We start from the raw sequence: 72,089 nt of genomic DNA, 5'->3' as shown, positions 1-72,089 counted from the left end.
CTCCTTGATAAATTATTCTCTGTGCATTCGTTGTAAAGTACCAAGGAGTTGATGGCTGCTAGGTCCAATACATTGTAAAACACCTGAACAGGCCACCGTCGGGAGCCAGCTTTCACGGAATACTTCCGTGCCATCTGATCCAAACATCAATTTCATATTTTGTTGCGTTGTAAAACTCCACAGTCTCTGGTATTTATTTTCACTAGCTCTGATGCTAACTGACTGACCAAAGCAGCGCAGCTGGCAAGCAGGCACCAGCCTTTCAAAAGGCTGATTGAAAAACAATAGACTGTCAGTCATTCACTCAGGCAGAGAGTTGAGACTAATCTAATTACAGCTAAACACATTGCGGACTGGTAAATAAAAATAATAAATTAGAATACCGTTCTGTATAATGAAAATACAATTGTTTTCTATGTGGCCGTCAATGTGACCGCTCCCAGGGCTTTTAGGTATAATGTAATATATCTCCTTTATTTCTGCACTCCCGTGTTTCATGCTTTGTGAGAATATTTAATACATACTGAAAGAAAGGTACATGAACGCGCAGCCCCATATGTGTGACACGTTTAGAGAAAATTACATTTTAAAACCAAAAACCGCCAAAATGACTGCTGCAGGGCTTCTAGTGTTAAATATAAACAAAAATAACTACCCCTCTACCAGCAATGGTATCGGGGGGGAAAACGGCTGGCTTGCAGACCAAAAAATAAAAACAAATAGTACTCAATAATCCACAATCCACAATCCTGTGCATGAAAGTGTGCTCTTCAATCCGCAGGGGGTGCTGGTGTCGTGAGGTGAGGGTAGTGCTCTGGTTATCTGGGCTGGCTCCGTGGCTGCAGCCCCTGACTCCTTACTCCTCTAGAAACACAAACACAAAACAGCACGTAACAAAATAAACAAAACCGCTCTGGCTGGAGGTTATGTTCTGAGCGCAGGGCGGCGTACTGACGTAGCTGCTTGCCCTTTGTACCCACAAACCCTCTGTACCCACAAACTCCTCCCTGCAATCAACCCATCGCCATGGTTTCTCCAATAGAGGGCTGTCCCGCAGCTGATTGCAATGGAATCGTTCCGGGTACATGCAACTACGCACTCTGCCTAATATGGTCACCTTCCCGTTTCAACCTACCGTCAAGGTGGTCCATCTAGGAGGCAGCATACCACCATCCTTACACAGCGCCCTTTCTGGTTGGGAGGGAGATTTACAACATTGATCCTTTCTGTCTTTATCACAGTCTTCCTTGCAAAGAAATAGTATATACTGTGTATATATATATATATATATATATATATATATATATATATACATACACACATATATATATATATTGTATATACACAAGTGATATTATTTACATTTGTATGTGATTTATACATTAGAAGTCAGATAAACGTGTTATCAGTTAACAAAGATAAGGTTAAAACAATCTGGAATTTAAATAATTCTCATTAAATGTGCACTGTTTTTTTTATTTCATTCCAGTAAATGTGTTACTACCTTTTAAATGACATATTCCTGTTGCCTTGTGTGTTCAATAAATTATCTAACATAGGGACTTCCGGTTGGACTCAATCTAAGATGGCCGCATAGTTTTCAACTCTTAACAGCCCAATTTATTGAATATTTATTGAATAGGTGCGCTGTCTGAACTCTCTATTGATGTTAAAGCTATACGCAATGACATGGATTTAATTCGGTCCAGACTACAACAGGTTGAAAAGGAAGTGTCAACGCTGACCTCTTCGATACAGACGCATGGCAAGCGTACAGATATTCTGCAGGCCGCTCAGAGACAAAACAGAGATAGCATCAAGGATGCAAATGCTGATATTACTCGGCTACAGGCGCGTCTGGCGGAGTTGGAGGGATCGCAATCGTCGCTCTAATCTACGTCTTGTCGGTCTTCCTGAAGGAGAGGAGGGCGATGATCCGATCGCTTTTCTTCAGCACAATTTGCCACTTTGGTTTCCCTCCCTGCCCTCCAAAGGTGTCATCGAGATCGAGAGAGCTCATCGGATTTATAGTGAAGCCAATACCCAAGGAAACAAACCACGCATAATGATTTTTAAACTCCTTAGGTATAATGACAGGCAAGCTATCATGAAAGCATATAGGCAGCCTGGTACACAAATATTGCAAGGTCAGTCAAAGTTGTTGCTGTTTCGGGATTATTCTAATTTCACAGCTGAGCACAGGAAAGCTTTACTTTCAATGGGATTAAATTGTGTCTTGCGTCTTTATATGCACCCAATGTATTTGATCCTCAGTTTTTAGAAAACGTTAGACTCAAATTATCTGAATTTCCTGATGCTGCAATTCTCTTAGGTGGTGACTTCAATCTGGTTTTTAACCCGTCGCTCGATACCTCGCACAGCGCTGCAGAGCCTCGTGTAGCAGTTTCAAAATCTTTCCAGAACTTTGCACAGGATTTAAATGTATGGGACGCATTAGAAATCCGAATGTAAAAGATTTTTCTTTCTTTTCCCATCGCCACAAGACATACTCTCACATTGATTATATATTTATCTCCCCTAGTATTTTGCATTGTATTATTTACACAGACATATTACCAATCCTTATTTCAGATCACGCCCCAGTTTTGTATTCATTTAATTTTACTCCTGGAGCAGCCCGTGCCAAAAGATGTCGCTTTAACTCCTTTCTCCTTCAGAACGAGGATTTTTTAAAGTATATATCCAATGGATTGAAAAACGTTTTAGAAATGAATTACGACCCTGATCTTAACCCCCATTCGTTGAAGTGTTTCATCAGAGGCAGTTGCACTTCATTTGCATCTAACCGAAACAAAACTTGTAATAAGCATATTTCTCAATTAGAGGCTCAAGTTTTACAGTTGGAAACATTACAAAAGGTTAACTTTCTAGAAACCAGAGCAAGACAGCTCGCTTCCCTGAAAGCAGATTTTAGAAATCTGACCAGATCTAAAGCAGAATTTCTGCTTCTTAAAACTAGACAGCTTTACTACAAACATGCTGAAAGGCCTAGTAGGCTCTTGGCTTTAAGACTTAAACAATTGGAACATTTGGCTTCTATTGGTGCTATTAAGGACAGCAATAGCACAATGCTTTCCCAACCCTCCCAAGTTAAAAAAGTTTTTCAAAATTTTTACTCTCAGCTTTACAAATCTGAAGCTGTTTCTGATTTGAATAGGATTAGGGAATTTCTGAATTCACTGAATTTGCCTAATCTAGTGGCTGATCAAGGTGAACAATTAGACGCTCCTATCACTTTGGAGGAATTAAAAGCTGCAGCTGCGTCCATGCAAAAATGTAAACGTCTCCAGGTTTAGATGGCATTCCGCCTGAATTGCTTTTGGCAGTCTGGGATATAGTTGGCCCTTTAATTCTACATTCTATAAATGATTCTTTACAAACTGGCTCATTTCACAGAGATCAGAAGTCAGCTTTGATTTCACTCCTTCTCAAAAAGGGTAAAGATCCACTGGAATGCTCCAGTTATAGGCCCCTTTCACTCTTGAATTTGGATTTAAAATTATTTGCAAAAGTATTAACCAAAAGATTAGAATTATACGTAGGTAATTTAATCCATTATGACCAGACAGGTTTTATGAAGGGCCGGCTCGCATCTGACAATATGCGCCGACTTTTGCATGTTCTTGACTTAGCCCCCAATAAATCAGTTTCCTGTGTGGTGTTTTCTTTAGATGCTGAAAAAGCATTTGATCGCTTGGAATGGAACTATTTATGGGCAGTTTTGGAACGTTTTGGTTTTGGTCCCTCTTTTATTAATATGGTCCGCACTTTATACACCAACCCTACTGCGTGTGTGCAAACCGGCTCAGTAATGTCTCCTCAGTTTCCACTTGAAAGAGGCACACGGCAAGGCTGTCTGCTTTCTCCCTTGCTTTTTGCCCTTTCCTTGGAACCCCTGGCTCAAGCTGTTAGGCAAAACCCTGGCATCACCCCCATTGACATAAAGGGATCCAAACATCACATATCTCTTTATGCTGATGACATACTACTTTTTCTCTCTGACACTTCCAAATCAATTCCACAGGCTCTGAAACCATTTGATGAATTTGACTCTCTGTCTGGGTACAAAATAAACTGGTCTAAGTCTGTCCTAATGCCCCTGAACCCAGCAGCTAAATCTGCCCCTCTCCCTCCTGACATACCTGTTCAAATACAAACTTCAGGTTTTACATATCTGGGCATTAAAATACACCCTAATTTTCAACAGATTTGCAAAGATAATTTTACAGGTGCCTTGATTAAAATAAAAGCTGATTTGGCGAGATGGTCTCCTTTGCAACTTACAAGCATGGTAGAATTTCTATTATTAAAATGAATGTTCTTCCTCGCATGAATTTTCTATTCTCAATGCTACTTTTATCACTCCCTCACAAATATTTGGAAGAAATTAATTCTATGTGCAATGTTTTTTGTGGAATAGCAAACGCGCTAGAATTCGATTGGCTACTTTGCAACGTCCCAAACACTTGGTGGTCTAGCCATGCCAAACTTTAAATTCTATTATTGGTCCTTTCAGTTGAGAGTTTTTAAGACATGGCTGGACCCAAGTGCCCCAGTTTCATGGCGTGCAATAGAAGAGGCTATAATTAAACCTATTAGGATTCAAGATCTCCCATTCTCTGGCCTTAAAAATAGGGCTATATCTCTGCGAATGGGCCCCATTATTGCTAATTCATTAGACATCTGGAAGAAAACTAATAAATACCTTGGTATTTCTTCTAATTTTCATAAATTCTCCCCCATCTGGAATAATCTCTTTCTGTTGACAGGCTCACAGCCTTTCTTTTACCCACCCTGGTCCACTAGAAACGTTCATGTTTTGAATGATATTTTTGATGATACAGGCTTACGCACATTCCAAGATCTTAAGGGGACTTGCTCACTCCGTGGGTCCTCTTATTTTATGTATCTTAGGCTTCGCTCTGCCCTTCGTGCTTATGGAGTTCCATGGAATGTGGCATTATCCACTCACCCTTTGGCTCAATTACTTAGTTCAACTCCTGCCACAAGAGGTCTTGTATCATCACTTTATAATAACTTTGTAACTCACAGTATCAGTTCTCTTGCTGTAACTTCTGTTTGGGATAGGGAACTCAACAAGCTGGGTGTTAGCCCTGTCTGGGATAGAATTTGGGGAAATATATTTACATCTTCTAAAAACTTAGCACACCAATTGATTCATTTTAAATTTGTACATAGATTTTATGCTACCCCATATCATCGATTTCAAATGAATGTCTCTACTGATAATCTGTGCCATGGGTGCACCCTAGGGGCAGTCGGCACTTATCTCCATATGTTTTGGGAAAGTCTACGTATCCAAAGTTTCTGGAAATGTTTAGCTACAGCTCTCTCTAAACTTATTAATATAGAGGTGCCTCTGTGTCCTGGTCTGCTCCTGCTTGGAGATGATTCTCAAGTTGTGCTTAATTTACAGACTCTTGCTTGCAGGGCTGACAGCAGCGAAGAAGGTTATTTTGAAGGGCTGGTTGGAACCTGGTACAGTCTATAACTGCGCATGGTTACACTTTCTCTTAGATATCTCACTTTTGGAGAGGTCAACAGCAAGATTGCACCAGGCCAGTGCTAATACCTTAACTACATGGTCTACTGCTATCATTCTTATTAAAGACCTTCATTTAAGTTTGGGACCAACAACTCATTAGAATATATATATATATATATATATATATATATATATATATATATATATATATATATATATATATATATACACATATATATATATATATATATATATATATATATATACAGTATATATAATTTGTTTTGTATTATGATTTATGATGATTTGTAATGTATTTTTATTTTACGCTTTATTTATGTTTTTATATATGGTATGTATTTTTGCATATTTATGTATTCAACTTTTTCTTCCCCCCATTGTAAATTACAATAAAAAAAAATTGTTATAAAAAATAATAATAATTATCTAACATTATGTAGTAAGAAAAACGATACATGACACTACCCGACAAACATGTTTTGAAGACTTTCAAATATATTTTTTTCCTTTTAAAAGTTTACTAGTACTTAGAAAACAATATTAGACTAACCGTTTGACATTATAATCTTTTGTGTTACTCTATATATTTAAGTCAAAAGACTTTCTTGTTGAAACATTGGTCTGATTCCATGGCCTGGTGAATTACAGCATAAACTTTATTTTGGCAAACTGTCTTCAAAATGAAGATCTCTACACTTTATGTACATGTCTTAGTTTTTCACCATGTAAGTACATATGAATCTGCATTGCATTTGAGGTATTTAATTTACAATAATATGCCTGTACAGATTTTTAAAAATCCACTTTTGGCCAAGAGGTCAATTTATACAGTAATATAGGTAAACATGACTGCACCAGAGCTCTTTCAGTCACTAATGCCTTTTTTCCACTGTACAACCAAGCCGCGCAGGCTCCGTACCAAGCCCTCATGGGGAGCCGGGGTTGTTTTTCCACTGCAGAGCCGAACCATGCTACTGGCGTCACACGCAATGAGACAGTTGTTATTTAATTAAGACAGTTGTTATTTAATTATTGTTATTCATTAACTCAGTTTGCCAAAAGATGCACAAACAAATGGTGTTCAAAAATTAATAGACCAACAGTACAGCTGTATCTTGTATCGCTATAATTTGTAAATATATTTAGGAATGTCTTTATAATCAACATAATCAACACATTTTACTGATTATATCGACTTACTAAAGCTAAATTACTTCTGTTGAAGGGGAAAACAGAAGGTTTTAAAAATATGATTTGCCAAAGATATCTCTTTTAAGGATAGTTGTTGTTTTTTTGTTTTGGTGCTTAAAAAAAGAATGGAGCTTAATTTAAAATGGGATAGAAGGAACCTGAAGCACAAGAGCAAAGCATTCAGTTTTTATTAAACGTCCATGTTCAATCTGGCACAGTTTCACAAGTTTTCATGTGGTTCATTTGTATAATGGACTGCAGTTGATTTTGGTATATTATTAAGGTGAAGGACATCCAAACAGTCCCACACCACAGACATCTCTGATGTTCTAATTTGTCACAGTTGTCTTCCATCATTTTTACTGTGTGGTGACCATTATATTTCCACCAAAAGCCAACCAGCCAATGTTTTCAGCCTCAAAGACTGTATTATCATTATCTATCGATCTATCAAAAAGACTGATTTGCAAGTATTCAACACTGCAAGTATTCAGTATTCAGTATGGTTGTATTCTTTTAACTATTTGGCATTGGAATGTTAGCAGACAATCAGGGTGCAGGAAATTTCAAAAACAATTTTATAAATATTACATCTTATTTTGCCAAATGTGCCTGGTTGTGCATTAAAAAAACAAAACAATTAAGTGATTTAAAAACTTCCTCAAATAAACAATGAACAAGAGATACAGGAGATACAGTATAATGGTATAATGGTTTTAATTTCAAGACCATGTTGTTACAATTGGAGGCTGTGTGGTCCAGTGGTTAAAGAAAAGGGCTTCTAACCAGGAGGTCCCTGGTTCAAATCCCACCTCAGTCACTGACTCATTGTGTGACCCTGAGCAAGTCACTTAACCTCCTTGTGCTCCGTCTTTCGGGTGAGACGTAATTGTAAGTGACTCTGCAGCTGATGCATAGTTCACACACCCTAGTCTCTGTAAGTCACCTTGGATAACGGTGTCTGCTAAATAAACAAATAATAATAATAATAATACAATATTGCCATAAAGATTGGGTCAGGATTTAGTTTATTCACTCTTAACAACTAGTATGGTAAAACACCCCCTACTGGTAGTATGGCTAGGATGCCTAAACCACAATATCACCTTGTGGCAAAGTGGTTAACAGTGTGCAGGTGCAGGTGATCAATAATCAGACAACAACGATAATCCAGGTGTGTAACAGGGCGAGTTGCCCTCTACATTGATTTGTTTATTTTATTTTAGAACAGGGTTCCCCTCCGCCCCTGTATTATTTTGTATTTGTTTTGTATTATTATTATTATTATTATTATTATTATGATTTATTTATTATGTATAGAAGACGGCGAACCGCCGCGGGTTTTGTTATTGTTTATTATTGTATTTATAGATGACGGTGTAGCTGAATGTTTGTTTGTTTTTGTATTAAGTAGCGTGGATGGGAAGCCCCATCCACACAGTAATTAGAAAGCTCGTGCAGAAGGTGGCCATCTCCCAAATTAATTAGGTGATTTAACTGTCACCTGTATAAAAAGCCTGCAGCTCTCCAGCTCAGTGTGGGGTGTGTGTATGAGAGAGTGGAGAGAGCGAGAGGAACGAGACAAAACAAAACAAAACAAAACTTAAATTAATAATAGACATAGGAACAGTGAAGGCAATCTGCCCAGCCTGACCTGTGTTTCATTTATATTTTGTGTTTGTGATTTGTTTTATTTAAAAGATTTAATTTCGCTCTGTGAGCAAGTTTCTTTTTGTTCAAAGCTTTGATTTATTTTTTAATTTAAATAAAACGGCGGCCAGCCGCGTCTTTCTTTTTGAAACTGCAGTATCGGTGTCAGTTTATTTACGTTCCTGCTTCTGTCTGACGTCACCGCTCAGCTACACTGTCACAAGGTGCAATGAAGGTTTAATTGTATAATCCAATGCGTGTATTGCTTATTTATAATCCACGGGTTTGCCCCGAAATAATAACAGTCCTGTTTCAGTTCACCCACACGTAACACATACACAAACACAAACACCAGTCCACAGTGCGTGCTCTAGTGCTCGTGGTGAATACTGCTCTTTAGTGACAACAAAAGTGCAGTGTTGTTGATCCGGGTTTAGTGCTGGCCTTTGGCGACGGCTCCGGATCGTGTTAGCCATCCAAATAATTACAAACAGTATTATTAACGACAAACAAAAACAAACAAAACACTCACATTTCACAGCACAGGTTCTCCTTCTGCTAATTTAATGTAACCATTCACAAAGGAACAGAACACATCACTAGGTCCCCTTTTTATAACACCACCCATGACCCCTTGGTCAACGAGCGCATTTGCTCTTCCAATCCGCGGATGCCACGCCATTTCCTGTCCGAGTCATTGAGTTTGAATACTGTAGCTTTGCCCCCTTTCTAGATGGACGACTTCCACCTAACCCTGGGAATAAACTGTCGTGCCATTTAGTCCAGGGTATTCTGTTCCCTTTATGCAGCTGCCTCGCAGGTCGGGAGGGAGATCTAAAACCAAGAATCATTCGATCTCTGTCACACACTTGTTTTGGGGAACCCAGGAAGGCAAACAGACACTAGAGATGTAGTCTAGCACTGAATAGTGCTCTTTTAAGTCAGTCAAGTAGGGCGTCTAGCCATATAAATGCTAAATAAAGACTTTTCCAATTAAAAAAGATAAACAAAACCTTGCTCCCTCAGAGCACTAACTAAACTTGAGATAATGTTACCCTATTAGTCCCTGACTGTAGAGGTGAAGGCCTAATTCCTTCTCCCCTCCGTAATAATAATCTCATCTACTCTCTATTGGGTACTTCTGGTGATACAGGGACCAATGTACCTCCCCTCAGTTACTCTACTCCAGACTTTACCACACTAGCTTAATAAGGTCTTAACAAATGTTGTTCATTTTATGTTATTAGTTAGTTAATATAGACGGCTTTGTCTCTTCATTAGGAGCTGTAGTTAATTTAGAGTTGGAAAATCCAGGGTATACCAGCTGGGTAGACAGGTTTTAATAGCCTGACCAGGTACTGGTCTCATTTGTTAACATAACTGCATTAACATCTTTAAAATAATTGATAATCCTGAAGTAGGAATCTGATGTTTGCTGAAAAGTTCATTAATAAGAGACTACATTAACAAACAAATATGCAGTTATGGCCAAAAGTTTAGCATCACCTAGAATTTTAGGATTGAGATATCATTAAAAAAACAAAAATATGCAAACATAATTTAGATCTTCTATTTAACATCATGTAACTACAAAATGTGACATTTTTCATTTTTTTCAGTTTTTCATTAAGTATATGGAAACTACAAAGCAGTATGATGTTCAATATGTTAACATAACATTATTCATCAGGTTTCATTTGACTTTATAAAGTCAAATGTGTTAATTCTAGAGGGTGATGCTAAACGGTTGGCCATAGCTGTACCTTTGTAAAGTAAGCTAGTTAACAGCTAAACAAAACTCAATAAGAAAAAGACCCTTAAAATAAAGCATGATCTAAAAATCAGTTTTTACAGATGTGTTCCCAATACTTTCCTATAAAATGATCCTTGTTCGAACAGCTGTCCCTACAGTACAATAAATGGTAATAATTCTGTCATTTGTGTGTAAATTGCTCTAATTTCTTCTTTAATGAGACACATCCTAAGTAAACTATAGATTTATTAACTGTAACAAGCACAAAAATAAATGATGTAAATTCAACAGGGCTTGAACCTATTTATATCAGGTTTCCATGGTTACTTGTAATTAAGAGACCTGTAAGTTGTTAACTTGGTGCCAGAAAAATCCTTGTTTTTAATGACATGACGAGCGGATGTAAAGGTTACATCCTGTGGAACCTGTTTTCTTTTTTTTCCATGCAATTAAATCATGTTCAGATATCTTGTTTCATTAAATCAAACCAAATGCATCTCATTATATTTAAATGACTACTACTAAGAAAGACAACCAGTATATGACAAAACAGGGATCTCATAACGTTAGGTCTGATAATGCAATGCTTACAGCTCAGCACCAAAACAAGTACAACCTATAAACTGAATTAATGTCGGTCTTATTGTTAGTTATATCTGTTCAGCAAACATTGTTTTGATGACAAGGCTTTGAATCAATCACATGACTGGTGAACACCATTTGGAGCCTCATTACCATAAACCATTATGAAATAACAATGCACACAACAAACAAACTAAATAGTGGTAAACATAAATATTTAAATAAATAATTATAAAGGAATTCATCCCTGCTGCTGCTCTTTTAAATCTCTCTTCATTAAATATCAGTAGGCTTGCTATGTTTCGATATTAATCGGTAAAGCTTGTTAAATGTCAAATTCTCAAAAATTATTAGTTCGACTGAAATAAATGTATATAGGATAAACATCAGTAAAACCACTCGCTATTTTTTATTTTCTTACCAAAAATAATAATTTAGATATCATCTCTAGTTTGTGTAGTTTTTATACTTACTGTCTGTCCCGTCTCTGTTCCGCTCTGAATGGCTAGGGATTGCTGTCAGTCATCTCAGTGGTCTGTTATAGTTATTAGTTTATTTTGAAAATGGTGCGCAAGAGGAAAACAACGAATATTGTGCACAGTACCCTGACTGACAGCTGAAGTCTCCGTGGCAGGACGAAGCGGGCCCGTCTGCCTTGCCTTCCAGTGACTGAGTCCAGCTGTGCTGTGCTGAAGCAGGAGAGGTGGAGCTCAGACTCTGAATAATAAGTACAAATTAGTTCTGTTCAACTATCTAATGTTTTGTTCTGCGCATATTTTTACTCGTAAATGTATGCTATAAAAGTCTGTGTATGCTGCATTTTCTACGGTTTATTTGAGAACATTTTTAAATTTGTGTAGGATCTTTATCTTTACAAGGTATAGCTCCGCTGTAACCAAACGTTATTTCAATTAGAATGTTGGTAACCATGGTTTTGTTGCACGTTGAATATAATAAACAGGTTTCGCTAAATGAGACGTTTCTTAATGGCATAAATGTCGATTTCACCCATTCTCTGCTTGAATGGAAAAATAAAGGTTCTAAAATAAACGTTGTTATTAATCGTTGATTTGGCAAAAAAAAATTAAAAAATCGAATAGTAGCAAGCCTAATTATCAGTAACACTGAAATCAGGCAACTTCACCCTAGTAAATGTTAGCTCAGTGACATGCCTGAAATGTGATTAAACACTGATGAGTATTCCTGTAATACTACTTGCATATCTTGTTGGAAACATTTGCAACATCCTGACACACGTTAAAATCAATTTTGGCAAAATGTGAAATCAGCAGGAGATGCATGCTCAGTGCTCATAACTGGGTTTTATGCATATTCTAGTTTCATTCTATGAAAGCTTGTGTGTCTTACAACGTCTAAACACCTTGTTGAATATCTGAAAGTTAGTATGCAGCTTCATAATGGAGGAGGTATCAAATGTATTCAGTTACAGATTTTGTATTTATTTATTTATTTACTTTTAAAATAAACTGTTCCCAGAAAACATCCCAACATCTACCTGGCTCGCCTGGTAAAAGCACGGAAAGTCATATAGTCAGGGCAGTAGTCTTCAATGGGGATTCCAAAGGGAGCATTGCATTGGCTCTGGTGCTCCCATAGGTTTGGGAAGCAAAACTAACAGACGAAAATTGACTTTGCTGGCCAGGTGACTGGTCAGCTCAAGCAGAGACCTGCAGGGCTGGCCAATAGAGGCTAGCTCACTGACATCCGCTGTCGTGTTCTTGGGTGGTCATGGGATCAGAGGATGTCCCTGACCTTCAGTTCTCCTGAGGAATTGCTGTGCGAACTTAATTGGACATTTTAAACTGTGGAGAGGATCAGGGGTAAAAAAAAAAACTACCAGCTAGCTGAGCATAAACATTTGCATTTGTGTAAATTGCCATTTTAGGCAAACACCCTTCTAATTGTACTCATTACAAATCTGAGTGCAATGAAGTAAAAGGTGTAAAGATTTAAGATGGATGGAGTCAGAAATTAAAATTTAAAAAAACAACAAAATAAATTCCTAACTCAAGAAGAGAGCAATAAAATTTGATAGATCTGTATTTCATGGAAGAGAATAGCCCATGAGCTATGTAATATCCCTCTATCGGTACATGATTAATTGTTTTAGTTAAATGTTAACTGAAAAACAAAATGTGATAGAGAAAAGAGAGCTAGACAGTAGGTTTTTATAGCATCTGGATGTTATCATGCACCACTCAGAAAAAAAATTATCTGCATTCTGCTCTTCCTCACTGTGATTATTTTTAGATTTTGAGTGGTTAGCACTTTTAAATGCTGTGCCAGAAATTATGGATTAGCTTAAGGTGCTAAAATGCAAACTCTGGTGTTTAATAGTTGCACAGGAGATGTGTTTCTTAAAAAGCCAAGAGGTGCTAAAAGCAATCCCTGCATATTTGTTGCAGATAGGGACCTATCTTGGCACGCAGTGTAGAGCACTGTATGGACCCGAATGTTCTTGAAACAATGGGCGGTATTGAATGTTGGAATGTTTTTACTCGGTTTCCAGCCCATTAAGACATTTTTTGTGACACTAAATCTCTATCTCACTGTGGTTAAATGTGGAGGTGCAGGAATGCAGCAGTGATTAATGAACAGACAGACAACGATAATCCAGGTGCAAGGTTTTTTTTTTTTTTTTTTTATCCAATTGTCTGATGACACACAAACATAGTCAATAATAATGGTGATAAGCAATACAGTGGCGTGTATTGCTTTATTGTAATCCGCGGGTTGGTCCCGAAATAATAACAGTCCCGTTCTTAAACACCCACACGAAACACAAAACACATACACAAGTCCGCAGTGTGTGCTAAAGTGCTTGTGGTGTAAATACAGTTCTTTGTGAAACAAAGTGCAGTGATGTCCGGTTAAGTTCTGGCCTGTAGCGACAGCTCCGGATCGTGATTTGTGTTTCCTGTGAACATTGCTCAGCATTGTAACTTTTTTCACATCTTGCCACACACAGTCTGTCAGGTTTCTCGGTGCAGCTACCTCATCTTGGGGTGCTGCAAAGGTCTCAGCTACAGCTGAAACATTAATAAGTTCTACCCTGCATCTCTTTCTATTCAATCCCTGCAGTCTTTCTGTCCCTGTCTCTGTCTGTCTGTCACCCAGAGCTACCTAAGGATACAGTCACAGATGAAAAGTATTGGCACCTTTCATTTGAAACAAAGTTATGAGCGTCTCAGTAGCCTAATAGACATTCACAAGTCATTATTTTCTACAGTTACCCCCAAAAAAAGTACAACATGGGAACAGTGATTGAAATGCTTGCTAAACTTTTTTCTTTTTTTTATATATATATATATATATATATATATATATATATATATATATATATATATATATATAATGAGTGTAAGTTACAGATTGGAAAGGTTCTAACAGAAAGTGTGGCCATACAGAATAAGAATACAGTGCCTAAAAAGATATGTAAATAGATGCGTGTAAGCCATACAAATATAATGCAACAATACAAGATAACCCTAGTTTGTTTATGTCTTCATTTGGTAGATCTCTAGAACAAATATGATTACAAATATGCAGTACAGTTTTTTGTTATTTATTTATTTATTTTTGCTGCTGTTGTATTTTCCTTTTTTCCTCTCTCCTACCTCATCTCTTCCTATCTCGCTTGCTAAATTGTCCTGACACAACTTTCAGGCTCACTATTTTGGTCAGCAAATAGAAGACCAACAGCCTGCAGTGCAGTGTATTTTTTTGCCATTCTAAAAAAAAAACAAAAAAAACAAGAGGAGTAATTCAAGACATAAATAGACAGCACTGCCAGGGCGATCTTATTTTCTTCAGCAAAAATAATTTCCAACATTTTCACCAACTTTTTCTGAATTGTTTTTGCTGTTCTGTGGCAACATTTTTTGTGGCTCTCAATCTGACAAGCTGCCTGCTATGCCCTTCACACACAGACACTGAAAATATTATTTAAATAATATTTGACTTTATTGTAAATCAATCAGAAAAAAACATATAAACATTACTTCAACTAATTTAGCAGTAAGCTTTTTTTTTTAGCAGTAAGCATTTACAAGTTCTCATTAACAGCGATTTACATCTAAAAAGAATGAAATAAGATAATATCTTAACAGAAGCTGTTTATAAATATTCTTTCAGATTTAATTAAATAAATATCAGAAACTAACCTCCATTCTTAAAAAACGAGAGAGAGAGATGCTGAAGGACTACGGAAAACTAGTCATATCACTTCACAGCTCAAGCACCGCCTTCTTCTCTGTTTTGTTTGGTTGTCAGCAACATCACTTTCAAATGTGATATGCTAAAAAAAAACTTGAATGACAGCATATATTAAATAACAGACCAATCGAAAGCAGAAGTTGTGCTGCTTATTGTGGTGACATAATTGTTTCAAGTTTCTTGTTGTTTTAGCCAACAGCTTCTTTTTATTAAAGGTACAGCGCTCTGTCGCAAATTCGCACCATTGGCACAGAGCCACTGGGCGCCGTTGGCATTCAGAGTGTTAAGGAACTCCAAGAGGGGTTTGTCAACATGATGGCAAGTGGCACACCTCAGAACGACACTCCCAAGATCACACAATAAAAGAGAAGACCTCCACCACTGCTTACAACTGTTGAGAAGCCCACTTAGACAGCAGAGATAAGGACCCAGTTGAAAGAGCTACAGGAAAAAGTAGTGGCGTTGCAATTGGTCTGGGTGTCATCAACTCCGGCCACAAAAGCCTGTTCCATTCGGAGGAAAACCTGGAACTACAAGATGTTCTACTAAAGACACAGAATTCTACTTCTGTTACCGCTGTGGTGAGGACGGTCACATTTCAGCCTGTTGCTGTGAACCAGAGAATCTACAGAAAGTGGTATAGAAGTTTATCCAGTCTAGACAGACACAGGGAAAACAATCAAGGAGCCCAGTGAAGGAATACGCGAGTATGTTCCCTCCCAAAAACCATGTCTAAGATTTCCACAAAGCAGCAGATTCCCAAGGGACTAATTGAGTCTTCCTCTGTGGTCATAGTGAAGATCAATTAACACAAGTGCAAAGCATTACTGGACAGTGGCTCCCAGGTCACCATCGTTTTTGAAGGTTGGTATAATCACAACCTACGGAACATACCCATCCATCCTGTAGAGGGACTCGCCCTCTGGGGCCTTAGTGACACAAATTACCCCTACAAAGGATATGTCATTGTGGACCTGGAATTACCCAAGAATGTAGCAGGAGTGCAAGAGTCTATCTCTGTGATGGCATTCATTTGTCCTGAGTCTAGAGGACATGACATCCCTGTCATTATTAGAACAAATGTGAGTATGTTTGGAGGCCTGTGAAGAAGTTGCAGGACCCATAATATGTGGATATTTTGCCCCTTCACCCCATGTGTTTAGCAGTACACGGGGGCGGAGGGAGCCCATGACGTTCTCTCCTGGTACAAAATGTGCCATTACCTGTGAGGTAGATATTCCTGAACATCTGGGAAATCGTCCTGTGATGGTGGAGAGCTCATCTGAAGTTTCCTTGCCAGGTGGATTTATGGTCGAGAGACATGTTCTACCTGCATGGACTGTCTCTGCCAAATGCATAACAGTGTTCATAGAGAATGAGTCCATACAAGAAGTCACCCTGCCAGCTCAAGAGACCTGAAGGGGAAATACCTGCAGTAGACCCTAGAGATTCACCCATCCCCAAAGAGACGCCAGATGGGTGAACAAGCCCATGTTTTCTCATTACATGAATAGGATGTGGGGTTCACTAAGGGAATGGAGCACCATATTCGCTTCAGTGACCCCCGTCCATTTTGAGAGAGGTCCTGACGGCTGGCACCAGCAGATATCAAGGATGTCCAGAGACACCTGCAGGAGCTGCTGTCTGCTGGGATCACCAAAGTCCCGAAATAATAAACAGACCGTGCCAGACCAGTACATGTTACCCTGCATAGAGACGCCTTGGACAGTCTGAAGGGAAACAAGGGATTCTCGGTGTTGGACTTGCGTAGCGGACATTACCAGATTCCCATGGGGGAAGAGCCCAAAGAAAGGACCGCTTTCATCTGCCCACTAGGTTTCTATCAATACGAGCACATGCCACAAGGTATAACTGGAGCTCCTGCCACCTTCCAACGGCTTATAGAGAAAGCCGTTGGAGACATGAACCTGCTTCTTAGTTTACCTTGATGACCTAATTATATTTGGGGAAGATCTCGGAAGAGCATGAAACCCGACTGCTGAAAGACCTGGATAGGCTGGAAGGCTGTGGTTTGAAGCTTTCCCTAGTAAAATGCCAGTTTTCTCAGCCATCTGTGATGTATGTGGGACATATTGTGTTGGCCCAAGGAGTAGCAACCGATCCAGACAAGGTTGAAGCCATCGCCATCTGGTAACAGCTTACTGATCTAAAGAATATGAGATCTTTCTAGGGTTCTGTGCATATTATTGGAGGACCCCTCACCGATATCACAAAAGAGTATGCACCAGTACAAAAGGCTAAGAAAGCTGCCACTAAAACACCAGACCAGAGGTACTACGGAGTGTCCGAACCATTTGGATGCAAAAATGTGAGAAGGCGTTCAAGGACATTGTTTATTGTTTGACACATGTACCCGTGTTGGCTTTTACTAACAGCATCAGGCCATACACATTACATGTGGCTGCCAGCCTGGAAGGGTTGGGTGCAGTATTATATCAGGAGCACCCAGAAGGACTCTGGCTTTTGCGAGCAGGATATTAACTGACTCAGAGAAGTGGTATCCTGTCCATTAGTTGGAGCTCTCAAATGGGCTGTAGTTGATAAGCTTCATGATTACTTGTATGGCACAAAGTTCCTGATCCGTACTGACAACAACCTTATGTACTCACATCAGCTAAGCCGAATGCCACTGGGCATAGGTGGCTTACAGCCTTGGCCACCTATGATTTCAGTCTGCAGTATCGACCAGGGCAGGTTAACATCAACGCTGACGCATTGCCAAGAAGCATTGCCTCCCAGGCTAATGGCTACTGGAATGAGATAGCTGAGACAGGAGTGAAAGCTGTTTGGAAGCAAGTGGGGTTGGTATCCTATCCTGATGAAGCAGTTAATAGAGCCATCGACAAGTTGGGAGTACCCCCAGAGGCTATTCCCACGGCGTACGTCAACTTGACGAATGTGGACATGACTCAAATGCCCATGCTGAGCCAAAATTACAGTTTGAATTCCCAGAAGTCAGATCTTGGGTTGAAAGACATCTAGTTTGTGTTAAAACATAACCACCCAGCTAATTCAGTCAAATCGAGGCTTCCCGAGGTCCTCTTGAGAGAGTGGAACAAATTGTGCTTGAAAGAGGAACTCTTATACAGTTACCCAGAGAGCCAACTGACATGAAAGGTGTCAGTTAGTGCTTCCACAAGTGTTGCGGAAGAGTGTGTTGCGATCATTGCATGAAGAAACAAGTCACATGGTTATTGATTGGACAACTGAGCTCATAAAAGCTTGTTTATACTAGCCACGATTGTCATCTGAAGTTGAACAATACATCAGAACCTGCAGACGATGTGTTCAACATAAGACCCTCCCTAAACAGTCTTTGGCGATGATGCAGATCACAAGTAAAGGACCAGTGGACCTGGGGTGCATTGATTATCTGTCTTTAGAACCAAAACATAGCTAAACAAACTGTAGGGTGAGGACTGCAATATTTACTTAAGGTGGCTTTTGGCAGCATCGATAAACAGCATGCAAATATTTTTTAATTGTATTACAGTACAGTATATATTTGTACAGAATGAGCCAAATGACTAGGATGCAAGGAAAGGATAAAAAATACAATATACAGCAAATACAGTATACAGCATGTCATATTTTTGTTTTAAATAATAAAATATCTGTAAAAGAATGTTGCAATATATTTTGAAATATTAACTGTTCCTGAAATGAGTTTTACGATATGCAGGGTTGTTTTTTTTTTTTTTTTTTAATCCTTCAGTAAACAAAGACATCTGGTCCTGGAGTTCAAACACCTGTCATGCTCCTGGAAAGGCTACAGAGGTTTGCCAAGACCAGATCACTGGAATTAGAAGCTCTTGACAGAAATCACATTTATGTGAAAGATATATTAGATCAGTAGGTTTTGAGGAATAATAACAAAATAATAAAAAAAACAGTTTTCAATCTCCAAAACACTGTGGCAGGGAAGCTTAGCAGATAAAAGCACCATCACTTTAAACTTTTCCATATTGGCCATTTATTAATATTTGTCATTTTAAAACAGTACACTCAACAGAAGTAACTAAGATATAAAAAAAATAATCCCCATAGTCTGAGGATGAGCAGGGGGCTATGAATTGTAGCAGTTGTAGTAGTTACCATGAACTTTTTTTATTTTAGGCCTCTCCTTTTCCCATATATCTTAACTTTGGTCCCTGCTTTGGAATCAGTTCAATTTTTAACTCATCAGACCTAGGATGTAGAATTATCAGGCTTGTCTATGTACATTTTGGCAAAAAGAATGTGCTTAGATTTGTGTATTTTCTTGAGTCCGTTGAGGCCCTGCTTGTTCAGGTATCGTTGTGCTGTTCTCTTATTAACTGACATTCCAGATCTTTATGGAAGGTTTTTACAGACCTCTCAAACCTTTTACATATATTTAACTTGTTCTCCCAGATCTGGGAAAGGTTCTGGTTGTACAGTAGTATCCGCAAATAGGAAAACCTCCTAAGAGAACACTTCGCCAAAGGGAACACCCTTGTGGTGAAACTGATTTTTCCCATTATTATTATTATTATTATTATTATTTATTTCTTAGCAGACGCCCTTATCCAGGGCGACTTACAATCGTAAGCAAAAACATTTCAAGCGTTACAATACAAGTAATACAATAAGAGCAAGAAATACAATAAAACAAGTAAAGTACAAGTTTGACAAACCACAATTCAATAATACAGCAGGTAATAGTGATAGTTACATCAGGATATGATTAAATAGTGATAGTTACATCAGGATGTGATTAAATACAAAGTACTACAGGTTAAAAACTTGGCAGATTACAGTATTCTGAAGTACAGGATTAAATGCAGTAAAATAGGGGCTGATAAGAGCAAAATAAAGCACATTTACATGAAGGGTGATAGTGTCCCAGGATACAAACAGAGGAGTTCTACAGGTGCTCTTTGAAGAGGTGAGTCTTAAGGAGGCGCCGGAATGTGGTCAGGGACTGGGCAGTCCTGACATCTGTAGGAAGGTCATTCCACCACTGCGGAGCAAGGGTGGAGAAGGAGCGGGCTTTGGAGGCAGGGGAGCGTAGCGGTGGTAGAGCTAGTCTTCTAGTGCAGGCGGAGCGGAGAGGTCGAGTGGGGGTGTAGGGAGAGATGAGGGTCTGGAGGTAGCTGGGTGCAGACTGGTCAAGGCATCTGTAGGCTAGTACAAGAGTCTTGAACTGGATGCGAGCGGTGATCGGGAGCCAGTGGAGCGAGCGGAGTAGTGGAGTAGCGTGGGCGAAGCGAGGCAGAGAGAACACTAGGCGGGCAGCAGAGTTCTGGATGAGCTGGAGCGGACGGGTGGCGGACGCAGGGAGGCCAGCCAGGAGGGAGTTGCAGTAGTCTAGGCGGGAGAGTACCAGGGCCTGGACCAGGAGCTGGGTAGCATCTAAAGGAACAGGAACAGGGTAGCGGCTAAAGGAACAGGAACTTTGCTTAAAAGAACACCTTCTTGGCACCGATAGCGATTTGATCACAATGGACACAGTACTGTTTTGTAACCTGATAACTCATCATCATCAAACTTAAATTAAAATGGTTTATTCAGTCTTTTCAAAAGCGACTTGTCATCGCGAGAGTGTCTTGAGGCACACTGATTGGTTTATTAAATCTTTCCAGAACTGCCTTCATATCATTGACTCGTTCATTTTGTATTCTGATTTCCACGAGTGCACCTCAATGCTGTACTGTACCTGTACCACATAACCCATATAAAATATACAGAAATTCTCCTCAAATTTGTAAAAGGGTATGAATTCTGAAAAAAACATTAAGCATGACTTGGTACAGTGGTTCTGATAGTTAAAAAAAAAAAAAAGTAGCAACATTGAACTTATCTACTTCTTGTCTTGCTTTTTGTGGTTTTTGAGTTATGATTTTACTACACAGTGACTTGAATTAGTATGATGTGTAAATCTTATTGGATCAGCTAGAATCACACCAGTTATCTCAGCAATTAGGACTGGAGTCTATGTAATCCCTGTATGTGCTTCTGACTGGCAGTGGGCAAGGTATTTAGGTAAAGACCATGTGTGTGTTTGGCTGTTTATCCTGTTTTCAAAAATGTAAACTTTTCCAATGCGTTTTCACAAAAAACAAGTTCATTTGTTTAATTCTAGGCTCATGTGCTCTTAAGTTGTTTTTTGCTCATTTTATATCATTAATAATCTTTAAATACATACCGTACAGTGATGTATACATGCCATTTTGATTCCTCATATCTACCACTAAAGTATTCCATGCATTTATTCATCTTGCAAAAAAATAGCTTCCTAACATTCTGAACCTCCTTTTGCTCAGCTTCCATTTGTACCCTCTAGTGTGCATTACTTTAACTTTCAAGTATGTTAGTGGCTTTGAATGGGCAATGATTTTTGACTTTGTCTCTTCACGCTTGGCTTCACAATGCAAATTAGTTAGATAGTGGGCCTTACTCAGCATAAATGCAATACTGACTCTCAGGAGGCTGTCTGAACAGTGAGGCAGCTCCAGGGACCGTGGGTGAGAAGCACTGGCAGGACGGCCTGAGAGATGGCACTCTGTCTGCCCCCATGTGCCCTGACCTTATATAAACTGCACTTGCAGGAACCAACATTGTAGATACAGTCTGAGTTTTCTGATTTCAGTCTAGAAAAATCCATCAACTCTTACAGCTATTGCCAAAGGTTTTGCATCATCCTATAGAATTAACTAATTTAGCTTCTAAAGTCGAATGAAGCCAGCTGAAAAATGTGCTACTGTTTCCCTTGCTACAAAAAGTTGGAAATTGTTTGAGCACTTGAAAAAAACCTGAATCAGACACAAATCCCAGAACAATTTGGATTTTCCCATTCTGGTGAGTTGCAGCAGCAATATACACCAGTAGATTGCTGCTGCATTTTTTAACGTGTGTAGGGGTGCTGCGTTAATTTAGTTTGACAGTTTATTAACGTTAGTTTGTCTGTTACTTTAATATTATAGTTTATTAACATACACTTGCCTATTGATTTTCTCTTATTTATTCAGTTCATTTCATATGTTGATGCACGTGCGTCATGACAAGTAATACATATTTATTTATTTATTGATTCATATTGTGTCTGGTGCCTAACTCCACTTCACTTGCTTCCCGAGGGGTGTTCTCTTAGCCGGAGACTTCTGTACCTGTTCTCTTGTACTTAGTAATAGAGCATGCCATACTTCTCAGAATACCAAACATTTCTGCCAACTTTGTATAATTTTTCCCTTCTTTGTATGACTTTATAACTTGATTTTTGAGTTTTGTGTCATACTCTTTAGTCTTGTCCATTGTAAAAGTACAAGCTTGTTATTCACAGGTTCATCTTGGCTTATCATTATTTACTGTATATGGCAATTAATTGGATAGTGGTTTGTGTCAATGATTACCTGACAATAATTTAACCATTGTTTGTAGAGGTAAACTATGTACTGTAATTGTGTGAATACTTTTGTACATGCACAATATCTGTTTTTTGAAATGTTGTTTTGTTAAAAAGTATTATAAATATATAATGTGTTTTATTATTGTATTGTTATATTGCTGTATTTGTCTTTAAATTGAATATAAGAATGTAAATGTGATTTTAACCTTTATTACAGTGCATAAACCTTATTTTACACAGTTTATACAGGAGGGTGAATACTTTTGTCTTTGACTGTAAAAAACATCAACACACCTGCAGCACACCTTGTGATGCTCTGTTTCTAGGTGCTCAGCATATTTTTGCCCTCCAAGGAATACATTGATTGTAAAATAAGCATAAAAGCATAGACAACTCTCTTGTTTCACATAGTACTGCAAAAATGTAAGTATGACTGTGATGAGCTAAAGCGGTTTCAGTCTGATTCAGCCTCCCCGCAGTAGAGGGCACTGAGTTAACTTTAGCCAGATCACATGACCGTGATGCAAGTCACCTCATGGAGGGCACCATCTTGCTGAAAGAAAGGCGAGGTGAGTACACAGATCCCAGTCACTCTAGTCATGTGAGATTAAGGATACTTGTCCCAATGGGATTGGTGTTCCACTGACTACAGGGGCAGGGCTCTGAGTATAAAAAGGCACTTTTGCCTTAGTTGAGGTTGGCTCTTGAAACATGAGGAGGAGATGTGTAAGAAAAGATACCCCCAAAATCGAATAGCCTCAATAATGGAAGCTATTTAATACCAAGTTTCATGACAAATGCAGCTGAGGTTCTCTAGATAGATGAAGAAATGTGTGTCATAAAGATGGCCAGATATTTGCACCACCATAGGATCTGATAATCTCAATAATTCATAAAGATGGACAGATATATGCACCACCATAGGATCTGATAATCTGAATAATTTATGCTAAAGAAGTTTCATGACAATCGGATATATAGAGAAATTATTCTCGCTGACCCTTGGAAGGGTCTGTTCAGCCGAAGCGAGGGAGATAAAAGGTGTGTTGAGATAATTTTAGATATAACAGATAATAGACAGACTGGTTAGTTCATTGAATACCTCGATTGACTATTGACTACAGGCTATTGTCCTGACTCCAGCATAGCCTAAAGTAATTTTAAAAAGCAATTTTAAGTAAAAATGCATAGTAATTATTTAAAGTAATTTTAAGTCATTATTTTAATTATAAAAAGCAAGTTACGATAATTATAATAACTTACAATTATACTTATCTTAAAAATAAGTTCTCATTTTGTTCTCCGAGGGAGGTCATATGATATGCTTCATGTCATGTGAAATGGGATTTATTTTAAATACATTTAAACATTACTACCTACCTGCAAGCTTTCCTGCTAGCATGCCTCATTTTAGTCTTTTGTCTTGGATGAGCTTTTATAAGGCATATCTGTTAACTGACTGGCTTTTTCCCCCAAAACTGTTAATCGGTTAAGAAGTCCATGGGAGAGCCTTAAAGAGATTATAGGTAACAAAATGTGTCCATACATTTTGCACACCATGTACATCAATTCACTATATACTATGTCTCAAATGTGTAATTTCCGGCCTAGATTTCAGATAACCTTTAACTTTCCTTTTTATCAAAGTCCATCAAAGTTTAATGACAGGATTTAAAATGAAAATACATGTTTTCTTTAACTGTGTTTCTTTCACAACTGCACATTTGAGACATTGTAGTGAATGGAAATGCATTATAGGTGAGATTTATTTGAAATTATTTTGTTATCCACTTAAAGTAAAGTCAAAAGGTCTCTGAATTTTCAATTTACATCATTTTCATTAGACTGTACCCTCCAATACATATATATTTGCAAAGTGAGATATCTTAATAATTGCAGTGTGCAATATTACCCTAAAGAAATCTGAGCACAGACCAGAATGTGGGACCTGCAACGGCATACAACATAATCTGCAATACTGTAATATTGATATATTTGTAAGGGGACAAAAGCCATTACAATCTACTACTTTTTGGCATACTGTGACAGAGAGAGAATGAATCCTAATCAACAATCTCCCTCCTGACCTGTGAGGGAGCTGTATAGCAGGAACCGTGTGAGCCGTACTGGATGGTTTGGCAGTTCATTCCAGGGTCAGTCGGAATTCAACCATCCAGGAAGGGGGCGGAGTCACAATGCCAGAGGTCATCGCCCTAATGCGGTACGCGATGTGTCAGTCATGGATTTGAGGATACGTGATTGAACTAGCTATCGCAGGGGTCGTGGCTAAGGGTATTTCAGGGGATGTGACAATGCAATCTGTTCCTTTGTTTTGGTTACAAGCGAACGGACTGAAAAAGTATAACCATGAGTGCTGTATTTTGTTGTTTGTATCTGTTTATTTATAATGATTAGACTGCTAAACACCCAGGAGCGGTCGCTGTCAAGCCAGCATTAACCCCGGATTACAACTACTGCACCAGTCACTATTTACTGTGTATTCACCACCAGGATGGGAGCACCGCGAAAGGACATGGAGCCATGCCTGGACATTGCTTTTGTTTCTTATTATTTCGGGACTGAAACCCAGTATTATTTCGCTGAGCAATCTACACATTGCAGTGTAGTTGCCAGCGCTATTATTGAACTGTGCCAAACCACGAAACAGATAATAAAAGATCTGTTTGCACTGTGAATTCTGTCTGTGTGTTATTATTAGAGCACTGCATCACCACTACACCTGCGCACTACTAACCTCTTTGCAACACATACACATTTTGTTAAATGTCAACAGAAAAAATTATCATGACCTCAGCCTTATGAAAAATACATAAATGTGACAGTGACCAAAACACTTTGAGGACCACTATCCTAGCAAAAACAATTCCAGAGTACAGCACAATGTATTTGGGCCGGATTCAGTAGAAATGCATGACTAGCCTTTCAACTCAAAACATGCTAATCTGATCAGAAACTAAATTAGTTTTGTGGTCTCACTTTCACCTCTCACCTTCAGTCAAGGAATGAACACTACATCAATAAATCTACCCAATAGTAATTAGCAGTGCATTATTTAAAAAAATTGGCTTAATGAAGTGAAAAGCCTTGTTAATGCAGTAATTATGAGGCTGTAAAAAAAAAACACTGTAAAATACAATGTTTTTATGATTCATTCTCTAGTACTGTTAATAATGAATAATTATCATAATCTATTAACAAACTCTGTTTCCTCTGCATTGACATTCTAGTATTATATTTGTTATCGTGCATCGTACACACTGTATTACTGACTGTTGATAAACTAAGTGGAGATGTTGTGTTGCTCCACCATTTTAAACTACAGATTATTTTCTGGTTTGTATGATGCTTATTTAAGACCAGTTTACCCTCTTAATGCAGTATCTGTGTTGCTGGCATACAGAGAGTCTGAACTTTGTTTTCATTAAAACAGTTCCGATTTGATTATGTTCCAGTAAAGCAGTTATGAAAATAAGTGTAAATTAAAATATATATATATATATATATATATATATATATATATATATATATATATATATATATATATATATTAAGTACAAATTGAGAAATGCCTGCAGTGTTTATTTATAGTTTTGACACAACCCAACTGTGACTCTGATAAAAACATTTCTTCCTTTTTATTTTGATGTAGTTTATTTAGTTTTCCCAATTTTAGTTTCACTTTTCAAACCAATCCTGTCATCACACTATACATTTGCTACAAGTAGCAGGTATTAGGACCCCTCAAGTGCTTTGAGCAGAAAACGGAGTGTGGGGAGCCAATACTTGTTACACAGGAAGTTAAACACTGGGCAGCAGTGTGGAGTAGTGGTTAGGGCTTTGGACTCTTGACCGGAGGGTCGTGGGTTCAATCCCTGGTAGGGGACACTGCTGCTGTACCCTTGAGCAAGGTACTTTATCTAGATTGCTCCAGTAAAAACCCAACTGTATAAATGGGTAATTGTATGAAAAAAAAATAATGTGATATCTTGTAACAATTGTAAGTCGCTCTGGATAAGGGCGTCTACTAAGAAATAAATAATAATAATAATAATGTTTTCTACAGAAAAGTTATAAATTGTGAGAACCTAATAACACAATGTTTGTTTGTTTTTTCTTCTGTTACCTAAGTGTTACCTATATTCTATTTGCTGTTAACATTATGGGATTAATATGTCAATATTAATATAACAATTAGAAGTGAAGGACAGCTTCAGACTAGTATCTTAGTATTTGATTTACAAGAACAACTCAGAATCATAAAAAAAGGTAAGGGGACAAAAAATGTATAAATGAAAATGGAACTTGAAGCTACTTTCTTGCTATAGCTTGTGCATGACTTTTTGCACAAAACTGGGAGGTATATGTTTACTTATATATACACTTGTATATTTTGACACTTATCTTAAAGGGGAACCCAAATGCATTTTTTTGTTCTATAAAAAACACAAAAAATGTTCTTGCTATTCTGATTTGACATACAAATATAAATATTGGATTTTGTACGACTCCTATCTGGGTTAAAAATAGCATTACAGTAGGTTTCTTTCCAACAAGGAAATAGATGGTGAAATCTGTGACGTCACGGAGTGAACTCAGTGGCGGAAAAGATGGCAAATATTATTGAAAACATGTTGACGAGAAGCTGTGGTTTCACTGACGATGAGTGTAATTGGGGGGAGGGGCAGTTTTCTTGATGACAGTGGCCTCGTTGTTGGTTTGTGTGGCAAACAGCCATATCAATTTGAGCCGTATGAAACTGAAAGCAATGCATCTGACGAAAGCAAGTCGTACATCGATGAAGGCGATCGCCTACATAACACAGATTGGTAAGTTTTTATTTTATTTGTATTAATACTACAATGTGTAAAAACTAACTACATATCAATTGATCCGAAGTAATCCTTTATTATTAAATGTGATTAAAAAAAAAAAACAACAACTACGGTTCATTCAATCCCGGGTGCACTGCTGTTGCACACTTGAGCAAGGTAGCCTACATCACTGAATCAGATTGCTCAGTATGTAAAAAATGCCCAGCTGTATAAATTGGTACAAATCTAAGTCGCTTTGGATAAAACCCTTCCTATTACAATGGATTACAAAACAAATTATTATTATTATTATTTAGTTCAATTGTTATTTATGTGGAACAATAAACACTTCAGTCTAAATTTAGATCCAAAGTTCTTCAGTGCACTTTATTAACATTCCAGTAACTGCAGGGAGAGACAATCAGAAGGCAACCGAACATAAGTTCTTCTAGTTAACCCATGAGTTCTCTGCTCGCAGGCAGAAACAAAGAGTTTATATAGCTAAACAGGCATGATTCTACATAAGGCAGTAACCAATCAAGTCTTTACAAGTATTCTACTTGTACCAATCACATGTTAATAAGCTTTTTATAGTAACCTTGTATTTCTATCAACAGTGGCTAGTACTTTGCATTGTGTAAGAAAAGTGAAGATGCAAGCAAAATGTTTATCTCGTTTCTTAGCAACTTGCAGTTACAGATAGTGACAGCTAGAACATTCTGAAGAAATAAAAGACCTATTGTACTCATTCTCCAACTTTATATCATGTATACCATTTTTCCAGACACAAGTCTATGTCTAACATTGTTCACTTCCACATTTATGTTCGTTAAATGTCTCTCTTTTAAATACTCTTGTTATAGGCTTGGTACTGTTCCCTCTACCTCCCTTTAGAACTGTAACTAGCATTCTAGCATTGTTAATCCATGTCCGTTTCTTAATTAAATCAAGGATATCTGGTGATGCCGAAACAATTTCAGTTTTTTTTTTCTAGCTATATAAAGATGATCTCTTTACTCTCATGGTGAAAAGGACGCAGTCACTGCACTGCACTCTGCACTGAATAATCACATATTTGGAGAGAAACACAAACGCTTATTTCTTAAAACACGTTCTGTCTGGAGACAAACCTCTTTTTAAACTTAGCAAATAACACAAATGCAGAAATAGAAGAAAGAATGGTACATTTTACATTGCAATCAGGTGATAGTGCGCTGTAACCTGTTACTTTAGAGTAGCACTGACTGTAGCACAAGCATTTTGAAGTATTTTAATGGCTTATGTAATTATTATTATTATTATTATTATTATTAACAATAGTATATCTATTTTAGTTTTAAATACAAATTTGTACTTCTGCTTGTTTGTTTTCTAACGTTTTGCATACCATATCCTTATTTAATAATATTAATATAATATACACGCTGGGTCTGCTGACATATTGTAAATACACATATTCAAAAAAATATGAATATGAATAAAGGCTACAATTAATATATAATATTAAAAGTACGGATTACATAAATATAAATAAAGCAAGGGGCAATATGACACTGTTACTTAGCTTTTAATTCTCTCTCTTTCGAAATGCTAATCTTCCATCTGGTAACCGTTTCTTTAATTTGGGGGTCGAAGTGAATACTGTGGAAAAAATTGGGTTTTTACTGTTCATCTTCATGGGTCAAAGAAACCGCAGCTGAGGCCAGTAAATCTAACGGTGACATATAAGCAGGCATACCCGCAGACAAGGCCTCACTAGATTCAAAATCAGACTCGCTCCGCTCAGCCTGCCATGTTTTGTCGAGAGGCTCACACATTTATTGCAAGATGGTCTTGATTTCGCTACCATTGATGCCTTCTTTGGTCTAACTGTGGGATACGCATTGACTCTCAGTCGAGGCTGGATGCCACAGGACCTAGCAATCTTTCATAGCACAAATGGGCCGAGCACAAGTGCGACCATTTTGTCGGCTTCCTCCAGAAAGCTTTCGTTTTCTGGACAAATGCTGTCGAACCCTGGCAACCTTTGGGTCCTTTGGCCACTTATGCAGTTTAAATCTGCCTTTGTTTGTGTTGCTACAAACACCTGCGACATATCGACGGGGCATAATGATAAATTTAATTGGCTGTCTCTCATACGCTCTACACCGCGAAAACCAATGGGAACAGTCAGAAGTACGAAAATCAGTTCACTCTATGATGTCATCAAGCCAATTGGTCACGGAAATACTAGTGTGTGAAAAATGTACTTTTAACCTCAAAATGACCCATTTCTTAATCCTAAATTTGAAAACTACTCATCAACTTTAGATGTATAAAAGAGTAGTTTTGTATAAAGTTAGGTAGAGGTGTTTGGGTTCCACTTTAACAGATCAGTTCCCACTGCTCCCATTTCTTTTCACCATGTTTTTTGACTTGATACAGGAATTATTGGTTGAAAAACTACACTGTTCAAAACATTTCATGGAAAACATTTAATGCATGATATTATTTAAAATGAATAGGTGATGCTGTACTTATGTGCACTGTTTATGACGTATATGAGATAATAATAACAGGAATTGGAATTAGTCACAATCAAACAAGTTGCAAAAGACTGAACCTGTGAGTCAGAAAACTGCAAGGGTGGATTTACAGTTAATTTTGCAAATATAAAAAAAAACACAATATTATTTATTATCATTATAAATGTTTATTAAGATAGCAGTAGGCACGAGTTATGTGGTTTTATTTCATTGCCAAGCTGTTTATCAATATTCTAATCAATGTTCATGATTATATAAAGCTTCAAAAGAAACCTATGGTGCACAGCAGTGTTTAAATCATTAGAGCAGAGCAGCATTTAAATCAACTAAAGCAGAGCGTTTCTACCATTTAAAATTGTATTTCTGTATTAACAAATAAAACCAAAGAACACATTCTAATAAGATTGTATTTCTTTTGCAATCCAGTCTAGGATTTCATCTGTGAAACGAGCATAGACCCCTGGTTTGCAAGGCAGCCCACAGTCTTGTCCAAATGAGACAATGCCACTGTAGATGCTGTTGCATATTATTGGGCCTCCAGAATCTCCCTGGAATAAAAAAAAATGTTTTTATAAAAACATACTGTAAATATTACATCTGTGAAGACACTTTGGCTGATCTTGCCTAAGTTACATGCAACTAGAATTAGATAGAAGAGCAACTCCTGAAGAAAAAAATGTGTATTTGAGCAATTGCAACAAATGTCACTAACATACATCCCCCACCACAGCTGGTTTTTCAAAATGAGTGCTTTCAGTATGATATAGAAATTGATGACCATGACATATATAAACAGTGTGCACAGAATATTATAGAATAGAAATTAGCAATGAAATGTTTAAATCACAATTTGATAAGCGATTCCCTAGATAGATGCAAAAATGTAAGTGTGACATACAGATGGATTGATGTATGGAGAGACAGAGACCTCCCTCCTTCCCTCCCTTAATATCAGAATCTGATATTCTCAATCACTTAGCTTAATGTTACTACCAAGTCTCATGACATATGGATAAGCTTTTTCAGATATATACAAAATGTACATTCGATTTCCTCTACTATATTCCCTTTCACAGGAGATTTCATCTCAGACAGGGTTAATAAAAATAAAAGAAAATCAGAATGATTTCAAACATATTAAAAAGTTAAGGAGACTGCAAATATATATATATATATATATATATATATATATATATATATATATATATATATATATATATATATATAAATAATATAGCAGTCCATCAAAATCAATACCAACTGCTTTAATTTGTCTTTAATATGGGGGATAAGTACTTACATCACATGAATCTTTTCCACCTTTTATATCTCCAGCACAAAACATGTTCCTTGTTATTCCATGATTGTAATACTTAGGGCTGTTGCAAGTTTGTCTATCTATGATAGTGACATTCACTTCCATGAGCTTATCTGATGGCTGTCCTTTAAGTTTGGTGATGCCCCATCCTGCAACGTTGCACTTGGTACCATGTTTAATATCTTCTCCAGAGTCAGGCAGGTTTAAAGTAGACACAAATTTGTTCACCTTTGCTTTACCTTTGAGCTTTAAGAAGACACAAAACAAAGTCAGAAAGTTTTGACATTTTGATTTTGTACAACTGTAAAGATCTGCTTAGGTTAATTCGTATGATTTTGATCTAGAATGTGATCTCCTTTCTTGTCTTTACAGTGTTTAACCTTCATTGCTATAAACCCTAGATAATAGTCTTAGAAAGCTGATTTGAAATTTTAGCCAACATATTTCACATCATTTGACTTTGTGATTCTTGTTTGTTTACAGCACTCTTGGCTCTCTATTGTGGTCTACTTGTCCTTTGTTCAAACTATGTCGGCTTCAGCTTTTATTTTATTTATGGGATTATCAAGCCTTCGGTTTTATTAAGGCTAGCAGTATTAATTTCTTCCTTGGCTTGAGAGAGAGAGAGAGAGAGAGAGAGAGAGAGAGAGGGAGAGAGAGAATATTATATTATAAGAATATATCAGCAAATGTAAATAAATTAGACTGGTATTGAAATTACATTTATTAACTACAAGTATTAAATGAAGAACAGACGGACATGAAAGTATGTTTCATTGACTGACCGTTAACCTAAATGAAACATAAGTACCATGAAAAGAGGCTTAGGCAACATGTATAAGAAGCTTGGGGAGGCTAAGCCTCCACAAAGTAAATTGCCCAAACCCTTGCAAGAAATTGTTCTAACCAACACAAAAAATATTTGTGAGAGAAGAAGATCGATTTTTTTTTTCCCTCAAGCGTGCAAAGCAGGTCTAACGAATATATTTCTCCTTTTCCTGCTGCGCAACCGACAGACTGCTAGGGCAGCTGGGATATCAAAATCAACACTATAGTACAGGATTTAGTTGGCATTTCAATGTTATTCGAGGAGACAATGCTTGGCTGGTTAAACATCCATTCTTCCCTGTGAACAGGATGTCTGCAAGGGTGACGTCAGACCAGAAACACAGACTCAACTCCAAGAAGTAGTGGGGCAAAACTGAAACGCTACGGCGTTCAGCACTTTTATTAAATAATAAAACAAAGATTTAAACAAACCCAAAACAAAAGGGCACATTGGCCAAACAAACAAAGTGAACTAAACAAGTAGGTTTTGAGCCAGCACGTATAGCAATTGTTTACTTTGAATTCGCTTTTACCTCCTAACTCCTCACTCGTTCTCCACTCTCGAACACCCTTCCAATAATAAGCTTGGAGTGGGTATTTTATTCTGTGGCTGGAGCCTTAATAGGTAATTAAACAATGACCTTATTAAGGCTCCAGCCACATTTCCACAAGCTTTACTGGGATGGGGATTCAACCCCATCCACACCAGCTACACTTTATGAGACCGGCCTTTTCGCCGGTCTCAAATAGTAAACAACAATGACGGACGGCTTTGTCCGTCCGTACAAAATGCAATACATATATACCACCACCAATAATAATACAATACATAATACTGTCATTTACATAAATTATTGTGATAGAAATACAATGGGTTTTGGTTGTAAGTCCCCCTCTCGACCTGTGAGGGCGCTAAGCAGCGAAAGTAGAGTTCTTTGGACTGGCTGGCCCGAGGCTGTGAAATCGATCAGTCTGGAAGAAGGCGAGACTCTGTTGCAGGAATGTATTGACCCGGAAGGGAAACGATGTAGCAGCTGCAGATAGTAAAGACAGCTGCACTCGCTTACCAAGGGGTCATGCGTGATAGCATAAAAAGGGGACGGAGAATCGCAATCTACTCCTTCGCTTTGGTTACGAAAACATAACCCGGAAGGACCTGTGCAGAATTTTATAAAATATCGTGAGCTTTTGTTTGTCTTGTCTATAATGGATACTAGTGTTTTATAGACCGCCAACACGTTCCGGAGCTGTCACTAAGGGCCAGCATATATACATAGGGGCGGGGTTCCCTGTCACATTCCAGCAGATCTGAGCCCCCCATACCGCTGCAGGAGGCAGCCGATGAAAACTCGTAATCCTTTTCATTCATTCCCTTGCCTGGAACATCCTTTTCACAATTTCTACATTTATTTGAATTGCTGTTAACTATACAAACAGCTTGATCAAAATCTGATTACAGAACTTGTGGCAAAATATTTTCGTAGCATTATGGGAGGCTGTGTGGTCCAGTGATTAAAGAAAAGGGCTTGTAACCAGGAGGTCCCCAGTTCAAATCCCACCTGAGCCACTGACTCATTGTGTGACCCTGAGCAAGTCACTTAACCTCCTTGTGCTCCGTCTTTCGGGTGGGATGTAATTGTAAGTGACTCTGCAGCTGATGCGTAGTTCACACACCCTAGTCGCTGTAAGTCGCCTTGGATAAAGGCGTCTACTAAACAAACAAATAATAATAATAATAATAATAATTCAGACTCACTAGTAACAGAGTAATAAAAAAGAAATAATGCAAGTCTTAATTTTATTTTATATATATATATATATATATATATATATATATATATATATATATATATATATATATATAATATATATATATATTGCGGATTCTACATAATTCAGAAAAATTAAAAAAAGTATTTCTTAAGGCCCCAGTTGTAGCATTCAAAAGAGAAGCTAATTTAGGTGATATTTTAGTTCACAGTAAACATAAAAGAATAATTGACAAAATAGGTTCTACGAACATGTGCACTAGTAGATGTAAAGTGTGTAAATACATAGACAAAAGTAAAAATATAATTAAACATAAGAACACCACATATCCACTAAAAACTAATACCTACTGTAAAAATAGCAATGTTGTTTATGGAATAGCCTGTGAAAAATGTGATGAAATCAAATATGTTGGAGAGACTGGAACTACTTTATATAAAAGAATTCAGAACCACCTTTCATTAATTAGAAATAAAAAAATGAATGAACCAATAGTACAGCACTTCACCAGTCAGGGACATGACATAAATGATGTAAAGTTTGTAGTATTAGAACAGCTCAAATTAGACAATGCGACATATAGAAGAATAAAATAAAGTAAATGGATAAATGGACTGAACACGATTATGCCAGCGGGACTCAACAGAAAAGAATGAACTAATTAACTTCAATAAATATATAACATTTAAATAAATAAACAAAATTCATTCAAAAGTTGTGCATACTGATGCGCTGAGGCCAAATCTAGACTGATCCTCAGAGCCAGCATTGCATGATATAATAAAAATATAAGTTTATGTAAAGTGGTGTTAATTAGAATTAATACAGATTCAAAGATAGAAGTAAAAATGATGTCACAATATATAGAACACCATTACATCATGTAAGAATAAATCATGGATTTGAATGTAAACAATAACAACTAGTTGTCATGCCGTCAAAAACCTATAAATACCTCCAATGTTTTGATTCAAACACAGGCTCCCTTGAGAAAGATATGTACAACATATCGAAACGTTGGGCAGCTGGCTCTTTGAGCTAATATATATATATGTGTGTGTGTGTGTGTGTGTGTGTGTGTGTGTGTGTGTGTGTGTGTGTGTGTGTGTGTGTGTGTGTGTGTATCTTACTGTACATCGTTGGGTTCAATAAAAGCAGGGGGAAAAGTATGGAATAGCCTCCCCAAACAAAAGACTCACGCGCCGTCTATGAAGAGAGGGATTTAAACTTATACAGTCCCATATTAAACAGACCCAATGTATCTAGGGCTTGAACTTTTCGGTTTTTATTTTCTAAATTTCTACCTCCCTTTAAATGTTAATTAGTAGTTGTTAAGCTGTATCTGCATCCTAATAAAGAGAAAAATATTCATTAAAAACTGTTTTTTGCTACAAATTAAAGATAGACCTGCTATCACTGTACACTCCGTACTAGGTATTTTATGCTGAAAAGAAAATCTATCAGGAGAACTCTGTTAAATGAATGTAAATAACAAAAGCACAACAATAAAACTAGGCGACTGCAAGAATTAAATGCAATTAGGATCAGCGAATCAGGCTCAGTCAAGATATGAAGGTAAAAACAAGTGACATTGTTTTGTAATTAACAGCTTAATTTTCTGAGCTTAATTAGGAAATAAGTTTAAAGGGTTATCATGATCAAAAATAAAACCCCACAAATGTATCGTAAACAAAAAAAATACCTTAAGTAGCATGAAGTCGTTATCAAAAGTATTTGGATTGAAGTGGGGATGACGAACTACCTTCTCGACTGCAAAGTTCTGCTTTTCCTTCTCAAATTTTGAAATGGAATGAGCTCCAAGAGTGACCACTTTATCATACTTGAATGAAGTCCTGCTGAAAGGTCAAAGGGAACAACAGATGTCAGCATACCTGTTGTCTAAAGCCCAGGAGGAGGGGGTTCACACAGGCAAGCAGGGATCACCACAGGGATGTGCATTTTTATTGAAAATTAAGAAATTAAATCTAAATAATCATTTTGCCGGTCTTTCTTGAAATATATAAGCACTTGGCAGCAGCACTCCATAGAGACACATATAACTGCCTTTAACTAGCTTTTGTACATGTGGTCTGGTTAATAGTAATCAATTATTAATCAATTAAACCTGACCACATGCACCTGGGGTTGTTAACCCCATATCTGCCAAAATAACTAAATAGAATACAATTATTAGTGTGTTGGGTCGTCACACATTATAAAACCAAGCTACATACTTAACTACATTTTTTAGCTGTTGACTTTATCAGAGTTCATTAAGATGCATCGAAGTCATGACTTCAGAACAGACTTCAATAAAGCGAGATCTAGGGGTAGGCAAACTTGCAGAAGGAACAGTTACATACAGATTTGAAAGTCTGCCATGCATTGTGGTGGACTGTAGTATATTATATTTGTTTGTTTCTTTTTTGCACGGTTTGGACTTTTAGCGCACAGGTGGTATTTCTTAAATCCACTCGGAGCACAGTGTTGCAGGGGGAATGGTTAGTGACTGTACTATATGCATCAGATGGGTGTTAGACATGATTACAAAAGCTAATTTGAGACCACAGGATGTAATGAATGAAACTGACAATGATCCCAAAGTGAGGTTTAAAATGAACAATAATACATTAGTTAAGATATCTGATATCTTGTAGTAATGGCTTTCTGTATGAGGTATTATGTTATTAATGATACGTTTTACATTATGTGTATGTGTGTGTCTTTTATAGTAAGTTGTTTTTAATCATTAGGTTTAAATTGTGTGTGAATTTGTTTTTATAGTCGTTTTAATGCAGTATTGTCCAAGTTTAGAATTAAAAGATAAAATGGACGCAGCATGCCGCATTACATGTGGCTGACCCTGAGACGGGGGAGGTATTTTAATAGACAAGATGGATGTGCACTGCTGCATGTAGTATGTGGTGGACCATAAGGTCAGAGAGCACTGTCCCTTTTCCCACAAGGAAGTGTGTGGTAGATTTGCCGTGTGTAATAAGAGAATGACTACCTCGATTATTGGACAGAAACGAGTCGGGTTGAAGGGGGGTCAACAATTGCTTACAAAGGTATAAATATCAAACATTGTAAAGTTTTGTCAGTCTTTTTATCTCTTTTGAACTGACTCTGCGGATATCTGTGTTTTTTCCGATACAACATATGCACTGAGGCCTGGTCCGAAGTCAGTTTGTAACTCATGCTTATATGATTGTATTGGAGGTATACCTTTCTTCTATATAAAGTGTTTTTGAATCAAAAACCATTTGTTAGCTTATTTTTCCACTACATCTCATACTTATACTGTACCTAGTCTTTATTCTATAATGGCTAAAGGATTTTACAAATATCAGTTCGACTGATTACCACTGTATGAATTTATAGACAAACAGATACCAATATATATTTCAAGAAGGACAGACCACCGTCATTTTATATAACTCCTAAGCACATCGAAATCATCCAAGTTACTTTGGTTCCAAGGTTTGTCTATTAACCTTTACTGACTAGACTCTCAACCTGTAAACATGGCTTATTTTAGCTTCCAGAAATATAGGTTTTGACTGTGATACTTACTTGTAACAATGTGCTGCAGTCAGCACCCAGTTTGGTTTAATCAAAGCCCCACCACAATTGACATTAAGATGGGCCAGGTAAGGTCTTGAATGGGGAATTGCTTCTTTCCCGCCAATGATTGTCGTAGATTCACCTACAATAAGAAAGATACAAAGACTAACATTCATGGACTGTCTTTTTCAAATAACTTGACCCCTGTTTTTCTCCAATTATATTCAATCTCCGAACCAACTCCCCACAATAATCAACAGAACTGAAGGTCAGTGGGTGTCCTCTGATACCACTGTTAGCCAGCCCTACTTTACACCCAGGAGCTCGGCAGAGGTTGTCAGTGAAGGCCGATCCTGCTGAGGTGACTCAGTGAAGATAGCACTCCCCTGACTGTACGACTCACGCTGCACACCACATCATTCCTTAACCATGTGAGCCACTCTGGGACCCCTTTAAACTTTTAGCTGAGAAACTTTGTTGCTGTTTTCAAACGAAATGTACAGCTATGGCCAAAAGTTTAGCATCACCCTATAGAATTAACACCAGAAGCCCCGCGGCAGTCATTTTGGTGGTTTTTGGTTTTAAAATGTAATTTTCTCCAGTCATGTAACACATATGGGGCTGTGTGTTCGTGTACCTTTCTGTCCGTATGTATTAAATATTCTCACAAAGCATGAAACACGGGAGTGCAGAAATAAAGAAGATCTATTACATTATACCTAAAAGCCCTGGGAGCAGTCACATTGATGTCCACATAGACAACAACTGTATTTTTATAATACAGAATGGTATTCTACTTTATTATTTTTATTTACCAGTCTGCAATGTATTTAGCTGTAATCCGATTAGTCTCTACTCTCTGCCTGAGTGAATGACTGACAGTCTATTGTTTTCAATCAGCCTTTTGAAGGCTGGCGCCTGCTTGCCAGCTGCGCTGCTTTGGTCAGTCAATTAGCTTCGGGACTAGTGAAAATAATCACCAGAGACCGTGGAGTTTTACAAGGCAACAAAATATGGAGTTGATGTTTTGGATCAGATGGCACGGAATTATTCTGTGAAAGCTGGCTCCCGACGGAGCCCTGTTCAGGTGTTTTACAATGTATTGGGCCTAGCAGCCATCAACTCCTGGGTACTTTACAAAGAATGCACGCAGAAGAATTTACCAAGGAGAGAATATATTTTACAGTTAGCACAGCAACTTCGCGAAGCATTTGGAACAGAGGGAGACTGCCAAGCGTGTACCCACAGCTGAAGCTGACAACACCGCTGAGAGCCGCAAGAGACACCAATGCCAGGTTAGCAAGTGCAATAAAAATAAAACATCGGACAACTGTTCTTTGTGCAGAAAGGCTGTGAGGAGAAGCGCATTATCTGTGTTGATTGTGAACAGCCTTTGACTCAAGGTAAAGGAATACCCTTGTCGAAAAAAAGAAAAATAAATTAGCCTTTTTTATAACTTCATGTGTTGTGCGCTTCTGTAAAATGTTTTTTTTTCTAAGTTTATTTATCTACGTTGTTCAGTTGCTTTTGCTCATCTGATAATAAACCGATTGCTGTTGAAAAGTTAAAAATGTATTCCTATCGTTTCAGTTTTATAAATATGTATGTTGTAAACCGATGTCTGTTCAGATGTTTATTTATTTACATTTTCTTGTTTTGATTTGTAAAATACATTTTCATATTTTATATATATATGCTTCAGTTGTTCAGATGTTTATGTGAATGCTCAATAAAATTAATAAATAAATAATTACATCCGACATATTGAATTAAATACCGCTTGGTAGTTTTCCATATATGTGAAAAATATGAAAAATGTGACATTTCAAAATTTAACATGAAATACTGTACTACTATTATGGCTTCTGGTAGACTTTTACGATATCATTTTGTTTTTGTAGTTTCTTTGATATAGATGTTTTATATAGATGTGTCAATAATATATTTTTCTCAAAGAATATGCAAGATTCAAAATTAGAATAGATTTGTTATACCATTTTTTTGGCGTTACACTTTTGCGTTAAAGCTAATAACCAAAACTAGTTACTGCCTTTTACAAAATGCTACTTAGACTTGACCCATACGTCCAATACAAATAATGTAATTAAGCTACCCTATACAAACCCAATTTCTGAGGTACAGCATTTTGTAATGCTTCAATGACGTACACCCTGGGCTAGATTCTCAAAACTCTTTACTCCAAATCATCATTAGCACTTTATTTTTCAGAAAGGAAAAACACATACAATAAAGTTATCAAACCAGAAATAGGACCTTCTAAGCAGTCTTAAGTTGTTTCTTATCTGTTTAAGAATTCTGATGTTTCCTTCAGGAAAACATCCCCTTTAAACCAATGCTTTTGAAATAACTCCTAAATGCTGAATTCCTGAAGGCAGCTGTAATTTCTGTCCCCTCTGTAAATTAGATTTTGTATTCACTTACTAGATCATTGCATTCTCCTAGTAGTCATTTCTAAAACCCACTTTAGAGTATATATCCATTTAATAACATAATAAAAACATGGAAACTACCTTTGGTTTCTTACATGGTAACTACTGGTGTAATAAGTTAGTATGCAATTGCATGGAAATGGCCTGTTTCTGGTATAAGATGTTGTCCACACAATCATTCCCATATAATTGCACAGCTGTAACTGAGTAAGAACAGGGGCTATTGATAATTATTATAATGTTATTACACAGCTATTCATGTCCACTATTCTAAAATGCTGAATGATCACATTAATGACTGCACAATAAAATATACATTTTTATTTTTAACATGTATCTCAATAAAGCTTACCTCCAGGAATTGGCAAGATAAACAGCTTGGCCAAAATGTATGCAAGTAGGAGCTTCATGCTTGCGATGTGCTTGTTGTTGTTCTGTGGCAGCTTTTATTAGTGTTGCATGAATGTGGTTTTAACCATGATTCAATGATTTGATACCATTTATGGTAAAAAAAAAAAAATAGCACTCTTCCAGCTTGATACTGAACCGGCAAGTAAGCAACTTTCTTAAAACCTTTAACTTTTTTTTTTTTTTTTTTTACGAAAAGAAATTGCACTCAGTCAAGTGATTGAAAGCAGTTTAAGGCATTAAGGTAGACTTACATCCAAACATTTAGACCTGTATGTTTGTTTTACTATAACTACTGTAACGGATCCAATAGCTCAGCGCGTTTGTATCACCGTTTTCCTGTCCCACTAACTGGCACAGACTCAGCACAATTGCAGGCAAGCAAGTTTTATTTACAATATTTACAACCATAAATCCATTTCTGGTAAAGTACTCGCCCTGTACGGGCCGCTGACTAACTCACTTCTTCAACCCTCTCTAAGTTACTTCAAGCTATGGAAATCGAAGAGCACTCCAGGGGCCTACAACTGTCGTGAGTTAGTCCGCAGGTGAGAACAGGGCAGCTCTCTCTCCTAGAGCTGTCCTGGGTTACAGGTAAGTGCAGGATGGATCCCGGTAACCCAGGTAAGTACACAGCAGGTTCCCTCCACTGGAGTAGTCCTGGAGCATAAGCATGTACTCAACAAACTCCCTCTGTTGGGGTAGACCTGCAACACAGGTAAGTCCAGGACAGGCTCCCTCTGCCGAGGAAAACCTGTAACACAGTAACGTCCAAACCAGCTCCCTCTGTTGGAGTCGATTGGTAACACAGGTAGGTCCCAGACAGGCTCCCTCTGCTGGGGTAGACCTGTAACACAGGTAAGTAGAAAACCAGCTCCCTTTGCTGGAGTCGATCGGTAACACAGGTAGGTCCCAGTCAGGCTCCCTCTGCTGGGGTAGACCTGTAACACAGGTAAGTAGAAAACCAGCTCCTTCTGCTGGAGTCGATCGGTAACACAGGTAGGTCCCAGACAGGCTCCCTCTGCTGGGGTAGACCTGGAACACAGGAAAGTATAAAACCAAGACAGACTCCCTTTGTGTGAGTAAATCAATAACAGCAGTAAACACAAGACCGGTTCCCTTGGTTGGGGTAGATCAGTAATATAGGTAAGCACGGATGGAATCCGCCTTCAAGAGGAGCACCAGAAATACAATTGCAACAGCCCAGACGTACCAAGGAGAAAACAGAGATAGCACCAGTTATATCCAGGCTGTGGAGATGGACCTCCGGCAGCCAACTCCTGGTCGTCCACAGAAGCACACTGTATTCCTCCTCAATACGAGCGTCCTGTGTTCAGTGTTATAATAAAGAGCGTCTGATACTTCCCGTCTCAGAGTCCATTTTTCCAGGTTACTGTTTCAATGTCTTTTCAAAACATAAACAACAGGTTTAGAGCTTATTCTTTTGGGTTACTATTTAGTGTCGCTTCAGGATGTAAATAACCATTCCCCTTTGGGTTGTAACATAAAGCCCACACCGCCATTATGAGGGCGTATCGCCGCAGCGCTGAACCCAGCAGAACATCCTTTAAAAGCGCAACTCTTCACATAACCCCGGTAAAAGAAAATAAATAAACTTTTAAAACAAAACCAAAAGGCTACCTCAACAAGAGGAAAAATCGTGTTTTCTTATCACTAAACACTGCCAGGATTTAACCCGATAGCTTTTACCTTGCGTTGTTTTCTCAAAGTACTTGCATTTCCACACTACCTTCCTGTAGAACAGCAGGCCCATGTTCCCCACCCCCTATGGCTCTGACCTGCCTCCTTTTAAACCAGAAATGACCAGAAAGAAGGCTTCATGTACATATTCATAAGAACATAAGAACAACATTTATGAACAAGAGGAGGCCTTTCAGCCCATCTTTGCTCATCTGGTTCCTAGTAGCTGATTGATCTAAAAAATGTGTCACGTTGGGTCTTAAAGCATCCTAGTGATTCAGCATCAACAACATTCCATACCCTTGCCACTCTCTGTGTGAAGAAGTGTCTCCTAGGTCGAAGACTGTTCTAAATCTATTTACACTTAATTTCCAGCTGTGTCCTCTGGCCCTGGTTTTTGTGGTGCACTTAAAGTATTGGTTAGTGTTGACTCTGCTGCCACTCGACTGTCAATATAAAAAAATGTATTGGCACCTAACTGTCCATAGAAAAATATGGTATTGAACCTTGTATTTAAAAAAATAATATGGGCAATAATCCTTACACTATCAGTGCACTAGAGCGGACATTTTGAAAAGAGCTTTGAAACAGACTTTAAAGTGTGTAAAGTTGTCAGGACGTTAACAATGAAAATAACAGGTACGTTATTTAAACAGTTGTAGCAGCACGTGGGGACGTGTAACGCTATATTTTTTGGAACCCTGCTACTTACTCTTTAATATTATTTAACTAAAATCTTGCTGTCCCTGGGTGGTGTGTAGAGTGCAGATAAAATCACAAAGTCAATTGTTCAGCTGCAAATAAAGTCTGTATTTCATCCAAGTTCACAAGTGACAACACATAACACTCCACGCAATAATTCTCACAGTCCCGATCACCACTATGTGCAACAAGAAAATAATCACCGCGGGAAAGAAGTGTCCACTCCTCCCTCTGTCATTTCCCCCAATACTGTTTTCCTGTTCCAGCAAGTCCATGGTAGCTCAGTTCACCAACCTTTAGATAGCATCTACGTCCTCTTGCTGCCTGGAAGCCTGGGTATAAAAAACACATGTCAGGTTTAGCAGCAGTTTGTCAGCACTTCCGGGTAGCGATCCTCCCCGCTCAGTCTCCCCAAGCACAACCAACCCCGCTAATCAACACAGATGCCTTTTATGCTCCAAACCACTCCACATCAATCCTCCATGACCAATCGCTAGTTGATTATATTAAAAGCACAGTATGGCTTTGGCTAACATTAAGTCTGGGTCAAGCTGAAAGCATTCATAGACCTTTCTGTCTTGTATGCCCACGACTATTGTGACCCAAATCAGCTCCTCTGATACCAAATTTGCAGTGCTCTGCCAAAGTGTGTACTGCTGTGATAAATGTTTCTACACTTTCACCTGGTTCTTGTTATCTCATGTTGAATCTTGCCCTCTCGTAAATGACATTGTGCTTCCCCACACAATGCTGTTCAAAGGCATGTTTGACTGGCTCGTACATCTTCTTGTCTTCAAGACACAAAATGTCATTGGCATCATCCCCCATTGTTACAGTAAAGAGTTCTCCTGAAACTCTACAGGCTTTTCATTGAGGCCTGATGCAAGACGAAAGCGTTCAAACCGCCTGATCCACTTCGGCCAATCACCAGTAGAGGAGAAGTCAAACTTTTCTCGAGGTTAAATCTGTACTGTTGTTGATTCCATTAATTTGTGTAATTTTTTTTCTTATAAAACAAGCTTTACATGTTTACTGTTCTGGCTGGCAGACCTTTTTTTTCAGTAGCTCTTTGGTTTGGCGGTCAGCCAACTCTGAGGAGGTTGCTTAGCAACACAGGTGCAGTCGCGCGCTCTCTCTCTCTCTCTCTCTCTCTCTCTCTCTCTGAAATTCAAAATGTGCTTTATTGGCATGACTTTAGGTATTGCCAAAGCAATATTGTTTACATATAACAATGTATAAGAACAGTAACAATTAATGTTTATAACAATAATAATAATAATAATAATAATAATAATAATAATAATAATAATAATAATAATAATAATAATGAATAAAACCAATAATTAATAATAATAACAACAACAATTAACTAGATGGTAACTTTACAAGTTGTGGGGCTTGCTTTATTGGGAAAGTGGTCAAAGTATCTGATTTGTGTAAAAAGTCACATTGTTTACCAATTGTCTCTTGCTTAGAATGTGCTAGAATTTTTAATTTCTCAAAGTTCTATGACAGTCTAAGTAGTTGTCTAACTTGCTGGGAAAGTGGTCAAAATGGCAGTTGTTTATAAAAAGTTAGAGAAAATTGAGTTGGTGCGGTTACTAAAGCAGGTGTACCTCTTGATTGGTAAAAGCTATTTCTGTTTTGATTTCATATTTGAATAGCAGAGAAGTAGAGGAAGATTCCATATGCTCCAACTTTTTGTCTTACTTGTTGGGAAAGTGGTCAAAGTAGCTGATTTGTGTCAAAAGTTACATCGTTTACAGTGAATAGAATGTTGGAAGTCTGGAAGTTTTTAAACAATGGAGAGCTTTAGAATGTTGAAAAAAGTCCCATTAAAGTGAATGAAGATGGACAAAAAAGGACAAAAAGCTTAATAGTTTAAAAAGTATAAAAGATATCAAAAAGTTGTATACAAGCACACTATTCCAGACCGGTCTACACGTTTTAAAGTTTGAACGGCATTTGTAGCTTAAACGGTGTAAGAGGAGTAGCGTGCCAAAGAATAATAAGAAGAAGAAGAAGAAGAAGATGATTTAAAGTCGGGACTCTTGCTTCGCAAGCCCCACTAATAAGTGCAATTAAAAGTGCTCACTGCGTGTCCCTCAGGTTTTGACAGGCTGCTACATATTATTATTATTATTATTATTATTATTATTATTTATTTCTTAGCAGACGCCCTTATCCAGGGCGACTTACAATTGTTACAAGATATCACATTATTTTTACATACAATTACCCATTTTACAGTTGGGTTTTTACTGGAACAATCTAGGTAAAGTACCTTGCTCAAGGGTACAGCAGCAGTGTCCCCACTGGGGATTGAACCCATAACCCTCCGGTCAAGAGTCCAGAGCCCTAACCACTACTCCACACTGCTGCCCTATTGGGTGGCCAGTGGGGCCGTGTGTCCCTCTCCAAGCATGACTGACAGTTTCTCTGGGTCAGTCATTTGTGGGAAGTGTGGGAGGTAAATCATAATTTCTTTAAGGAATTTGTCTCTTGTTTGGTTGTATTTCTCACAGTGTAGGAGAAAGTGCATCTCTGTCTCGACCTCTCCTGTCTCACAGTGACCACAGAGCCTGTTCTCCCTGGCTAGCCAGGTCTGTCTGTGTCGACCTTTTTCAATGGCCAGGCTATGGTCACTGAGTCTGTACTTGGTCATGATCTGCCTCTGCTTTGTATCTCGGACAGTAAAGAGATATTCTGCTAGAGAAAAGTCCCGAAAAAAAAACACAAAATTAGTACCCATTGCTGCTGCAGTATTCAAAACACAAAAAAAAAAACTAAACAGAACAAGTCCGATAAAGATCTCAAAAGAGCAACGTCCCACAACATTCCCAATTAAGTTTATTTTGTGTTTCTGTTTCTTTGTCCCAGTGTTCTAAATAGGAGTTTTTCATTTGTTTTACAATTTGGTTTAATTTAATTGGCATTATTTTAGCAGTGCTGTCCTGAAGCTGGTGTCTGTGTGTCGGTGCAAGTGAGCTTCAGGACCAGCTGGCTGAGGGGGTTCTTTTCTGGGCTGAGCTCTTGGGTTTGGAGGGCCTTGTACTGGAGGGAGTCTGATTCACTTTTATTTAAATGCATCCAGAATTTTAGTGCTCTTTTTTGAATGTGGATGAGCAATGGGTATCGGCCTAATTCAGCCCTGCATGCATTGTTGGGTGTTTTTTGTTGTACTTTTATTATGTTTTTATAGAATTCAGCATGCAGGGTTTCGATTGGGTGTTTATACCATTTTGTGTAGTGGACCCCACACCTCGCTTCCATACAGCACAATGGGCTGGATAACACTGCTGAATATTTTTAGCCAGATTCCTACTGGCATATTTATTTTATAAAGCCTCCTTTTGATGGCATAAAAAGCTCTGCAGGCTTTTTCTCTTAGTGCATGCACTGCCAGGTTAAAGCTCCCTGACGCGCTGATAGTCAGACCCAGGTAGGTGTAGCTGGGGGTGTGCTCTAGGGTCGTGTTGTCTAGAATGAAGCAGTACTTGTTTCCCTGAGATCTGGCTTTTTTCTGGAATATCATGACCCTGGTTTTATTCATGTTTACTGCCAGGGCCCAAGTCTGACAGTACTGCTCTAGCAGTCAGGCTCTGCTGCAGCCCCTGTTCAGTGGGTGACAGCAGGACCAGGTCATCTGAGTAGAGCAGGAACTTGACTTCCGAGACATGTAGTGTAAGGCCCGGAGCTGCAGAATGCTCCAACACTGTAGCCAACTCATTGATGTAGATGTTGAACAGTGTTGGACTCAGACTGCAGCCCTGTCTCACTCCACGCCCCTGAGTGAAGAATTCTGTTCTTTTGTTGCCAATTTTCACTCCGCATTTGTTCTCTGAATACATTGACTTGATAACGCCAAAGACTTTACCCCCTACACCACTTTGAAGGAGTTTATAAAACAGTCCTTTATGCCAGATAGAGTAGAAGGCTTTTTTAAAATCTATAAAACAGGTAAATATTTTTCCTTTATTTTGTTGGTGAACATGTTTATTGATTAGGGTGTGTAGGGTGTAAACATTACTGCTCACACAGATGCCCTGGTAGTTTTTGGGGTCAAATTTGTCTCCACTCTTACATATGGGTGTTATAAGCCCATGATTCCAGATATCAGGGAAACATCCTGCCTGTAGTACCAGGTTGAATAATTTCAGCAGGGCCTCTTGCAGCTTGGGGTTGCTGTGTTTCAGTGCTGATGCTGTCGGGGCCGCATGCTTTCCTGGGTTTGAGTCCCCGGAGCTTCTCTGTTAGCTCTTGCAGGGGATTGGGATGTCGAGTGGATTTTGATTGTTTTTTATTTACATTTCTAATTGTTTAAGTTTATCTATAAATTTAAACAAAAAGTTTATCTATATTACAGTTTCTCTCTCTCTCTCTCTCACTCTCTCTCTCTCGCTCTCTCTCTCATGTTGCATGTGTTGAGGTACAGGGGAATTTGTTTATTTTGTTATTTATAGACTGTTTTATTTACGGACTGCACTGAATTTAAATAGTTTTAAACAGTTTATTGTTCAATTCTGGTGTCCTTTTTAGGGCCATTATGGCCCAAAACAGGGGAAGGGGAACCCCCCTGTTTTCTTTTGAATCTTTGTCTCGTAGGCATGGGGTGAAGATAGTTACAGAGCAATATGTATCTGTGGAAGAATGTGTTCTTGCGGTGGGGAAGATAGTAGGGTGTAAAAATGTTATGTCCGCATCTCGCATGAAATCGGGCAGTAGTTATTTTTTTAATAAATGAAATGCTCGTGAATAGAGTGGTAGAAGAGGGGGTTGTTATTAATGAAACCTTCATCTCTGTTCTGCCTCTTGCTTCACCTGTAAGCAGGATCACCATATCCAATGTTCCTCCGTTTATGAGGAATGTGATTCTGGAGAAAGAGTTGCTGGGATATGGTAAATCAATGTCACCGATAAAGCATTTAAACCTTGGCCTTAAATCGCCGGAAATAAAGCATGTTATCTCTTTTCGGAGGCAAGTATCAATGATATTGATTGAACAGAATATGGCGATAAACACTGTTTTGAAATTTAATATTGATGGCAGTGGTTATAATGTATTTGTCACTTCTGAGGACATGAAATGTTTTGTTTGTGGTAAAGTGGGGCACATGAGGATAATGTGTCCTGATAGAGATAATGAGGTTCAAGATATAGAGGAAGCTGCTACTAACAACAGCGGGGATGAAGGGCCTGCACCACGGGAAGCGGCTGCAGGTTTAGCTGCGGCTGGTGAAGGAGAGGAGCAGGGGGGGCCCGACGATGTAGCGGGCATAGGTAGGGAGGTGGAGATTGAGGCAGAAGGAGAAACGGAGCCGGGCGCAGGTGGGGAGATTGAAGCAGCAGCAGCAGGACAATCAGAGAAGGGCGAGAGTGTGGAAAATGAAGCGGTGATCGAGGAACAGCAGGATAGAGGAGGATAGTAATGAGAACAATGAGAGTGATTTTAAGGTTCTAAGGCAAAAGAAGGTGAAGCAGGGGGAGGAAAAAAAGAGAAAAATGTAGCAAAGAGACCTTTGGAGGAGGCTGTGCAGAGCGGGTCAGGGGAGAGGGCAGCTCATCGGGCTTGGTTAAACATAGTGGCGGTAGTGGATCAAGAGAGGGAGGGGGAGGAGAGTGAGAGGGAGGGGTATGTTTCGGATTCCTCCTATCAGAGCCGAGTAGTCAGTCAGGGCAGGGGGGATATGATCCACTTAAAATAGCAGAATTTTTGGACACCACAAAGGGAAAAAGAGGGGTGAGAGTAGGGGACTACTTTCCAGACTTGGAGCTATTTGTAAGCACAGTAAAAATTGCAACGAAAGTATGTAAACAGTTTATAAATAAGAAATAAAAAATGGATGTAACACTTTTTGTTTTTATATCTTTGTCATGGTTGTTTTTCTCGTGTATTGGGCTCTATCTCTTTTCATTATTATCTAATATTAGGCACGTTTAATGTTAATGGGGCTAGGAGTGCACATAAAAGGGCATGTGTGTTAGAAAGCCTAAAATAAAATAAAATAGATGTGTCGTTTATCCAGGAAACGCACAGTGACTTAGATAATGAGTGTGAGTGGAAACAAGAGTGGAAGGGAGAGGGTGTGTTTAGTCACAGTACAAACTTTAGTGCGGGGGTGTCAGTCCTGTTCTCAGAGAAATGTGCGGCTGATGTTCTCTCTTATCAGGAGGTGGTAGTGGGGAGGATGGTAAAAGTTAAAGCAAGGATTGATAAACATAGTTTTTGCTTTATAAATATTTACACTCTCAATGAGGGTAGGTAAAGAGATAGTTGAGTTTTTTAAGATCTTAAAAAATACTTTATCTGAGTGTCAACCTGAAGTTATTTATTTCTGGAGGGGAGGGATTTTAACTGTACAGGAGACGATGTTTTAGATCGGAGCTCAGTCTGCTCGGGAGCTTTCTGCTGTCTTAAATAGTTTTGATTTGGTGGATGTGTGGAGGAATAAAAAAAGGTCGAGATAGGCAGTATCCTTGGATTAGAGCCGGTGACACCATAGTATCGGGTGCAAGGTTGGACCGGGTGTATGTGTGTAAAGATCAGATAAATTTTATTGAAAACTGTAAAATAATACCAAATGGGCTGTCAGACCACAGCATTATGTTGGTTAAAATGGTATTTCTTGATTCTAGAATGCATAGGCCTTTTGGGCATTTTAATATTGGACTTTTGAAAGATGTTCATTTTATGAATTGTTTTAATTTTTGGGGGGAAAAGTGGAAAGGTGAAAGGGCTATTTTTCCTACATGGCGGCAATGGTGGGATGTGGGAAAAATCCAAATAAAACAGTTTTGCCAAAATTATACTAAGGATGTTGGTTTTGAGCCGTAGTGAGGTGAAGAAGCAGCTGGAGGCTGACATTATGGGGTTAGTTGAGAGTTTGGAATCTCAGCAGAGCACAATATTAATTGAGCAGCTAAGTTTAAAAAAGAAAATGTTACAGGAGCTGCTAGACCTGAGGGTGCAGGGGGTGCTGGTCCGTTCTCGTTTTCAGCATATTAATGAAACTGATGCCCCATCACAGTACTTCTTTGGTTTAGAAAAAAAGGGTAGCAGAGAGGAAACAGATACTTTGTTTAAAAAGGGACTCCGGAGAAGAACTGCGGCAGCCGGCAGCAATTAGGCGCTGTGCTAGTGATTTCTACAAGCAGCTTTACACTGCAGAAACTGTTTACCAGGATGAAGATGAACAGCAGCTTTTCCAGGGACTGCCACAGGTCCCCGAGGAGACAAGAGAGATATTGAGGCTTCTTTCAGCCTGGAGGAACTGTTTACTGCCCTTGGGGGGCTGTATATTGGGAAGGCTCCTGGTATTGATGGGTTGCTGGTGGAGTTTTTTAAGGCTTTTTGGGGGAAGTTGGGAGAAGATCTCTGGCAGGTGATAGAGGAGAGCATCAGAGAAGGTCAGCTGCCTCGGAGTTACCAAGCAGGTCAATACATGATAATGTGTTTCTTGTTAGAGATATAATGGAGGCCTCCAAGTTGTTTGGGTTTGATGCTGGGATGATATCGCTGGATCAGGAGAAAGCCTTTGATCGGGTAGACCATTGATATCTCCAGAAAACCCTAGGAGCTTTTGGATTTTATCCTATTTTTAAATCTTATATTACGCTCTGTTATAGCAACATCTTTAGTATACTGAAGGTAAATTGGGTTTTGAGCTCTCCCTTTCCAGTGTGCAGAGGGGTGCGTAAGGGGTGTCCCCTATCAGGGATGCTGTATTCTCTAGCCATAGAGCCTCTAGTGCACAGACTGCGTACTGTATTAACTGGAGTGGTGGTTCCTCAGTGCACCATGGAACCAGTGAGAGTAACAGATTATGCTGATGACATTACCATCTTTGTCACCGGGCAGCGTGATGTGCAGGAGCTGTGCTGGTGTCAGAAGGCATTCCAGAGGGCATCTTCTGCCCGTATAAACTGGGAAAAGAGCAGTGGCACTCTTCTGGGCTGCTGGCAGGGACAGGTGCCTCCTGTAATGCCGGTGGGCTTGCAATGGAAGCACGGCACAGTGAAGGTCCTTGGTGTTTTTGTAGGAACAGACAGAGCAGCTAGCTTGCAGAATTGGGAGGGGGTGGTGGAGAAAGTTAAAAAAGGCTGCAAAAGTGGCGCTGGCTGCTCCCTCAGCTTTCCTATAGGGGGAGAGTATTGATAATTAATAACCTTGTGGTGTCCATGCTGTGGCACCGTATGGCCTGTGTGGAGCCTCCAGAATTACTGTTAAAGGAAATTCAGAGTGAGTTACTGAAGTTCTTTTGGGACGGGCTGCACTGGCTTCGGCAGGGGGTATTGTATCTGCCCCGGGAAGAGGGGGGCAGGGCTTGATAGATCTGGCCAGCAGAGTGGCAGCGTTTAGGCTGCAGGCTTTGCAGAAACTTGTGTTTTCTCCAGAACCACTGAGCTGGAGGCCATGGGCCTTTGCTTTTCTGCGGAGCGTGGGGGGGTTTGGTTATGACAAACACATTCTCTTAATTGATATTGAGAAAGGACTGGATACATCCCAGCTCCCACAGGTCTACTGTAGCATGTTGAAAGCATGGGAATTGTTTAAGGTAGAGAGGACTGTGGAGGTAAACAGTAGGCATTGGTGTCTAGAGGAGTCCCTGATATGTAATCCAGCACTAAAACTGGAGGGGATGGATTCACAGAGCTTTGTCTCCAGGCTGGTGAGGGCAGAAGTGATGAAGCTGAGAGATCTGAGGGGCCCGGGGGTGGAGCAGCCCGGAGGAGGTAGCAGTGAGGCTGGGGCTGCGCTCAGTGAGAGTGGCTGGGGTGTTCATGGAGCAGCTCCGATCACCATTGCCAGCACAGGCTGAGCAGAGGCTGGATGAGGAGGAACTGAGTGTCAGTGAGATAGAGGAAACTTTCCCCTCGATAATAGTGTCCTCGAAAATGGGCACTCAGATCAGACCAGGAGCATTGTTGGGCCCTGCTAGGCTTGGCAGTTTTTCTTTCTCTGTGGCAGAGAAGAAAAGTCTGTACAGTGCATGTGTGAGGGTAAGGCACACCCTGGCCTTGCAGGGGGTACCAGAAACACCATGGAGGGAGCACCTGGAGGTGGGGGAGGAGGTGCGGCCGGCATGGAGAGCTCTGTACAAACCCCTGTAGGGGGTGGTTCTCGCATGCCAAATCAGTTATGTGCAGTTCCACAGTGCTTCCTCCAATTTCACATGATGAAAATGCAGCAAAAACAAAGCGAACGAGACAAGCTACTGTAATGTAAAACAGTTAATCATTAAACAGTTTTAGGTACTGTGATGCATTTTTTTAAAAAAAAATCTGTTATCATTAGTTGCTTTTGTGCATTTTCATTTGCAAGTGAACTGTGACAGTAGGGTCTTATTGAGCAATATATTCTGCAATTTTGAATACTGACTTTGGATACCGTTTTAACTCTGGAAATCTTTTGTTAAATTGCATCGCCTTTTATGCAGTTCTGTGTATGGGTAACATTTTTATGTCATTTTGCTGTTGGGTCATTAAATGGGGACTTTTACATACTGCTACACTGCGTACTAGATTTAAAATTATGCACTGTATTACAGTCCACAGTCTTCTCTTTTGGTAAGTGATATATTTTCAGAATCATATCATTCTAAATGAAAATACTACTTCTGTTGAAAATATAGTACTTTACCAATAAAACAAACTACAGTTACATCTGAGGAAGCCTACTTATTTTAAAACACAGTCCTTTCAGCTATGTATTTTTGACTTTTTTTTTTTTTGACATGTATTGTATCTTTGTGTTCCCTGAAAAAAACAGGCAAGGTTTGGAACGGGCCAAAATGAAATAATCAGATATGCATCACAGTCGTTTAACAGTCACTAAAGTAAAAATGTTACAGGGTTGGATATGCGAGTGCTGACTGTACTGACATATCAGATTGGCTCAAATTACCCTATGCACATTTTCCTATTCTGCTCAAGTACATATAAAGAAAACAGTTGCAGTTCCACTCGTAGAGGTAAAAAACATCCACCCCTATTTTTAAGAACATAAGAACGTTTACAAACGAGAGGAGGCCATTCGGCCCATCTTGCTCGTTCGGCAAAACTTTGTTGATACAGCCAGTATTCTATTATACAAGGTTCAATGAAAACTTAAATGCATTCGAGAACAGCTTTGTGTTTTTAATATGTTGCTCTTTTTTTAAGCATGCAAGCGCTTAATTATATACAGACGTGCTCAAATTTGTTGGTACCCTTACAGCTCATTGAAATAATGCTTCATTCCTCCTGAAAAGTGATGAAATTAAAAGCTATTTTATCATGTATACTTGCATGCCTTTGGTATGTCATAAAATAAAGCAAGGAAGCTGTGAATAGAGATGAATTATTGCTTATTCTACGAAGATATTCTAAAATGGCCTGGACACATTTGTTGGTACCCCTTAGAAAAGATAATAAATAATTGGATTATAGTGATATTTCAAACTAATTAGTTTCTTTAATTAGTATCACACATGTCTCCATTCTGCCTATTTAAATGGAGAAAAGTAGTCACTGTGCTGTTTGGTATCATTGTGTGCACCACACTGCACATGGACCAGAGAAAGCAAAGGTGAGAGTTGTCTGAGGAGATCAGAAAGAAAATAATAGACAAGCATGGTAAAGGTAAAGGCTACAAGACCATCTCCAAGCAGCTTGATGTTCCTGTGACAACAGTTGCAAATATTATTAAGAAGTTTAAGGTCCATGGAACTGCAGCCAACCTCCCTGGGCGCGGCCGCAAGAGGAAAATCGACCCCAGAGTGAACAGAAGGATAGTGCAAATGGTAGAAAAAGAACCAAGGATAACTGCCAAAGAGATACAAGCTGAACTCCAAGGTGAAGGTACGTCAGTTTCTGATCGCACCATCCGTCGCTTTTTGAGCGAAAGTGGGCTCCATGGAAGAAGACCCAGGAGGACTCCACTTTTGACAGAAAAACATAAAAAAGCCAGACTGGAATTTGCTAAAATGCATATTGACAAGCAACAATCCTTCTGGGAGAATGTCCTTTGGACAGATGAGTCAAAACTGGAGCTTTTTGGCAAGTCACATCAGCTCTATGTTCACAGACGAAAAAATGAAGCTTTCAAAGAAAAGAACACCATACCTACAGTGAAACATGCAGGAGGCTCGGTTATGTTTTGGGGCTGCTTTGCTGCGCCTGGCACAGGGTGCCTTGAATCTGTGCAGGGCACAATGAAATCTCAAGACTATCAAGGCATTCTGGAGCGAAACGTACTGCTCAGTGTCAGAAAGCTCTGTCTCAGTCGCAGGTCATGGGTCCTCCAACAGGATAATGACCCAAAACACACAGCTAAAAGAACCCAAGAATGGATAAGAACAAAACATTGGACTATTCTGAAGTGGCCTTCTATGAGTCCTGATCTGAATCCTATCGAACATCTATGGAAAGAGCTGAAACTTGCAGTCTGGAGAAGGCACCCATCAAACCTGAGACAGCTGGAGCAGTTTGCTCAGGAAGAGTGGGCCAAACTACCTGTTAACAGGTGCAGAAGTCTCATTGAGAGCTACAGAAAACGTTTGATTGCAGTGATTGCCTCTAAAGGTTGTGCAACAAAATATTAGGTTAGCGGTCCCATCATTTTTGTCCATGCCATTTTCATTTGTTTTCTTATTTACAATATTGTGTTGAATAAAAAATCAAAAGCAAAGTCTGATTTCTATTAAATATGGAATAAACAATGGTGGATGCCAATTACTTTTGTCAGTTTCAAGTTATTTCAGAGAAAATTGTGCATTCTTCGTTTTTTGTGGAGGGGTACCAACAAATTTGAGCACGTCTGTAGATATGCTTTTATCCAAGATAACTTATGCTTGTATGCACTTAACATCTTTTACTGACTTCAAAGGCTTGTACATGAAACCAAAGTGTTAACTGCATTTCATCAGAAAAAAACATATCATAGCGAAGTATAAACTGTTTTAAAAAAAAAAAAAAAATACAGCACTAAAGAATTACATGTGTTTTACTTTATTCAGATTGTAGCGATTTCATTTCTTGCTTTTCTATTTCTGAAGTTTTGATAATATTTTCTTGAAGGTACCAGGTATGCATGTGTATTTGTTTTGATTTTTGAACACTGGGTTTAAGTGGGGTATTCTATACATTTTGGAATATACTTGATTGGTGGGACTTCAGATATGTGTTTTATAAAGTATACAGGCAGTGTAAAAGAGCTACTGTGAACTAAAGTCAACTTCTGATAAGTCAGTCAGGCTACAGCACAGCAGGTCACTGAACTAGAAAGCTCCCCCCAATCTGTCAATACTGCTTTCCAGAGCTTGATAAACAAGACCTTATTCACACTTGTGATTTAAGGCAGCCCAGGGCCGGCCTTTACATATATATATATATATATATATATATATATATATATATATATATATATATATATATATATATAAACACAAAGCAGACTTATGGCCACCTTTTCATATCACATGACTAATTTGGTGACATCGCTCAGTGCTCCCACACGCGCACAAGGTAAACAGAAAGGTGAATGCTCTGCTAGCCAAGATGGCAGTGGATCAATATTGAATGGTAATCATCTACATTATACAACTTTAATTATAAAAATATTAAAATACAAATCTAGCGGGTTAACATTCAGGTTGTTTCTTTCACATGATATGAGTTGCCGTGCATTCATAATTAAGCTTCATTTGTCACAATTATCTTTTCTTCCTGCTATTTAGTAACTAAGCGATAAATCTAAAAACTGCAGGATTGTGGATCTCAATAATGCAGCGACTTGGCATATTCAGCCACCATTGTTTATTTTGCACGCAACGATATACACAGCTACATAAGTGTGCGTCTTTACATTAAAATGCTGCTCATTTCTTTTAGCTGCTTGCTTTTACAGACATAAAATACTGCTCTCATTCACAAATATTAAGATCATTGATGCACAATAACATTCAGTCAAAATAGTCAGCAATATATATATATATATATATATTTAATATATACCATAAAATTGCTGCTGTGCTTCATTGAAAAAAATATACTGTATATCCCGGTAACTCTTCCATTCTGAGTGCAGGATATCGTTAGATTAAAAAAAAAAAAAAATAGCAATTCACCACATTTTAGGTCTGCTTTTCAGTCACATGTGAACACACAAAGGGCTTTCAATCGCAAATGTGAACAGGGTTGGCAGCCCTGCGCCAGCACAGTAGTGTGAATGGGGTCCAAGTTGTAGGTGTCATGACAACTTACACTACTCTGTTGATCTGTTTTTAGCATCTATGTGTTTTGGCTAATGTATCATTTTACTTTTGAATTGATTTCATAGACAATTCAAGTATTGTGGTGTACAATCGAAAAAAAGAAACAAGGACCAGGGGTCACAAATGGAGATTAGATAAATGGGCATTCAGAATAGAAAATAGGAGGCACTTTTTTACACAGAGAATTGTGAGGGTCTGGAACCAACTCCCCAGTAATGTTGTTGAAGCTGACACCCTGGGATCCTTCAAGAAGCTGCTTGATGAGATTCTGGGATCAATAAGCTACTAACAACCAAATGAGCTGAATGGCCTCCTCTAGTTTGTAAACTTTCTTATATTCTTATTATAAATTCAATATGCAAGATCCTTATAAATCAGTACATTTTTAGTACTGATTTCAACTTTTACAGCCTTAATTATCACTGTATATTGTAACCAGTAACCAAAGTTGATAGCAAATATCTGTTTCTATTTGTATGTTATGATGTTAAGATGCTTGCAACATGCAGAGTTAATTTCAGTGTGTGTGTATATATATATTCTGATTGACATTGACTGGTGTCTTTAAATGGAGACTAGAACTACGTTCCATGATATAGGGTTAAATATATAAATAAATAGAGAACGATAAGTTGCAGATGCAACCCTGGTCCCCTGAAAGAGAAAATAACCATCAAATATGGGATATCGCCGTCAGGCAGTAGGAATTGGCTGAGTTTTATAGCAAAGCTGCCGACGCACCTCCTCTTTTGCTTCAGACCGTGAAGGCTTCTGGAGCGACCTCGTGGTTTGATGGTTATTTTCTCTTTCAGGGAACCGGGGTTGCATCCGCAACCTATCGTTCCCTTTCAATTTGAAAATGACCATCAAATATGGGAACAGTGTACCCAAGCCGTCGCGAGGGAGGATTCTCAGCAGTAGGACAGACTTACATCATAACGCAACTGCGTAGACAACGGCTGACCCAGAGTCCTAGAACCATGGCATACAAACAATTGTTCCGTTTGCCTCATGCTCCTCGTACGGCCGATGTAGCACTGTAATGCCCGCACAGGGCAGAGCACGTGTAATCGCTCTTCCTCCGGGGAAGAGAAGGGGGGAGGATGGAACGCCATCAACTCCACTGACTGGTTCACATGAAACGGGGATATGACCTTGGGCAAGAAAGCCGGATTTGTACGCATGGAGACTCTAGATCCGTCTCCTGCAAACCGAGTACAAGATGGATGCACTGAAAGTGCCTGTAACTCGCCCACACGTTTCGCTGATACCACTGACAGCAGAAACGCAGTCTTCATAGACACAAGCTTCATATCCACACTGTGGAGAGGCTCGAACGGGGCCTTGGTAAGGGCTTTTAGCACCACGTCAAGGCTCCACGACGGTAAATTGGTCGTCCTTGGAGGTCGCAAGCGCCTGGTGTCCTTTAGGAACTGAGATGCCAGAAAGTGGCAACCTGGAGATAGACCGTCAATACGTACATGGCAAGACGATATGGCGGCTAAATACACTTTAAGTGTAGAGGGAGACTTCCCTTCATCTAACAGTTTCTGTAGAAACTGTAATATCACTGCCATAGAGCAAGATATTGGGTCATGGCCCTCAGCCAGACACCAATCTTGAAACAACTACCATTTGTACGTATACTGTGACCTAGTAGAGGGCGCTCTTGCACTCTGAATAGTCGAAATAACTGCCGTCGATAGCCCTAAGGCTGACAGGCGCTTCAGTTCAGGGGCCAGGCCCATAGCTGCATGAGCTTGGGATTCGGGTTCCATAACCCTCCGTGGGCTTGGGATAACAGGTCTGCTCGCAGAGGGAGTTCCCTCGGGCAACCGTGCACTAACTGCACCAGGTTCGGGAACCATATCCTCCGAGGCCACCGAGGATTGATAAGAATCACCGTTGCCTGCTCTACCCTGACCTTCTCTAGGCGAAGGCGGGGAGCATCGGTATCGGTGGAAAAGCATATAGGAGCCCTGGCAGCCACTTGTGGGCCAGTGCATCGACCCCTAGGGGGCTGTCGAGGTCCTTCACCAAGAACCACAGAGGGTTCTATACCTATATGGAAGAGAACAGACAATACAAAAAAAGCAAAAAATATATATATACAGCAACATTAATAAAAATATTAATATGTAAGAAAGACGGGCGGCGAAGAGGCCAACGCGGAAAGAACGCAATGCCGGAGCAAAGCGTGAAAGTGAATAATATATATATATATATATATATATATATATATATACAGCATATTTAATGCTCAGCAGAGCAAACACTGAATAAACTCAGAGAAGGGGTGATAGCCAGCTTCTCAAGCTCAAAGCTAACGAGTACAATCAGTGATGTAAATCTCTCAGAGAGAAAACTTACCAGCTCAATGTCCTACATAGGCTGAAGGCAAAAGAGGAGGTGCGTCTCTGCGCCGCTCTGCGTAATGTAAGCTTCCAGGGGGGCGGGCTTACACGTCAGCTCGCGCAGAGGCCAAATCGGCAGCTTTGCTATAAAGCTCAGCCAATCCCTACTGCCTGACGGCGATATCCCATATTTCATGGTTATTTTCGAATTGAAAGGGAAAGTATATTATCTTCAGTCCTTAACAGGTCAAAATTGCATTATTACTATTATTTATTTTATTTTTTAAACCAAGCATGAAAAAGGATTTTGAAGTATGATTATATGCACTCAGTATGCTGCTAAACCTCTTAGAAAAAGGTTTTTCCAGCAGGCATGTTGAGGTTTCCAGATTTGTTGGGTTTTCTCCAAGAGTCCTGTGGCCTAGTTGCTTGAAGCACAGCAAGAAATCCCAGCTAAGGGATTACAGCTGTGGAATATATTTGGCTCACTGATCAAAACTCAATACGTTTTAAGTAACAGGAAATTCAAAGAAAAAACAAAATTACAAAAAAAATAGATTTTATCAACCTTCTACACAATGGTAAAAGTGGTGTAAAGGGTGTCCAACTTTAGTATTCTTTTATATTAAGTTAATACCAAATGTCAGGGTTCTTTTTTTTCTTTTTAACGCACACTCAATTGCTTCATTCTGATATGAAATCTACATACATACATTCTTACTGTCTGGATTTAAAGCTCTTTGCAATCAATATGACCACATCTGTTTACAGGTACATTTTCTTAGAAATTAATATTATTGCCACCTTATTATTATATTCGTAGTGAAATTGCTATGCCCTACTTGGGCACATCTTTAATACTTGTCAAATCCTGTCAAGCTCAGATCAGAAAAAAAATCAGGTTAGTTTACATTTGCATGCGGATATGCATGTTAAAACAATGCGTGTACAGGTGAGATACAAATTAATACTCACACTTAGACTGACGTATAGCATTGCTCCAAGGCACAGAATCTACAGTCAAAGCTGCAACAGATGCAATATTTAGCAAAACACAGACTTGCAGGGAGTTATGGAAAGCATCTAAAAGGAAAAGTGTATGCCTCTTGACATGATCAATAGCAGTGGATTTACAGCAACATTTAAAAACAGATACTGACACTGGATGAAAGGATCTTTTAGATAGAGATGCTTCATCTGCAATAGTGATGGCTTATGTTTTCTCACCGATCAGTATTTGATTGGAAAAAGGCTCTTATCAATGCTTTAAAATTCGATTTTTTTTTAATCTATTAGCTATAGCATATTACCATCAATAAAAAAAGGTCACCCTTTATTGTGCTCAGAATATTTGGGTTATGGCCTTGTTTTACTCTAATATGCAAACATTAGGCACCTTTTCATCTACGGACCTGCGTACTTGAAGTATAAAATACAAGCAACATCGCTAGTACTGCATTAATAAGAGGAGCGAAATAATTTTAAAACCTTGGCTAGCAGGCTTTAAAACCTGCCCATAATGATACTGTACACACCTTTATAGAACGGGGCCTTCTGAGCTTGCAGTCTTATCTTTACCACATCCAATGGAGTTACTAATAAAAATAAATAAAAAAGGCATGTTAAATAAATTCATCAAAGCATTAAATATATATATATATATATATATATATGGAAAAAGATACATTTTTGAATATAAATAAAACAGTGGTTTATTGTGAATTTAAAAACAGGGGGAGGGGTGTGTGGATACAATCTCTCACCAAACAGGGAGGTGAGGAGAGCCCTGGTGCCAGAGGCCAGCATCTGCTGCACTGGAGTGATCCCTCAGGCTCAGACCCTGCTTGTCCCCCATCCTGTTTACCTGCGAAAGCAAACACAGCCAACGTATCAGCCCTGAAAGCAGGACATGCTGCCTTTCCCTCAAAACCAAGACACAAGCTTTAAAGGGTGCTCTCCTTTAGAACGCCGTAGTTGGGAGACACATTTAAGGCCCCGTCCACTACGCTCAGAAGGCCCCGTTCTATAAAGGTGTGTACAGTATCATTATGGGCAGGTTTTAAAGCAACATCCGAAGAATCTGACCGTTCCTCACCAACTATGCTACCCAGCTCCTGGTCCAGGCCCTGGTACTCTCCCGCCTAGACTACTGCAACTCCCTCCTGGCTGGCCTCCCTGCGTCCGCCACCCGTCCGCTCCAGCTCATCCAGAACTCTGCTGCCCGCCTGGTGTTCTCTCTGCCTCGCTTCGCCCACGCTACTCCACTACTCCGCTCGCTCCACTGGCTCCCGATCACCGATCGCACCCAGTTCAAGACTCTTGTACTAGCCTACAGATGCCTTGACCAGACTGCACCCAGCTACCTCTAGACCCTCATCTCTCCCTACACCCCCACTCGACCTCTCCGCTCCGCCTGCACTAGAAGACTAGCTCTACCACCGCTACGCTCCCCTGCCTCCAAAGCCCGCTCCTTCTCCACCCTTGCTCCGCAGTGGTGGAATGACCTTCCTACAGATGTCAGGACTGCCCAGTCCCTGACCACATTCCGGCGCCTCCTTAAGACTCACCTCTTCAAAGAGCACCTGTAGAACTCCTCTGTTTGTATCCTGGGACACTATCACCCTTCATGTAAATGTGCTTTATTTTGCTCTTATCAGCCCCCTATTTTACTGCATTTAATCCTGTACTTCAGAATACTGTAATCTGCCAAGTGTTTAACCTGTAGTACTTAATCACATCCTGATGTAACTATCACTATTTAATCATATCCTGATGTAATTATCTCTATTATCTGCTGTATTATTGAATTGTGGTTTGTCAAACTTGTACTTTACTTGAACAAAAGTTATTGTATTTCTTGCTCTTACTGTATTACTTGTATTGTAACGCTTGAAATGTTTTTGCTTACGATTGTAAGTCGCCCTGGATAAGGGCGTCTGCTAAGAAATAAATAATAATAATAATAATAATAATAATAATTTAAGACACTGTACGGCTTGGGACTAAGCTTGAATGCAAATAGTTGTGGAATGGCATGGAGAAAGGGATGTGTAGTGTGTGTCATGGGTGTGGCACCTACACCCTTAACGCTCCAACTTGAACACCAGAAATCCATTACAGATAGAGCTGCATGGCCACTAGGCGATAGCATGTCAAAGGGTTTTTTTTTGTTTGTTTTTTGTTTTTTCAGTCTGTCTTGATTGTGCAGTTATACAGCGCTTCTTCTAATTTCCCATGACAAATACAGAAATAACAAAGCGAACGAGACAAGCTACGGTAATGTAAAACAGTTCATCATTAAACAGTTTTAGATATTTTGATGCATTTAAAATAAAATCTGTGATCTTTAGTTGCTTTTGTGCTTTTTCATTTGTAAGTGAACTGTGACATTAGGGCCTTATCGAGCACTATATTCTGCAATTTTGAATACTGACTTTGGATACTGTTTTAATTCTGGAAACTGGAAATGACATTAGTAGTCACGTGACAAATGCGTAAGGGAGGCAGAAACTGTTAAAAACTGGAAGAAAGTGGGCGGCAAAGAAAGCCGTAGAAGATGCAAAAGCTGCCCTTCCAATCAGTGATATCATGGGGCAAGTTCAGCATGGAAGAGGGGTTCTTGGTCTCAGTTCAGCTCCTCCTACATGGCACAAGACAGCCCCAGCTCAACTGAGGAAGCTGGTAGTCAACAACGTGCAAAAGCAGGAGGAGGGATGAGGTGCATAAAGGCTGTTTCCCAGGCCAAGCAGGGAGAATGGATGAGATTGCAGAGTGTGGAACAATGCAAGGTCGGCTGGGAAGACCTATGGACAATGGAACAGAGCAGGATCAGTTTCCTTATTGGGTCAACATATGATGTTTTCCCACCACCACAGAACCTAAACCTCTGGGTAGGAGAGGATCCATCATGTCCTTTGTGTTCATCACCTGCAACAATAAGGCACATTTTGACAGGATGTAAGGTGGGTCTTAGTCAAGGACGGTTTACTTGGCGCCATGACCAGGTGCTGCGATGTTTGGCCTTAGCATTGGAAAACAAGCATAACATGACCAATAAGTTGCACCAGTTCACATCAAAACATTACGCACAAAAGACAACATTCCTCCACCCAGGAGAACAACCGCCAAGAAAAGGTGTTAAAATCAAGCCTCACCCAGGACAACTGGAAGCTGCTAGAGACTGGAAAATGCTGGCAGATGTTGGTCAACAGCTTATTTTCCCACCTGAGATTTGCCACCATTAACCTTCGACCAGATATTGTCTTGTGGTCTGGATCATCACGCCTTGTTCACCTGGTAGAGTTAACAGTGCCATGGGAGGATGCTGTAGATGAGGCGTGTGAGAGGAAGAAACTGCGGTATGCTCAACTAGCCACTGAAGCGGAACAGCGAGGATAGAAAGTCCAAGTTTACCTAGTGGAGGTGGGTTGTCGAGGATTTGTGGCACACTCTACAACCCGGTCTCTTGCGTCGCACAGTGAAGAACTTATCTGAAGCAGCAGAGAGGAGCAGCAACTGGCTGTGGTTGAGACGGAAAGATTCTGGTTGAGGATCTCAAGCACAATAGAAAGAAAGAAATGGTGATGTACAGGTAAGTAAGCTGGGCTGAGTTGAGTGGGGGACGGAGGGGGGTGATGCTGGGTCGGCAGAATCACCGTCGTGCCCTCTTGAGGTATTGTGGGCTAGTCAACGAAACACAGAGGTGGCCACTTGAAGACCCCAGAGATGTACCCTACTTAGGTCAATCCAGACGGTTGTCATGCTGATGCGCTGGGGAGACCACACTGTGGTTGATCCCTGGAGCCAGCATTGCAGCTGCTGTATGTGGTGATGTGCTGGGGAGGCAAAATAAGCTGATCTCTGGAGCCAGTATTACACTTCAGCCATCAACACCACGCAGAAGGACATCTACATCAGATGGAAGGAAATGCAAATGGATGGAGACGCAGATGGATCACATTAGTTTACTGCAAAGCTACGTCTTAGTCAGTGCTTATCTTGGCGAGAGCATGAAGTTTTAACATCTACTCATGTAATGGAAATCAAATGGAAGCCTAATTATTTTAAAACATAGTCCTTTCAGCTATGTATTTTTGACATTGTATCTTTTGTTTTTTCCCTGAAAAAAATAGACAAGGGTTAGAACTGGCCAAAATGAAATAATCAGATATGCTTCACACTCGTTTAACCATCACTGAAGTCAACATTTTATAGGGTCGGATATGTGAGTGCTGACTGTATACTGTTATTTTAATGGCTTCGGAGTTTAAATTTACTAGCTGACTAGGACTTGTTTATTGGCGCACCCACATAATACAGTGGTGAAGTCCCAGACCTAACCTGACAAGAAGTATATATATATATATATATATATATATATATTGTAAAAGAATCGCACTCACCGCGGTTCGTTGTCCCTTTAAAAAACACTGACCCAACACAGAAATGGATTTTTGAAGCGCGGTTGCGCTATTTTTAATGAAACAAAAACAAAACAAACACCTAGCTCTCTTTGAGCACTAACTAAAACAAAACAGGAACCTAAACAACAGGACAGCTAAGCTGTTTACCTGTACAAAAACAAAAGAAACAAAAAACAGCACACACAAAAACAAAGGCTTCACTCTACCTTTTTTTTCCCTTAATTTTACGGCTGTACCCACACACCAGCACAGTCGGGCTTCTACCCTCTTCAGCAGCTGCCCAGAGCAGACTGACTGCTCTCCTTTTAAACCCTGCACCTGGCTCCAATTTTCAATAGTAGCCAGGTGCAGGTAATGATTAATAATAAAACAATTAACAAAAACAATTAAACAATTAAAACAAAACCAAAATGTGCCTTCCGCACATGTTTTTCTAGAGGGAGGAATTAACCCCCTCCCTGCTGTCTCACACATCCCCCCCCCCCATGTCTTTTCAAGACACTGGCCATACAACGGCCACCTCCCTCCACCCTTAAAAGACCACCCAACCCTCAAGTCCACAAATGTCAATTTTCGCCCTCTTCCACGGGCGGGCTTGTGGGTGGGTTGGTCCCTCTGGCGTCTCCAGGGAGGGACTCAGGACCGGCGAGGAGGGACCCAGACGGCTTGTCCAGGGCGACCATAGCGCAGACCGGTGACCGGGAGCCAGGACTGACAGGCAGAGGCGTGCGCCTGTGGACCTGCGCAGCGACCTCTGGAATTCCAGGTGGAGCGCAGCACGATGCAAGGGGAGTGCAGCAATCAGCAGGGGGAACGCTAGTGACCTCTGCTCCTTGCGTAGCGACGTCTGCCTCTTGCGCAGCGACGTCTGGGATTCCAGGGGGAGTGGAGTAAGGGACCAGGTAAGCGACTGTGCCTGGCAGTGCTGCGACCTGGGAGCAAGGTCCAGCGCAGGGAGGTCTGGGCATTTCGGCCAGGTGTCCACGATGACGGGACTGGGGACCTCCCTCGGCAATGCCGGACTCACTTGCATGGATGATGGTTCTGGGAGAGGCGGCTCCTCCCCTCTGGGCTCTGGTAACGGCAGCTCCACCCCCTCTGGCTCTCGGGACGGCAGCTCCACCCCTTCTGGCTCTCGGGACGGCAGCTCCACCCCCTCTGGCTCTCGGGACGGCAGCTCCACCCCCTCTGGCTCTCGGGACGGCAGCTCCACCCCCTCTGGCTCTCGGGACGGCAGCTCCACCCCCTCTGGCTCTCGGGATGGCAGCTCCCACTTTTGTAACAGCAGCTCCAGTTCCGTTGGCTCCTGCTCTTGTATTATTAACTGGGCCACGCCCAGCTCCTGTCTCTGCCTCTCCATCTTCCTTGTCTGCTCCTCCTGAGCAGCGGTGTTCTTATTAAGCCTCTCTATTAAATCTTTAAAATCCATTTTTGGGTCTCCAGGGGCGCCCACACTCGCTGCCACCATATGTAAAAGAATCGCACTCACCACGGTTCGTTGCCCCTTTAAAAAACACTGACCCAACACAGAAATGGATTTTTGAAGTGCGGTTGCGCTATTTTTAATGAAACAAAAACAAAATAAACAAAACAAACACCTAGCTCTCTTTGAGCACTAACTAAAACAAAACAGGAACCTAAACTAAACAACAGGACAGCTAAGCTGTTTACCTGTACAAAAACAAAAGAAACAAAACAGCACACACAAAAACAAAGGCTTCACTCTACCTTTTTTTTCCCTTAATTTTACGGCTGTACCCACACACCAGCACAGTCGGGCTTCTACCCTCTTCAGCAGCTGCCCAGAGCAGACTGACTGCTCTCCTTTTAAACCCTGCACCTGGCTCCAATTTTCAATAGTAGCCAGGTGCAGGTAATGATTAATAATAAAACAATTAACAAAAACAATTAAACAATTAAAACAAAACCAAAATGTGCCTTCCGCACATGTTTTTCTGGAGGGAGGAATTAACCCCCTCCCTGCTGTCTCACAATATATATATATGAATATATGAGAGAGAGAGAGAGAGAGAGAGAGAGAGAGAGAGATTTTTTTACATTTTTTAAAATGTAAAACAAAAAACATTTTGTGTCTGTTTTGCTTTATTGATTATGACTATCTAGTACACAGGAGACTAAAGGGTTTTCAGGGGTAAACATACCAATTACAATAATTTCAAAATCTGGTAACTGAAGTGCACATTCATGTTTGCATCTGGAGTTGAAGAGCAACATCCGGTTCACAGACTATATAAACTAACCGAGTGCACTTGCAAACTGCATTGTGAACACAAACTAACTTGGTCCTGAAATTTTTTTTTTAAAAAAGGTCCAAAAAAACTAACTTCATAGCTCGCATCCAAACAAACTCGGTCCCTTTGCTCACAGATAAGCGTGAACAGCAAGCACATTGATACACTGGCCCCTATTCATTAACGTGTCAGTTCCAAATATCGTTATTATGAATGGATTTAGAATGGTTTAAGAACTGTTTCTGATTCATCAAAGCCGTGTTTCGTTTTTCAGACAAATGTGTGACATTTATGTGAAACATCGTATTTACGTTGAAAATTAAACTTTTTTCTTATTTTTTTCAAAAAGAGCACATATACATAAACATGAAAAACTGTAATAAAAACTTTATGCAATCAACTTCTGTGTAAACAGATGTAGAAAGCTGTATGCTCAGATAAAATTATAATGCATAAATAACTAGTTATAAAAATAGCATAAAACAAAAATGTAACCTAACTTAAGCAACGTGAAAGCGCTTTGAGTGAAACAGAGTTCAAAGGCTCTGTCTGTCTGTTCAGAGTTCTATTACAGCTTTCTAAGTACAGATTTCTACACAGAAAATGCGCTTTTCAACTGCACAACGGACGCAGACATCAGAAGTTCTGTTTTTATTGCATTTAGCGCTGGCTGAAGGTTGAGGGGCATTTGCCAGCCAGCTTTCCTGTCTCTTATAAAAATGTTTCTGCCGTAGCTCCAGGGCTAGCTGCAAAATGAAGTCCCTCCGAGTGATTGTGTTGCCGGTGCAAACCTTGTACAGAACCAAAGCGTTGATGGCTGCCAGGCCCAAAACATTGTAAAAAACAAACAGACACAGGCCACCTGCGAGTACCACCTTTGACAGAATACAGCTGTTCCATTTGATCCAGTACATCCACATCGTACTTTGTTGCGTTGTAAAATGCAACAGTCTGTGGCTTTCGTTTAGCATCAGTCCCGATGGTCACTGATCTGTGCAGAGCTTAGAATACGCATGTTTAAATATATATATATATATATATATATATATATATATATATATATATATATATATATATATATATATATATATACAGTGCCTTGCAAAAGTATTCAGACCCCTGACCAATTCTCTCATATTACTGAATTACAAATGGTACACTGAAATTTCGTTCTGTTTGATATTTTATTTTAAAACACTGAAACTCAAAATCAGTTATTGTAAGGTGACATTGGTTTTATGTTGGGAAATATTTTTAAGAAAAATAAAAAACTGAAATATCTTACTTGCATAAGTATTCAACCTGTGCTGTGGAAGCTCCCAGTTTACACCGATGAAAGAAATTGCCCTAACGAGGACACAATTACCTTACCATTGGCCTCCACCTGTGAACCATTAAAGTTGCTGTCACATTTTCTGGATAAAAACCCCACTTTTGAAGGATCATTGGTCAGGCTGTGAATCTGAAGGAAAATGAAGACCAAAGAGCATTCTACAGAAGTTAGAGATAAAGTAATACAAATGCATAGTTTAGGGAAAGGGTACAAAATAATATCCAAGTGTTTGGATATCCCAGTGAGCACAGCTGGATCAATAATCAGGAAGTGGAAGCTGCATCACACCACCCAGGCACTGCCAAGAAAAGGCCGTCCCTGAAAACTCAGCACTCAAACAAGAAGGAGACTTCTGAGAGAAGCCACAGAGAGGCCAACAATCACTTTGAAGGAGCTACAGAGTTCAGTGGCTGGGAGCGGAGTAATGGTGCACCAGTCAACCATATCCTGTATGGGAGGGTGGCAAGAAAGAAGCCGTTACTCAAAAAGTACCATCTGAAAGCACGTCTGGAGTTTGCCAGAAAGCATGAGAGTGACCCAGCTGCGATGTGGGAAAAGGTTTTGTGGTGAGATGAGACCAAGATAGAGCTTTTTGGCCAAAACTCAAAGCGCTATGTGTGGCGCAAACCTAACACTGCCCATGCCTCAAGACACACCATCCCTATAGTGAAGTATGGTGGTGGCAGCATCATGCTGTGGGGATGCTTCTCATCAGCAGGGACTGGGCATCTTGTTAAAATTGGAGGAAGAATGGATGGAGCAAAATACAGGGAAATACTGCAAGAGAACCTGCTTCAGTCCGCTAAAAAACTGAAGCTTGAGAGGAAATTCACCTTTCAGCAGGACAATGATCCCAAGCACAAGGCCAAAGCAACATTGGAGTGGCTCAAGAACAAAAAGGTGAATGTCCTACAGTGGCCCAGTCAAAGTCCTGATCTCAATCCCATTGAGAATCTGTGGCACTATTTGAAAATTGTGGTCCACAAGCGTCATCCAACCAACCTGAACAACCTGGAGCAAATCTGCCAAGAAGAATGGGCCAAAATCACTCCGACACTGTGTGCAAAGCTGGTACATACTTACCCCAAAAGACTTAAAGCTGTTATTGCAGCGAAAGGTGGCTCTACCAAATATTAATGTGTGGGGGTTGAATACTTATGCAAGCAAGATATTTCAGTTTTTTATTTTTCTTTAAAATATTTCCTAACATAAAACCAATGTCACCTTACAATAATTGATTTTGAGTTTCAGTGTTTTAAAATAAAATATCAAACAGAACAAAATTTCAGTGTACCATTTGTAATTCAGTAATATGAGAGAATTGGTCAGGGGTCTGAACACTTTTGCAAGGCACTGTATATATATACACTACCGGTCAAAAGTTTTAGAACACCTCCATTTTTCCAGTTTTTATTGAAATTTACGCAGTTTAATATCTCAATGTACTCTGAAATTAAAGCATAGAACAAATAAACAATTGGAGATAAAAAAAAGAAATCATGGAATCGTTTTGTTTAACAAAATTTAATCTAAATTTTTGACTCATCAAAGTAGCCACCTTTTGCAGATATAACAGCCGAACACACTCGTGGCATTCTTTCTACAATGGAAATCAAATATTGTTCGGAAAGTTCTTCCCAACACTGTTGCAGAAGTTCCCACAAATGTGTTGCACTTGTAGGTTGCTTTGCTTTCACCCTTCTGTCCAGTTCATCCCAAACCAGCTCGATGGGGTTTAAGTCTCGAGACTGTGCTGGCCATTCCATGATTTGAAGCCTACCGTCTTGTTCTTTTCTTCTAAGGTAGTTCTGACATAGCCTGGAGGTATGTTTTGGGTCATTATCTTGTTGTAGGATGAACCCCTGACCAACTAGGCGTATACCAGAGGGTATTGCATGGCGCTGCAAAATGCTTTGGTAGCAGTTTTGGTTCAGGGTGCCACTCACTCTGTGCAAGTCGCCGACTCTGGATCCAGCAAAAGAGCCCCAGACCATCACGCTTCCCCCTCCATGTTTGACAGTTGATGTCACACACCGAGGAACCATCCTTTCGCCTACTCGACGGCGTACAAAAACCCTGCGTGATGAACCGAAGATTTCAAATTTTGATTCATCGGTCCATAAGACCATCTTCCAGTCTTCAGTAGTCCACTGGCGGTGCTTCATGGCCCAGGCAAGCCTCTTTTTCTTATTTTGCCATCTTAGCAATGGCTTTCTTACTGCCACTCGACCTGTCAAACCTGCAGCTCGAAGTCTTCTCTTCACAGTTGAAACTGAGACTTGCTTACTTCGACCAGTGTTAAGCTGTGCTTGAAGCTGTTGTCCTGTGAGCCGCCTATCACGCAAGCTGTTGACTCTCAGAAACTTGTCTTCTGATTCTGTTGTGGCTTTGGGTCTGCCAGACCTCTTCCTGTCAGAGTTTCCTCCAGTTTCCATGTGCCTTTTGATGGTGTAGGAAACTGTACTCACTGACACCTTGGCTTTCTTTGCAATTTCTCTAAAGGAAAGACCTACACTTTTAAGGGTTATGATGGTCTGTCTGTCTTCCTTTGTTAATTGCCTTTTTCTCGCCATTATGAGAGCAATATACTACTTCCTGCAGTACAATACTGTCCAAATACTGCTTAAGAGGGTGTAGTAACACAGTCTGTTCCAACACTGCTTTTATACAGACAGAGGGATTGTAAGTAATCAACAAAAGTTGGGACACCTGTAGGAATTGTTAGCATCAACTTTCAAGGCTTAATTTACTTCCATTGCTGCAGAACAGCTGTAAGTTGTTAACCCATTACTTGTTCCCTGAAAAAGGCCTTTTTGTATAACTCTGAAATGTACATTATTTTTCAGTTTTTGGTAACCTAAACTTTTTTTTTTAACCTCTGGCAGTTTATCGCTTACCTTTGTACCATTTCAGGTTATTCACTGGACTTGAACTGCTTAAATTTCAATAAAAACTGGAAAAATGGGGGTGTTCTAAAACTTTTGACCGGTAGTGTATATATATATATATATATATATATATATATATATATATATATATATATATATATATATATATATATATACATATATAAATGATTTCCATTACACGAGAGTAGATGTTAAAACTTCATGCTGATTTGAACTCGGCTCTCGCCAAGATAAGCACCAACTAAGACGTAGCTTTACAGTAAACTAATGTGATCCATATGCGTCTCCATCCATTTACGTTTCCTTCCATATGATGATGTAGATATCCTTCTGTCTGGTGTTAATGGCTGAAGTGTAATGCTGGCTCCAGGGATCAGCTTATTTTGCCTCCCTGGCGCATCAGCACACACAACGGCTGCGATGCTGGCTCCGGGGATCAACCAAAGTGCGGCCTCCCCAGCGCATCAGCATGACAACCGTCTGGATTGAGCTAAGTAGGGTACATCTCTGGGGTTTTCAAGTGGGCACCTTCCATCCTCAGTGTTTCGTCGACTAGCCCACGACACCTCAAGAGGGCTCGACGGTGATTCTGGCGTCCCAGCATCACCCCCCTCCGTCCCCCACTCAACTCAGCCCAGCTTACTTACCTGTCCCCAGCCAGAATCTTTCCGTCTCAACCACAGCCAGTTGCTGCTCCTCTCTGCTGCTTCAGATAAGTTCTTCACTGTGCGACGCAACTCTTGGCCACTGAATCCGACGTCTCTGAGAAACCGGGTTGTAGAGTGTGCCACAAATCCTCGACAACCCACTTCCACTGGGTAAACCCGAACTCTCCATCCTCGCTGTTCCGCTTCAGTGGCTAGTTGAGCATACCGCAGTTTCTTCCTCTCATACGCCTCATCTACAGCGTCCTCCCATGGCACTGTTAACTCTACCAGGTGAACAAGGCGTGCTGATCCAGACCACAAGACAATATCTGGTCGAAGGTTAGTGGTGGCAATCTCAGGTGGAAAAATAAGCCGTTGACCAACATCTGCCAGCATATTCCAGTCTCTAGCAGCTTCCAGTTGTCCTGGGCGAGGATTGGTTTTAACACCTTTTCTTGGTGGTTGCTCTCCTGGGCGGAGGAATGTTGTCTTTTGTGTGTAATGTTTTGATGGAACAGGTGGCAACTTATTGGTCATGTTACGCTTGTCTTCCAATGCTAAGGCCAAACATCGCAGCACCTGGTCATGGCGCCAAGTAAACCGTCCTTGGCTGAGAGCCACCTTACATCCTGTCAAAATGTGCCTTAATGTTGCAGGTGATGAACACAAAGGACATGAGGGATCCTCTCCTACCCAGAGGTTTAGGTTCTGTGGTGAGAGAACATCATATGTTGACCTGATGAGGAAACTGATCCTGCTCTGTTCCATTGACCATAGGTCTTGCCAGCCAATCTTGCGTTGTTCCACACTCTCCCATCTCATCCATTCTCCCTGCTTGGCCTGGGAAATGGCCTTTATACACCTCATCCTCTCCTCCTGCTTTTGCACCTCGTTGACTACCAGCTTCCTTCTTTGAGCTGGGGCCGCCTTGTGCCATGTAGGAGGAGTTGAACTGAAACCAAGACCCCCTCTTCCATGCTGAACTTGCCCCATGATATCACCAATTCGAAGGGCAGCCTTTGCATCTTCCACAGCTTTCTTTGCCGCCCACTTTCTTCCAGTTTTCAACACAGGTGCTGCCTCCCTTACGCATTTATCGTGTGACTCTACTAATGTCATTTCCAGTCTGACCTTGGCGCACTTAAACTCCTCGGTTAGAGCAGAGACTGGTAGCTGCAGTATTCCTTTACCATAAAGTCCCACTCTGCTGAGGCAGCGTGGAACTCCCAACCATTTCCTGATGTATGAACTGATTAAAGCTTCCAGCTTCTCTACTGTTGTCAAAGAAACCTCGTACACAGTCAGTGGCCACAGCAACCTCGGCAGTAGACCAAACTGAAAGCACCAGAGTTTTAGTTTACCTGGTAGAGCGCAGCTGTCTATGCTCTTCAACCCTTCCACTGCTTGTTGTCTAACTTCTCCCACACGAACTGTGTCCTTTAGATCCCCGTCGTACCATCTCCCAAGACTCTT

At 39.7% G+C, this 72,089-nt stretch overlaps 1 protein-coding gene across 1 annotated transcript; it reads right to left on the bottom strand.

Annotated features, from left to right (window-relative positions):
- Nucleotides 1-29,848: 29,848 nt before the first annotated feature.
- On the bottom strand, nucleotides 29,849-40,122 carry LOC117433356 (granzyme A-like). Its single transcript, XM_034055538.3, has 5 exons — nucleotides 39,987-40,122; nucleotides 37,194-37,326; nucleotides 35,323-35,476; nucleotides 31,005-31,268; nucleotides 29,849-30,252 (listed from the first exon to the last, which is right to left on the bottom strand). The coding sequence occupies exons 1-5, from the start codon at nucleotides 40,042-40,044 to the stop codon at nucleotides 30,100-30,102; spliced, it is 762 nt and encodes a 253-aa protein (XP_033911429.3). The 5' UTR covers nucleotides 40,045-40,122; the 3' UTR covers nucleotides 29,849-30,099.
- Between the last annotated feature and the right edge of the window lie 31,967 nt (nucleotides 40,123-72,089).

Source organism: Acipenser ruthenus, chromosome 33 (assembly GCF_902713425.1).
Source record: "Acipenser ruthenus chromosome 33, fAciRut3.2 maternal haplotype, whole genome shotgun sequence".
NCBI lineage: Eukaryota > Metazoa > Chordata > Actinopteri > Acipenseriformes > Acipenseridae > Acipenser > Acipenser ruthenus.
Note: the sequence above shows the minus strand (reverse complement) of the source record. Positions and strands in the feature narration are given on the sequence as shown.

Bases quoted from the DNA above. Each gene is read 5' to 3' on its own strand.
- LOC117433356 (XM_034055538.3), bottom strand. From the start codon at position 40,044: ATGAAGCTCCTACTTGCATACATTTTGGCCAAGCTGTTTATCTTGCCA. The intron at 37,327-39,986 runs GTAAGCTTTATT...TTCTTATTGTAG, and splicing joins TATCTTGCCAATTCCTGGAG to GTGAATCTACGACAATCATT. The intron at 31,269-35,322 runs GTATTTTTTTTG...GTCTTCTTAAAG, and splicing joins ACGACTTCATGCTACTTAAG to CTCAAAGGTAAAGCAAAGGT.